Here is a 64,664-nt window from a genome sequence, read left to right as displayed (position 1 = left end):
GAGAAAGTTTCTCATTATTACGAGAAACTAAGTCATTATTTCGAGAAACTAAGTCATTATTACGAGAAAGTTTCTCATTATAACGAGATACTAAGTCATAATTTTGAGAAAGTTTCTCATTATTATGACTTACAGAATTATATTTTTTTATTTAGTGGCGGAAACGGGCTTCCATAGGTATTCATTAAAAATATAGAATAAAAATAAATATAAAAATAAGAAGAATAAAGATTTCTTTAAATACTCAAATATTTAATATTTACTTAAATATAATAAATAAATACTTAAATACTGATTTCAAATAAGTAGAATTTAGTGTAATGTGTACTAATTCTATTTTGCAGTATTTTTTTTATTGATGTTGTTTAAGGAAATTGTTCATTTAAGGACCAAAGTCAACTGTTTCTTAAATTGTTTTTCATTTTCAGCTTCTGCTCCTGAAAAAGCTAAATTAAACTTGGTGCTTTGTGGAAGAAATACAAAGCTCAAGGCCTCTGTGTCCGATATGTTACAAGGGAAAACTTCATCCACACATCAGAGAGAGTCTAGTTTAGTTTGTGTAAACTATCATCACTGTGGTGGAGCTTCCAGCTCTCACTGAGCTCTCAGAAGAGGAAGTGATGTGCCAGACTCTCCGCTGTGTTTCTCTCTGTGATTCTGGAGTTCATATTTTCCTCCTCATTATTCCTGTTGGTCCACTTACTGATGAAGACAAAATAGAACTGGAGAAAATTCAGAAGATATTTTACTACAAAGAGCACTTCATGGTACTCTTCACTACAGATCTCACTGTTGACCAAAGTGTGAGAAATTCTGTGATAACCACAGAATCTCAAAGAGTTGTACGGAGGTCATTACAATGTAATGGGATTGAAGGATCATAGAAACTTTGATCAGAGCATTAAAACAGAACCCTACTCACTTCAGATGTATATAAAGGCTGAAGAGAACAGAGTGAGATATGAGCTAGAGGAAAAACTGAGTGAAATCAAAGCGTTAGAGCAGAAGGTCCAACAAGAGGGCGAGTGAAGAAAAAAAGTATATCATAAGTATAATATATCTGCTACTCAAAAAACTTAGCTATCTTTTTAAATCTCATTTGAAAGTTAATCACAGTTTTTCTTTTTAAATACTTTTTTCTTTGAGATTTTTCCTAATAAAATGTTCATTACACTAGACATACACTTGTCCAGTAGAATGTAGTACAATAACAAACAAGTGGAAACGCTTTAATGTTGAGCTGTAGTCCACTATTTATTTATTTATTTGTGTAGTACTTGACGAAAACATATTTGTGTAAATTGTTAAAAGTCTATAATTTCTTATTTCAGGTGAAGATGCACCATCAGATTCTGGCTTTTAAGAATTGTGCAATTCATGTCTTTATTATTGTCTTGAGTGTGGAAAAGATTGAACAATGAAGAGAAAAACACTGTGGATCTGATAAAAATGATTTTTGGTCCAAGTGCTGCACAGTTCAGCATTGTTCTGTTCACTAGAGGAGATTATCTGAAAAATGAAACAATAGAACAGTTTGTAGAGAAAAGTAAAAATGCTGATCTCAAGAAATTGATCAGGAACTTTGGAAACAGGTTTTTAGTTTTTAATAACATACAAAAAAGATAATGCACAAGTTACTTGACTTTTAAACATGATAGAAGCGGTGAAAAAAATCTAATAAGGGGCAATATTTTACAAACAGCATGTTTGAGGAAGCAGAGATGTCCATTAAAAAAAGAGTGGAGGAAATACTGAAAGAAAAAGAAAGCGAAATCCAGACAAAATACGACATGGAAATGGAAAGACTAGACAAAGAGAAAAGGAAAGCAGATGAGGAAAGGATACAAAGGGTGAATCAGTTCAGAGAAAAAGAGGAGACTCTCAGAAAAGAGTTTGAAGAGAAAGAAAAGGCAGAACAGAAGAGACGAGAGGAGGATGACAAGAGACGATCAGATGAAGAAAAACAACAAAAAGCTGAATATCACCAAAAAATTGAAGAGATGCAGAAAGAGATCAGAGACTACTGTATGAAAAACAGCAAAGAGAAAAAGAAAAGCAAGATAAAAATAGAGAGGAGAAATATAAACAAGATCAAGAAAAGCTTCAAGTTGAGCGTGTCATGGCAGAATGAAAAAAGAACAAGAAGAAGAAACTAAAAGGAAACGTTGGTAACACTTTACAATAAGGTTCATTAGTTAAACATTAGTTAATGTATAAACTAACATGAACTAACCATGAGCAATACATTTGTTACTGTATTTACTAATCTTCACTAACGTTAGTTAATAAAAATACAGATGTTCATTGTTAGTTCATGTTAGTTCACAGTGCATTAACTAATGTTAACAAGATTTTAATAATGTGTTAGTAAATGTTGAAATTAACATTAACAAAGATTAATAAACGCTGTATAAGTGCAGTTCATTATTAGTTCATGTTAACTTATGTAGTTAACTAATGAACCTTATTGTAAAGTGTTACCGAAACGTTTGGCGGAACAAAGGAGAATTTGGGAGGAAGAGGAAGAGAGACAGAGATAGGAAAGAAGAATAAAAGAACATGAACATGACAAAAAGGAGATTCAAGAGAACCTTAAACAACAGCAGAGAGAATGGGACGAGGAAATGAAAAGAAAAATAATATAATCAACTGAAAAAGGAATATGAACAGAAAATTAAAGATATAAAGAAGGAACATGAAGTTGAAGCCAGAAAACAAGCAGAGGAATTTAATGAGTTCAGAGAGAATAAAGATCGGCACATTCAAGAGCTTACTGAGAAACTCGAACACAGTCGAAAAGATTATGAAGACCTGGAAAGAGTGTTTGAAAGCTTACTTAAACTAAAAAGTGAGGAAACAAATGAACTACGGAAAGAAATTGAAAGACTGAAAATAAGAAGAAAATGTTTCATTCAGTGATAAATGGAAGCAATTTATTACACTCAGGGACGTCTACAATACCTGGAGAGATCTCTGCATTAACATTGATGCTCATCTCAGTGGCTGCTCAGTTGGTATATCATGATGTGAAATCCACCATCTTTGCCTGTGGTGGCTCAGGAACACGCAATTCTGCTGCTAGTTTGTACATAGTCGCATCCATAACATTGTCAGAGAATATTATTTTACATTCATTATTCAATTCCTTATGACATGTCAATGCATTTTTTAAAATAAGGAAATAATGTTTTTTTGTATATAAGGTAAACATGATTCATTAAAATGTACATGTTTTTGGGCAGTGTTGAGGAAAGGTACTTTTAACAGTAATGCATTACAATATTGCTTTACTCCCTAAAAATAACTAATTACATTACTTTTTATGGAAAGTAGTGCGTTACGTTACTTTTTGTAACTCAAAGCAACTCAGATATTTTCTTCTAAATTGAAAAGTAATGCATTATTACTTTACTAGTTTCTTGAAAAAAGTAATCTGATTACGTAACTCACGTTACTTGTAATGCGTTACCCCCCAACAATGTTTCAGGGTATTTTTATTTTGCAATATTTCGTAAGATACTTTGACTTTAATGATACAAAATAATAATAATTAAAAAAAGCCATATTGTTTATTGTCATAGTTTTTTTTTGTCTATGTATCCACTGGTGAAGAAGAATTACTGGGTACATTATTGTGCTTTCTGTGTTAGTATTTAGGGTTTAAAATCACATTGTGGATGGCTTAGAGCTGTGTTAGATTTATTTGTCACATTTAAAGTTTAGAGTTGCAACAAGAAGCTGTGTAGTGCATAGTTACCTAACTGTCAAACATCTTAAAAGCATTTTAAATAAGTATTTTAAAAATATATATATTTAATATTTTATACTGCATAAAATTGAATACAGTCTAAAAAAAATCTTGTGTTTAAATGAAATTTGAGATAAATAATTTGACTAATTATTTAACATTTTATTCATTTTTAATCATTTTATAGTACATATTAATGTATTTTATTACATTGTGTACAGGAAGAGACCTTTGGAAATCTATTTTTATAATAATAAAAATTTTATTTGAATAAAATAAAACAAAAATAAATAATTTTATAAGCATTCATGCATTGTTTTATTTCGATTAATAGAATATGACGGGACTTTTCAAGGCATAAAATTACTTTAACGTAATTTCCCGTTTTTCTGTTTCCTGTTGCTTGTTGTCAGTGGTGAAGGTTGACAGAAGCAGCCTCCCAGAACTAGCGTTGCCAAATCCTCTGTTTCATCAACGATCGACCACTTATTTATGTGAGATCGTAAGAGCATTTCCAAAGATTGAATGCATGCTCACATCAATACAAATTACATTAAATATTATAGTACATGAGTTCTATTTCAAAACAGCTATAAAATCGTTTAATTAAGTTCTCAATCTGATTTAAGTTGATTGCGGTGATTTAATCAAAAATACCTGGCAACCTCCGGCCACAGCACAGAGGCAAATGCGGACTGCTTAGCTAGTGTGCTAGCAACATACATGTGGAGGGGATCACATGCCAAACTCTGCCCAAATTCCCCTTTAGACTGCCAAATACCGCCAACTGCCCCTGTATCCCTCACAACAAACGTGTTTTCTTCAACATGAAAGGGTGAGTAAACAACTACGAAGGGTCTTTTCATCTCAAGTAAAGTTTTCCCCTCTCTATTCTCTCTTTTTTCCAGCAGGGGGGCAGTGGAGTTGGTCTAATGCTAGCTGCTAGCTCTCTGCGCGCTTAATGTGGAGGAGAGACATTTGCGCCGCATTTTCACACCCAGCCTTTAGACATTGCCATCTCTTTTTTTCCGCTGAAAAAAAAGCCTCGTATAATCTAGCGTCAGATTAAACCATATGCCAGTAAAAATGGCACGACTTAAATCCGTGCCAAACTGGATCGTGTGTCGAATCTAAATCCGAAAATGTTGAGTCAGTCTTGAAGTTGCTATCTTGGTTAGCCTGCCACGCTTATATCTTTCTGAAATGAGCTCTCATGGATCCTGAGGCCGTTAGTTTGCCATTAAAGCTTATTGCTGTTCTGTTGGGTTTAATATGTGTGAATATTTTGATGTAAAAACAGAAAGATGTGACACACGTGATGGAGTGAGCTTAGCCGCATAGCAGACTGAAAATGACAGTCCATTGGGTTTTAAGACACTCCATGAAGGTTTTTACTTCAAGTTTGGTGTATGAAATAATACATATATTGTAATAAATATGAATGACACAGTTGCGTCACAGTGCAATCTCACTGAAGCGATTTGCTTTGACCATGCGTAAAGATCAAATTAAGGCATGTTGCCTGTTTCTCTTCAAGTACCTTTTATCTTAAGCATCACCATTTTTAAATTCGGTTTAAAATTCACATCTTTACCACAGTGGTACCCAACCCTGTTCTTGGAGGGCCTCCAGAAGTACACATTTATCTGACACACCCATTACAGGTCTCTGTTGTGAATCGGGTGTTTGATTAGAGAACTCTCTAAAATGTGTATTTTTAGGGGGCCCCAGGAGCAAGGTTGGGGGTCCATTGCTTTAACAGCTTGAGTTTATGTCTAGAAGGCTGCTTGATAGTATTTACATGAAATGTCATGATTTTTTTTACCCCAAAAATGGGAGACTTTATCTCCACTCAAGCTTGTCATTTAAAACAATGCATTTAGAGTTGATGATCGGGAATCACAAGGTTTTGTTTTGTAATATTAATGACCATTCTCCTGTAAACCATATTTAGCGTCCATGTTTTTCTCCTGTCACCTCATACTGGTTGTTTAAGTGGCAGCGGTGAGCACATGACCAGCAGCTGTTGTGTTGGTGCTGGTATTGGGCTTCAGCATGCTGACCTCCTATAAATACCGACTTTACACACTGCTAGTTTACTGTCAAGTTGACCCAAGATGCACCCAATGGTGCACCATTTGGATGTCACCAACTAGAAAGTAAATAGAGATGCAGTGTTTAAAAAAAAAAAAAAAAAAGGGAAAAGAATAAGCCAAAAAAAATATTTTGGCTGATATTAATATTCTATACTATTTTCTGTATATTAAAAAATCAGTTACTTTAAATGTAATTTAGGCATAACATTTTGATAGTGAATAAAGTTTGATAGTGATAGTATAAAAACTGCAGATTTTCAAAAAATTACAGTTATTAAATTACTTAAAGTGATCGTTACATGATGCGAAAGGTAATTAATGTTAAAATAGGTAAAATGATAAACATGCATACATCTGCTATATATCTAATATCAATTGACTGATAACTGGTATGGTACCAATACATTGTGCATCTCTACTAGTAAAGCTGTATTAGTGTTATTTTATTTTATATTATTTTATATTTGAGACTATGCTCTACTGATGTGATGTGTAGCATCTGTGCACAGCTAGTTGATCATTCTGCTTTTGTTCTAGTAGCCGGATCGAGTTGGGGGACGTTACACCCCACAATATTAAACAGTTGAAGCGTCTGAACCAAGTGATCTTCCCTGTCAGCTACAACGACAAGTTCTACAAAGATGTCCTTGAAGTAGGAGAGCTCGCCAAACTAGGTAAGAAACAAAGCTACTGTGACTTCCTGTTGATAGTTTTGATATTGGTCAAATGTTAAATGTTGTTCAAAAGTTTTGGTTGGTAAGATTTTTTTTTTTTAATGATTTTGAAAGGCTGTGTTTGTTTAAACAAACAGAGTAATATTGTAAAATATTAGTACAATTGTTTTCTATTTTGATATTTAAAAATGTAATTAATTCCTCTGATGGCAAAGCTGAATTTTCAGCAGCCATTACTCCAGTTTTCAATATCACATGATCCTTCAGATATTATTATAAGATGCTAATTTGGTTCTCCAGAAACATTTCATATTATTATGAATGTTAATCGTTCTTGACAAAGACACCAGAAAGTTCTAAAGAATAGCATTCATACAAACTAGATTTTTTTTGTAACATTATAAATATCTTTACTATCACTTTTGATCAATTTAATGCATCCCTGTTGACTAAAAGTATTAATTTCTTAAAAAACTTGACTACCCAAACCTTTGAACAGTTGTATAAATAGATTCCTACTAACCATTTGAACCTTTTACAGCGTATTTCAACGACATCGCAGTTGGTGCCGTGTGCTGTAGAGTGGATCACTCTCAGAACCAGAAGCGACTCTACATCATGACCCTGGGTTGCCTAGCACCTTACCGCAGACTTGGCATAGGTGAGATCACTTCTCTGGGTGTTTTATGCACTTGTGTGTCCTCATTTTTTTCAAAGGGTAAAAAGGGGTCCGATTCCCTTGGATTGAATGCATGATTGCATAATCAGATTATTGTCTTTGAGTGATGCCTGATGTGAAGATTTGTATAATCCACTAGAGCAGTGATGTTTGAATTTTGTTATTTGCACTTTTTCCCGTTACTGACATTTATCTTGCCATGTTTGTTTGAAGGAACAAAAATGCTGAACCATGTGTTGAACATTTGTGAGAAGGATGGCACTTTTGACAACATTTACCTGTGAGTCTGAAGACAGTCTTGTGCTTTATTTGTTGCGAAACCTCCATCTGTGTCTCATTCACATAATGTTTAATGTTGAAACTCAAGTAACCACATAATTGCAAGTCTCTGCTAGAAAATGAATCCCTGAATAATTGCTAAGGAGTCTTCTCTATGCTAAAGTAACGTACTTTCTCTTTCGTGTCTCCGCAGTCACGTGCAGATCAGCAATGAGTCTGCAATTGACTTCTACCAGAAATTTGGCTTTGAGATCATCGAGACAAAAAAGAACTATTACAAGAGGATAGAGCCAGCAGATGCCCACGTTCTTCAGAAAAGCCTGCGTAGCCCATGTGCGCCCCCAGCAGGAGAGCTGCAGAAAGCCGACTAGGGGTCGACGCGTGACACCAGATTGGTCTCTTCCCCCAAATGGAACTGTAACAGATGCCCCAGGGTTGACACACTCACCACTTTCTTCAGAGGACATTTTAGACAGAAAATTCAATGATTTATTTGCTGCATTTATTGTGCAAAAACTTTAGTCCCCCCTTTTTTTTTTTTTTTCGTTTCATCATTTAGAGAGTTGAAATTACATGGAGGTTTTCAAGCAGAATTCATAAGTGCTCCAAAAAGCTGCTGACGACTTATTGATCTGACATGGTGAAGGTTATGTTTTCAAAGCATACAGTTCGCATTTGTTTTAGATTTGTTTAAGGTAAGGGGACATAGCTTTGCTCGGACAAAACAATAGAAATAAAGAGGTAAAGTCTTTTCAAATATGACTCTATGCGCCCCAGCTGGCAACCTTGGAGTGATCGTTTGAATCGTCTTAGGGGCATGTGGGATCCGCAGAAGTCCATCATCCCGCCATCTGAGCCCTCGGACACACAGCAAGGGAATCTACTGGTGGCTGAGACCTCCTGCTTCACCATACAGGGAATATGCAATGTTGGAGGGTTGCATGTGATGCAATGTCTCCTTGTGATGTCAGCCGCCTCAGTCTGAGTTGAGGCTAAACCAGTGAAGAAATGGAGCGTAGAGCCCCCTCGAACAAGAGAGTGGTACAACTGTTTTAGTAAGGGGGAGGTTAAGGGGAGTAAACTCCACTTGTTTGTGAATGTTTTGTTTTTCAGCCCATTATTTAAAATCCCCATCTTTTTTTTTTTGTGTGTGTTTTATTTGTGGATTGAGTCTGGGCTTTTTCTAGGGTTTGCAGTAATGCTGCTGGTGAGATGGTAAGGAAGGCTTCAGATAACAAACAGGAATGGCTTTTTATGGGCCTTGACGGTTGCATTGTTTACAGTGAATGTGGTTCTCTAATAATTTTTTAGTCCACCGAGACTGAAGTTAGAGTTTAGTGTTTTTGATGTGAACGTTTCATTTTCCCCTCACCATTACCTGCCTGAGTGTTTCTACATTTGAATCCTAGCTTCTCATTTGTTACCGCAGCAGAAATAAATCCTCCCAAAATACAACAGTTACATTTCAGTGATGTTCACTGACCACCACCTATTTTCCATACACAATGTGGGAGTGTTACAGGTTAGTTCTACAAGTTATTTTATAGGACTTACAGAACCAGATTCCAGGAAAAGCCCTGACTCAGTGCATGCCAGAGGAGACATGCCCTCTCCATTGTAGTAAAAGCATGTTTTTGTTCCTCCTTTCTTTGGAAAATTTTATCTTTTTCTGGAGCTCTATATTGTATGACTTTTAAACCTCTAAATAAAAATTACTATTTGCATAATTTTTCGTTTTTCATTATTTTGTGAACATTAATGTTATCCTGTATTCAGTGTTTAATATAAACTTTTTAATAGAAATTTGTAATTTAAAATATTATTTTGAGTTTTTTTTTTAAGATTACATTTTTTCATTTTATTTTAAGAGGTTACAAAGTCCACAAAACGACACCACTAACAACAAACATTCACGTCTCCTGCGTTGTGTGTGTTTTCCGATGTCCTCATCAACGATAACGCCCCTTCAGCACGGTTTCGTGATCTGATTGGATACAATCGCATTCGTCTTCGCTGTGATTGGACAGAACGGAAATCCCGCCTCTGTTTTGTGACTGGCAGTTTTATGCTAGGTCAGAGCTGGAGTAAATTGTTCAGGATCAACAAAGTTTTGACGGGGATATCATCAGCTCAAAGGATGGACAAGCAGTCGGTAGGTCCTTCTTAAGTGACAGACCTGCTGACATGTTGTGTTAAAGATAAGCGATGCAGTTAGTAATCGTAAACCATGGTAATGTGTTAGCTGTCTTGTTAGCTCACTGCCAGTTAACCACTCAAGCCATCTTTGTACCTTAAGGGCATACAAAAGCATGCAACTGAAGAGTTGTACGTTAATATGTGTACAGTCATCTTTGTTCTCCTCAGTCTGTGTTGTATTTATTTTCTCTATTCAGGCTCAGAGCTCAACACAGATATAATCTAGGTTTCAAAGCTAAAAAGCTAAGTCTGTTAGCCAGTTCAGTGTTAAAGAGCTTTACATGTTAGTGGTGACAGAAGAGTCAAATTGGCTTTCTAGTACTGTATTTACATGCATAGGAATTTAGATTTATTAAACAAGCTCAGTTAGGTGCAATCTGTATTTAGTTTGTGTTGCTAACCCCTGACTTTATAGTTTGATTCCTAGTTATTGTTTTGAGGACTTGCAAGTAAATACAATGTCCATCTCATTTAATCTTCAAGGCTTCCTTCAAGTCAAAGCACAGTGTCAGTGACAATCTGTGCAGAATATAGAAGACAAGCAGACAATAACATTGTCTCACATTCCTGTGATAATCTTTGATGTAAAATTATGTCATATATGTCAATCTGCAATTATTTCCCTTTTTCTTTTGCAGTTTTTTTATTGTGCATGGATCTATGGTCTCCAACATTGTTGAGCTCACACACATGATAGCTGCATGCTTGGTGCTGGAAGGTAATTTTGCGTTTACCCCCAACCACAACATATCCCCTTACATATATTTTGAGTTGCATTCTTTTCAAATAAGATTTTGCTAATGTGTTTTGGTATTAACAGGCTGTAAAGTGTGCCAGGATGCCGGAGATAGTACAGAATCAAACAAATAACCCAAAACCGTCACGGTACTGATCAGTTCCTGCTTAAAGTGTATATTGAATGTCATGGCAGTTCTGATTGAACCCAGTGAATTATTCCTTTATAAACTTTACAGTTTTTTTTTTTTTTTATGGCTGACACTTAAAAATAAGGTTCTGTATTTTAATATTCTGTAATTGAATTATTTTAATGCAGTAAATGCAATAGGTAACAATAAACTAAACTTTATAACATTTATTATTCAAAGTTATTGTTGTATAAATGTATGTTAGTAAATGCATTATGAAAGAACATGACAATGAACAAATGTACAAATGAACTTATACTTGAATAAATATACTTATAAAAATTGCTGTTTATTGTTAGATCATCATACCTAATGCATTAATGTTAACGAATTGACTCTCAGGAAAGTATTACATTTTTAAAATCTTTGCTTTAAATATGTGTATATACGTTTAAAATTATGAGTAAGAATGCACTTTAATTAGCTAGGTAGTAGTGTTCTGATGTTTACTGTTATTTTTTATTTATGAGCTCAAGTTGTTTATCATTTAATAATTTTCTGTGAAATGTTAGGCGGAAGAAAAACAAGGAGATCCATAATGCAGGTGAGAAAGCAATGGTAAAAATTAGTCTAACTGTTTTTAATCTCATTTTAATATTAAATGAATATTTTTTATAAGTAATATTTTGTATGTTGTTTCTTATTTTTCTTATACATCAGTGGAGAGACATCGTAAAGAGAAAATCAATGCTGGTATAAATCGGATTGGAGAACTTTTGCCTTGCTCTCAGGCCTTGAAACAGGTAAATGTGTAATAGAACTAGAAACCAAGCACAGTTTTAAAAGTGCTGTTTTTTTTATTGTTTCTACAGTTCTCACTTTGTAATATTTTGACTTTTCTTATAGAGTAAAAATATGATTCTGGGAGAGGCTTTTCGTTACATCACTGAGCTAAAGCGACAAAATGATGAAATGCTGCTTAATGGAGGAGACAAAGTCCAAGGTGAGCCTTGACTTAATTACAGCAGTTAATTGTATAAATTGTGCATTTACATGTGATCCATGAACATTTTCCATAGGGACATGGTTTTATTAAGATAAGTACTTAATTAAATGCCAGCCAATGCATTCTTTGTAAGCTTATGTGCAGTCATTCATTTTGACTTCTGTGTTAAATATGTCTCTGCAGCAGAAGAGATAAAGCACTTACAGCACCAGCTGGAAGACCTGCGCAAGGAAAGTGCTCATTATATTGAACTCCTCAAAGCTAATGGCATCAATTTCCTGGATGACCCCACTATACACTGGAAAGGGAAGCAGCGCTGTGCAAAAGTAGCCAAAGTCACTCCAACTCACTTGATGTCAAAGGGAATAATTGTCTACTCCAATGGCAACAGTTCCTGTCCTACAAACAAAGTCTCAGTTTCACCAAATCCAGTTTCTCATCTTGATATACAACCAGCAAATGCTGTAACAGTCCAACCTGCATATGATATAGCATTGGGTACAGGCCCATCTGTAGGTATTACGAACGGAGCACCAGTAAATAATGTTGTAGTCTCCTCTGCATCTTCCCACATACCTGTAGCAAATCTTATTCCTGCTGTGTCAAAGCCATGTCTTACAGTCTTGGAACAATATTCTCCACTGGAACCTGCTACTCCAAGATTAAACCCTCCTATGAATTATATTACTCTTCAAGGTGTATGTCCCCAGCCTGTTGTCAGCACCCCAGTCTCTCCACAACTTCAACCAGATAACCCAATCCCCAGTCTCACTTCTGTTACCTGTCCGACCACCCCCCTCAGACTTCAGCATATGCTTAGCCTGTCTTCACTGCCTCAAGTTGTGATCAGTAACTCAGTGGTTCCTGTTGCTCCATCCACTGAAATTCAGTCTGTTAGCACTATATTACCAGCAAGCTCTACCCTTCTTAGAACCAGTGCAACTAGTAGCACTCAGACTACATGGACAACACTACAGCTTGCAGGAAATACAGTGCAACCTGTGTCTCAGGCACTTGTCACAGACGGTGCCAGCATTTCATATAATCCTCAGCAACTTTCTGTATGTTCAACTGGGACAAAACACATTGAGGAGCCCGCTTCTATCCATTTGCAACCACAGGCGCCTGTGCAACTGCAAGCCCCAACACCAACATGCATTCCTGTTCAGCCATCTGGGCCAAGACCTCCTCAGATATATTCAGCAGTTGTGCCATGCCCTCAGAGAGCAGTACCACAACAGTCTTCAATTCTATCAGTGCCAGCCATTGTATCCCAAGCCGTAGTGGTCCATCAGCCTGTTGAAACACAGACAGCGCAGTTGACCCATCCACAATCATCTGTTTGGGCTCAGCCTGCATTATTACCAAAACCTCAACTCAACTCTGCTCTGATGACCACCTGCAACCCCACCCTACAACCTAAAACTCCAGTTCAGCCTGCTCTGCCATGCCAGCCTCATTCTCAACCTACAGTGGTGCCCCAAGCCCATTCTGCCGTTGTGCCTCAACTGCATCTCAGTGTGGTGCCTCAAGCTCAGCCAATCATAAATCCACCAACTCAGCCTGCCCTTGTGCCTCAACCACAAGCTGCCACACTGCCAGTGTTACAGACAATGCAGTTATTGCAGGTGAATTCTGAGGAAACACCAGTTGCTGTGACCTCCTCTCCTCCAAGTAACTCACATGTTGTTATTCTGCAACAGGGAGGCTCATGTCCAGCACCACAGGTTCTCAGAGAGGATGTCACTAGTCAGACACCCTGCCAGCACATTGTCATAATTCAGGCACCAACTTTGACCCCTGCGCCACAGAGTCATCACACTGCCATTGTGTCAACTGCAACCCCAACGTTATCAAGTCAAATGACCATTTCAAACACTACCTGTACAGCTAGCATGCAGGCAGCTGGTACAAAGCAGTTGGTACATATTCTTCCACGGCCCTCAACCCAATTGCAAGCACAAGCACCTCAGACTATCACTGTGAATGGACAAGTTTATGTTCTGCAGCCACCAGATAAGGGAAACTCTCAATCTGGTCAAAGTGTAACTCAGATACTTCAGCCCACCTGTGAGGAACCCACCTCCAATGTTGCCATGAATTGTTTAGGTGCTCTAACTAGTCTTAGTCAAAGCATTTCAAAGGTCTCAAGTCAAAGCAATGTTCAGATATACTCCATTGCTCCACCTTCATACACTACTGTGCAACCTCTTCCGACATGTGGTTCAGAAGTCAGCACTTCTACTGAAACTGTTCTTTCCTCCTCTGTACCTGTACCCTCAACTGCTGCTGGCAGTGCAGTTAAAATTCTGCCAAAGAAAAGTTGTGGGACTTCTGAAAATCAAACCAGACAAAACTCAGTTAGGAGAACCAAATTGGTGAAACGAAAGGAACCTAAACCCAGGCGAAGTTTGCGTAAAATTGCTGTCAAGAGTAAGGCATTTGTTGCAAATGATACATGTTCTGAGTTATCCACTGTTCTTTCCTCCTCTGTACCTGTACCCTCAACTGCTGCTGGCAGTGCAGTTAAAATTCTGCCAAAGAAAAGTTGTGGGACTTCTGAAAATCTAACCAGACAAAACTCAGTTAGGAGAACCAAATTGGTGAAACGAAAGGAACCTAAACCCAAGCGAAGTTTGCGTAAAATTGCTGTCAAGAGTAAGGCATTTGTTGCAAATGATACATGTTCCGAGTTATCCACTGCAGCAAAAGGTGTTGATTCGGTTAGTTCTTCAAATAAAGATACGGTTACTCATGATGTTAACACGCAGAGAGGACCTGTCCCAAACAGTGTTAGTTCAACATGCAGTAGTTCTGCAGTCATTAGTGTCAGTTCCTCCAGTGAAAAATCAGCAGACAGTTCTGTCATGCCTTCAGTAAATGGATCCATTGCCAAGCACACACTGGCTGGTAGAGAAGTTTCAAAGACTAAACCAAAATCTATAGATGATGTCCACTTGCATAACAATGTAACAGTTAGTAGTATCAGTACTGCAAGTTCTACTCAGGGTAACATGGTTGTTTCTACAAATTGTGGCAGCTTGAGTAAAGAAATCTTTACTCCAGATATTGGTCCCCAGATTAATTGTTCAGCGGTTAGCATTGCCCTCTCGTCACAGTGTAGCTCTGTGGATACTGCTGTAACTTTGTCAGTTGCCTCATCAGAAGTTCATGTTAACTCTTCATGCAGTGTGACATTTTGTAGGGAAACTACTGAGCAGAATAATGTGAGTAGCAGTAATGTTTGCACCAGTAGTGAAAGGAGATCAACAGACTCAAGACCCAGTTTTACAGAGAGTTCCCCTCCTCTTATCACTGTAAGCTCTGCCCAAAGCAATTCAAAAGGTACATCTGTTAATTCAGACCTTTGTCAGCCTCTATTTCCAAGTGATATATCCACACCAAGTCAACAATTAGGTGTCAGTGCTAATTCAACAGAGGGTGAGCCAATGGTTTCCATCATGGCAAGTCAGGCCATTTCACAAACACAAGAGTCAGTCAACTCTTCTCAAAATCAGACATCATTTATTGTGCCCTCAACTTCAACTCCTGGCTCAGATGCTTCTATGTCAACACAACCTGTTCAGATTCCAGAAACTTCTAGGATGTCGGATCCTTTCAAGTTCCTAAAACGACCATCCACAATGAATATGTCCATGACATCCAGTAACCAAGGGAATTGTGCAGACTTCAAAATGCCTGATTCAAATATGAGCACACAACCTGGCAAGGATGGACAATCTGATGGTGCCACGGAAAAGGGTGTGACAGAAATGGGTGCTTTTGTTCAAAAAGTGACAGTCCCTCCACAAGTATGTACATTGGAAAATGATTCCTTTGATCCTCTACTGGGAACCAATAGACAGACTGATTCGCCTCTTGCAGGAATTTCAGGTGGCAGAGGGTTTTCTGTTGCATCATTGCTTCCAGCAGGCAACAACATCAGTGCCTCTTCAAGTACATTTGGTGCATTTGCCTTCACTTCTGAGCAGGCAGAAATATTAGCCATGGCTGCAAGAGCCATATTTGAACAAGACAGCCCAGGCAAGAGGACTTCAGGATGCAGTGTTGACAACCCAACAAGTACTGCTGCCACAGGGTGGGACCTTCCAAAAATGCAGCCAGTCCCTTCTAACAAGAATAGTGTGACTGACCAGCAGGTTAAACTGACAAAGCAGGCTGATTTACCTGTGTCAGAAGCTTCATCTCAGGTCTCTGCTCGAGTTCCTCCAGTTGAGCCTTTAGCCAGCAGTACTACTGGCATCAGACTTCCACAGAGCATAGCTTACTCACAGTCTCAGCCTAGTGCTGTCACCAGCCTTAATGTTAATAACCTCATCAGACCAAGCTCTAACCAACCTTATCCAGGATCACCCAATCTTGCACAGCAGGTTTCTGCTTCGTCGTCAGGAGGTGCTGCTGTCATGGTGACTCAGTCATCCTCACAAGTTCCCCCAACCTGTTCTCAACCTAATGAATATGCACCTTTAAAGAATGCTCTGATGCGGACCCATGTTGGTATTGGAATGGTTGAACGCCATCAGAAGGATATTCCAAAAAGGTCTGCCCAAGATGACCTTATTCTTCCAAATAAGCGTTCAAAACTGTGCCCAGCAGGGAATGTTGCAAGAGTGGACATCAAGGCTGCAGATCACGTGCAAATGATGGTTGGTCAGATGCCCTCAAGTACTTCTGCAGTTATGCCAAGAAATCACTCTGATGGTGTTGGGGCTCTGTTTTCTGGTAATACTTTCATGAGCACTGTGCTCCGCCCTACTGATGGACACTGCTCTACTCAAGTTCCAACACATGAACAAACTCAGCCAAGTGTGGTGCACCTGCAGCAAGGACACACACAACATAATGCACCGCAATCTGGGCAGAACTTAGTTGGAAACCCCTACCTCAAACATCAACAACAACAAGAACAAAGACACCTTTACCAACTTCACCATCACCTGACACAACCAGAATCTCAGATCCACATTATTCATCAGAGAAACCTGCTGCAAGACCAGCATGTGCAAAAAAAGAGAGGAGTAGTACGTGGTGGGCAGTCTGGACCAAATGTTGGTTTGCAGAAGCAACATCATTTGGAAAAGAGTGGCGTGCAGCATCAGCAACAGCAGCATCCTCAGCAACACCAACAACAGCAACAGCAGCATCCACAACAATCCCAACAACATCAGCAACAACAGCACCATCAACAGCAGCAATCACAGCAACAGCAGCAAAAAGCACAACAGATTCAACCGCAGCAACAGTCACACCAACAACAGCAACAGATGCCACCACAGAATTCACATTCACGTCATCAGCATCTTCAGCAGCAGATTCAGCAACAGCAGTACTTTGGGGCTAGACAGGACAAAAACTGTGAGGCCCAACAGGCAGGTCAGAGGGCACATCAAAACAATCACTTGGGTCAGCCAGAACGCCCATCTGGACAAGATCATGGGGCTATGCAAAGACTAATGGGGTCTCGTTCAATGGAACAGCAGCAGATGACCTCTCAGGCTAGTAATTCTGTTTCACGTTCTTCGGATCTTGCTTGCTCTTCATCACGCCAGGAGCGCCACCGTCTCTCTAGCTACTCCGCAGAGGCTCTGATAGGCAAGACCCCTGCTACTGGTGAACAACGTATGGGTGTGCACCTGCAAGCACCTCGAAGCAATGCACAGGACCAGTCAGAATTGCGAGGCTATGTAGATTCATCACGTGGTAAAGGTAACATTACTCATAATTCTCAGAGCAGGTTACCACCTGACCATGCTAATAACACAGACACCCAAAGAATACCAGATTGTGGACCTTTCAAGGCTCTGGTTAGTGGGCATCAGCTAAGTAACTTTGAAGTGCAAGTGTCTCGAAGTGGTGACATGTCCAGCAAGTCTGTACCTCAAATCCAGAGAGGTCCTCAGCCACAAACAGGATTTAGAATGGGTGCAGGGCCTACAGGGGATGGGCGTTCACGTGGAACATACTCAGGTCCGCATCCTGTTGCTCAAGGTGTGCACAATGGAGCAGGATTGACAAGAGAACAGGAGGGATGCCACCAGAGCTTTATGCAAAGCCTTTTGGCACCTCATATCCCTGAACAAAGTGGGCACCAAAGGGCAGCCCAGGGCTGTACCCCAGGGAGTATAGAATACAACTGCATTCCTGGGACCGCTGCTGGAGAACTTCAGGCTAAATCTTCAAGTCCTAATTTACACCCTGGACAGAAAGCTGCTTCCATACGTCTAGGGGACAACAACAAAGGACATATTTCTCAGGTCAGTGCAAATTTGCATGGTCCACCTGTGAGAACAGGTCCACCCCATCCCCCAACACCACACAGCAGTTCAGACACAAGACGTACTCAAGGCTCAACCAGGTCACTCTCTGTTAGTCAACGCCCCCATCATATTGGACCAGATCTACAAAGCACAAAGATTCGTCCAGGAGATCGACCACGGTCAGGCAACTTGAGACCTGGAAATCCTTTTGAACCAGAAAATTCTTTGCCCCTGCCATCAGGTGGAGGAGTGATCCTTGGCCGTACACAAATGGGAAGTGAAGCTAGACGAAGTAGCATTGTGCGTTTCATGGCAGATGGTGCACAGGTCAGCAGTGACAACAATTTAGTGTCCGATCGCTGTGCCGTGTCTGATGTCTCCCAGAACTTTGGCTTTACTTTCATTGCTAAAGGAGGAATGAACCCACCACCTCCCATCAATGCCAATGCATCTTTCATCCCACCAGTCACACAGCCCAGTGCCTCTCGCACCCCAGCCCTCCTCCCTGTGGAACCTCAGAACACTTTACCTTCATTTTATCCTTCATATTCCCCTGCAGCTCATCCTAGCCTTCCAAGTGAGATTCCTTTACAGTATTTCTCAAACCAGATGTTTACAAGTCCAAGCACTGACAAGAGTGGCAGTGCACCATTGAACAACCATTTCGGTTCTATTCTTTCTCCCCCTCGACCTGTAGGTTTTGCGCAGGCTAGCTTCCCACTTCTCACAGATATTACACCAATGCCGATTGCAAACTCTTCAGGCATCACACCTCATTTATCCAACTTTAACCTGACCTCTTTGTTCCCTGAAATTGCCACAGCAATGCCTCCGGATGGCTCCTCTATGCCAATGTCACCTTTATTGTCTCTTGCCAACACTACTTCCTCAGACTCAAATAAACAGTCTAATCGCCCAGCCCACAACATCAGTCATATCCTTGGTCATGATGGGACTTCTGCTGTTTAGGTTTTAAAGGGGTTTTCATCCCTAGCCACAGAATTTATTTGCCTTCACCTCTGCATAGATTTTGTAGGGGATGGCCATGGTGTAACGGCTTTTAATTCCTCTAAAGCAAATAAAGCGTGGAATGTTCTCAGCTCCCACGTCAGGATCACTCTGGAACTATGGGGGAAAAGTAAAATATTGCATTATGTCTGTTAGCCTTTGGTTGGTTTCTTTTGCTTTGTTTGCTGATAGTTTGGGCTGTCATGGTTCTACATGATGTATAACTTGTCTTTATTTTTCTTTAGAACAGCTCACATTGTTTAATAGAAAAAGTGTGTCTGTGTGTTCTTTTACTTTGTAGCAACAATAATGAAATGTGAAAGCAAAAAAAGTTATGATTTTGCATTTAATGCTACAGTAGATATATCTGAGCTGTTTTGTAATGTATCAGTTGGTTTTCAAAGGTTTTAAAATATTTTTCCATCTGTAAAATATTTCTCCTGAAGAATATTCCAGAAGAACTTTCACTTATTTATGAAAATGGATTTGTGGTCTGTAGATATTTGTAAAAAAATTTTTTTAAAGTTATTAAAGTTTCTATCTAATCTAAATTGAAATGTTTATTTCTGACTGAATTTTGTGACCTGTTGATTCGGAGGGCATGAAGTACTTTTTTCTCCCAGATTGCTTGTTTTAGCATGCTAAATCCACCAGATGTCAGTACCTTTCAAAGATTTTGTTCAAATTTATTACTTACTCAGGGAAGCTCTTTTTACAAACAATAAAAATGGTCAATTCCTACTTACTGTAGGGTCCTGGACACTTGAGCCATTTAATCAGGATCATGACCATGAGACCAGCTGGTTAAAAGTGGCTCAGGTAAGTTTATTGGAAATCAAACTAGCACTTTTCCAAGTATGACTTAAAAATAATGGAAAAATATGCATTGAAACCGATCATGATCAAACAGTATGCCATCAAATGTAAGTTACTGGAAATACAAACATAAAAGATGAAAATGACAACAGAAAATACGATTTATTTTGCTTTATTTACAGGCAGTAGTCCTAGCCTTCCAAGTGAGATTCCTTTACAGTATTTCTCAAACCAGATGTTTTCAAGTCCAAGCACTGACAAGAGTCGCAGTGCACCACTGAACAACCGCTTTGGTTCTATTCTTTCTCCCCCTCGACCTGTAGGTTTTGCGCAGGCTAGCTTCCCACTTCTCACAGATATTACACCAATGCCGATTGCAAACTCTTCAGGCATCACACCTCATTTATCCAACTTTAACCTGACCTCTTTGTTCCCTGAAATTGCCACAGCAATGCCTCCGGATGGCTCCTCTATGCCAATGTCACCTTTATTGTCTCTTGCCAACACTACTTCCTCAGACTCAAATAAACAGTCTAATCGCCCAGCCCACAACATCAGTCATATCCTTGGTCATGATGGGACTTCTGCTGTTTAGGTTTTAAAGGGGTTTTCATCCCTAGCCACAGAATTTATTTGCCTTCACCTCTGCATAGATTTTGTAGGGGATGGCCATGGTGTAACGGCTTTTAATTCCTCTAAAGCAAATAAAGCGTGGAATGTTCTCAGCTCCCACGTCAGGATCACTCTGGAACTATGGGGGAAAAGTAAAATATTGCATTATGTCTGTTAGCCTTTGGTTGGTTTCTTTTGCTTTGTTTGCTGATAGTTTGGGCTGTCATGGTTCTACATGATGTATAACTTGTCTTTATTTTTCTTTAGAACAGCTCACATTGTTTAATAGAAAAAGTGTGTCTGTGTGTTCTTTTACTTTGTAGCAACAATAATGAAATGTGAAAGCAAAAAAAGTTATGATTTTGCATTTAATGCTACAGTAGATATATCTGAGCTGTTTTGTAATGTATCAGTTGGTTTTCAAAGGTTTTAAAATATTTTTCCATCTGTAAAATATTTCTCCTGAAGAATATTCCAGAAGAACTTTCACTTATTTATGAAAATGGATTTGTGGTCTGTAGATATTTGTAAAAAAATTTTTTTAAAGTTATTAAAGTTTCTATCTAATCTAAATTGAAATGTTTATTTCTGACTGAATTTTGTGACCTGTTGATTCGGAGGGCATTAAGTACTTTTTTCTCCCAGATTGCTTGTTTTAGCATGCTAAATCCACCAGATGTCAGTACCTTTCAAAGATTTTGTTCAACTTTATTACTTACTCAGGGAAGCTCTTTTTACAAACAATAAAAATGGTCAATTCCTACTTACTGTAGGGTCCTGGACACTTGAGCCATTTAATCAGGATCATGACCATGAGACCAGCTGGTTAAAAGTGGCTCAGGTAAGTTTATTGGAAATCAAACTAGCACTTTTCCAAGTATGACTTAAAAATAATGGAAAAATATGCATTGAAACCGATCATGATCAAACAGTATGCCATCAAATGTAAGTTACTGGAAATACAAACATAAAAGATGAAAATGACAACAGAAAATACGATTTATTTTGCTTTATTTACAGGCAGTAGTGCTCAATCCATGTAACCATGCAGCTACACTTCTAGAATATGTTGGAGATTGATAATTTCCTTCATGTTTATAACAGTGGGAAGAAGCTAATACTGATGCAGGAGAACTGCAGGTCTCCAGAAGTAAAAGTACAACTATACAAGCAGCCTACATCAAACCAGTTTAAAATATAAAAATCAGCATATTGCAGGTAGGCGTGTTCATTTTAAGAATGTCTCGCATCCAGGTTACTGAAACAAAATAAATATATGGTCTCTTTTTCATAGTCAATATTACTACACACAGAATGCCTATACTTTGCATATATTTGTTAACAGTTTTGTTAATGATGAAAATAGATAAATCTTAGTAACATATGTACAAAGCTGTAAAACACTGTACCGACAAGATGCACACCACTCAAAATACCGTATTTAAAACTGAGGACGCACCTGGAACAAGTTACAATCGAAAGGTTCTTAAACTGTTTATTTGTTGTATTTAAACCTCACAGTAAAGTCTACATGCCAAAAAGCCACTAAATGTATGTGGATACAACATACTGTGCATAAAATATGTATGCATATAAGGCGTACATTTCCTACAAATATTTTTGATGCAAAGTGTTTTTAAACAGTCAATCGTCCCCAAGCACTGCACGATACAACATTCATAATGAATGGATCATAATCATAATGCCCTAAAAGCATTATCTTTCCCACTAGCTGTACTTCAAACATCAACAGATGCTTGCCAGTGGAAAATCTGGAGCTTATTACTGATACTGTATGTATGGTGTTGAGGTGTCAGGTTGTTCGTATCTCACATGAGGATCATTTATACAGCATGCTTATAAAAATTCCTGGTGGAAACAGACAAACATAACAAAATATGTATTACATCTGATATAAACAACCTATATATACACACATTCTAAAAAAACTGTATTATGTACAAATACATAAATATATAAATATAGCATCTGTTATACAAAAATAAATATTTTCTATTTTTTCTTGCTTATTTTCTACAGTTTCATCCATCTTTTGGTTTGTGTGTCCCTTGTTCCTCAAGCTGTTTCATGTTTCGAGTTGCTTCCACTTCCTGTTGCTCAGCATCTTGGAGCAACCGGTTTATGCCCGCATCAACTGTTGTTAACAGGGACAAGTCTGGGGGGGAAAATTGTGCCAAAAATTGCATTGAGACAACTTTTACAAAAAAATTTAATATTTAATAATTTACGAAATAATACAATATTTGGTTTCTTTTCAAAAGCTAAATTTGATTTAGCTTGACAGTTTCTTGCAGGTACTTTTGACCTTTATTGTAAAACATGAAGTAACTGAACGCACCGGCAGTGAGCTCCCCTTCCATGTGATCTGCTTCAGTGAGGGAGTGATCGACCTGCATGGAGTCAGGACTCTGAGATGGCTGCGTAGGATCCGATAAACTAAGGACCTGCAAGGGGGAATCATCAGGCACACAGCATCCCTCTTCAGGACAGCCAGGCACCCTAAGAACAAGAAAAAAGTTCAAATTATAGTTGTTTCCCTAACAAACTTAAATGTCTCATTATAACAGTCACCATTTGCAACCCATTTTACTTCCATAATATGACACAAACAATAGTCAATGATGAATATATAATAACACACAATATACGGGGCATTTTAAAAGTGGGTGTTTTATAATAAAATTAATCAGTATTAGAATTCTTACCCATTACAGTAATTGTGGATATGTGGTTGTGGATTGGGAAGTTTCTGAGGCAACAACGCATCACACTCCAGCTCATAGCCAGCATCCTCCTACAAGAGAGACAATAGTTTGAACATCAACACAATGCATTATCTTTATTCACTGGCCTTAAACAGCAATTGAAGATGTTTATTACTCTTACAACTACTGTGCTGGACATCACAAAACATTAAGCTCTAGGGGTGGGCGATATACCGACAGACACGATTAAGTAGTAGAAATTTGTCAAATGGTAGAGATTTTGGACTATCGTCTCTATCGCATTTAAATGCTCGCGTGACGTTGCTGTGCTGCGTGGTCACAAAAACGTATAGTTCACTCGCGTTTTTAAGCATTGTGGTTTAAAAACAAGTAATTTTATGCCATTGAAATACAATCAGCAGTGAAAAAGAACTCGCTATATGTGTGCTCTGTCTGGGAGACGGTTTCTGAGCAATCACACATGAAGACGGTGCTCATAGAGCGCAGGAGTATTAAGTGAAAGCAAACAGCTGAGAAAGAAAACACATGTAACAGTATGATGGATCTGGGCAGCTCTTAAAGTGACAGCAGTCTAATATTCCTGCTATCTGTCATTCATGTTAATCAAACAACAAAAGAGATAATCTCTCACTGCTTTTGACAATCACTTTTGTAACTTTAATAAGACATATAAATTTAATTTACACAGTGAAGAATATGCAGTTTTAAACATTTGATTATCTTATTTTTATGGTATCAAATATTTTGATATCATAAAGACTTTATTTAAAGCAAAATAACTATATCATGATACATACTGATATAAAGATTTTGGTCATATCGCCAACCCCTATTAAGCACCATTCAAAGTGCCAAAATTACCTGGAGTCCAGGAAGGCACCGTTTAGTGTGTTTCCCATTGGGAATGTATTCTCCTTTTGGAGCGTAGACGGTGTGGGCAGGGGTCAGGTGGGGGTCTACAGGACAGGGTCGACCAAGAGCCAATCCTTGCAGAGGTACCATGGTGTACTGGCATGGAGAAACTGTAGCTGCCAATGTTGGAAAGCGCATGTCTAAAGTTTGTTCTGAAATAAAATAAATACAAAATTCATGGTTCATGAGCGTCCTTCTATCTTATCTTATCTTTGGATTCTTAATCAAGTTTTCATGTTTCTAAAAGGGCACTTACTTTGTTTGGCCCAAACCCTCCACAGACAGATTGGGATGAAGGCCACAATGATGAAAACAAACGCTCCGAGAACAACGCCCACAATGAGGTAAGGCAGATCACCAGGCCGGGGAACAGGGTTTCCTGGATGGTCGGGCCTGGACGACGCTGTCTCTGGAGGTGTGGTCCTCTGGTGAAGGCGAGCTGTAAGTACACACAGATGTTCACACTTAAGATCTGTGTTGTCAGAAGAGATCTTTGTTCTAGAAATTGGCTGAGGTGCAGTTCACAATGTGATTAAGAGGAAAAGGACAAACCTTTAGTTTCCATGATGACGACATTTCCGAACTCACTCTCGCCTCCTTCGTTGAAACACTGCATTTTAATGTCATAAGCCGTCTCAGGCTGTAGGTCAGTGATGGAATGCCAATATCGGTCACCTAAAAGAGCATCACACAATTACATTTTATACTTCTTTAATATATAGTTGAAAATTAAAGAATAAAGGAAGTACATTTACCTTCCACTACGTCTTTTTTGTAGTCGCTGTCATTGTCGCTATCGGTGGGTCGGTAGAAGATGTAGAAGCCATAAATGGGAGTGTTATTGACCGGTGTGTACTGTAGAAAGAACAGAAATATTTAGTTCAAGGTCTCACAATGCCATTGTGACAAACTCACATTTCTTGAATTTGACCATGGAAAAGTGTTTAGTAAAGAAACTGCTTACCGTCCACTTCAGGATGATTGTGGTCTCATTGATGGCTTCATTATAGGTGATGTAGGGTCCATCAATGGGACGTCGGTTTGGTGGACCACTGCCCACCACTGTGTAGGCTTTAGAGGGAGCGCTTGGTGGACTCGCTCCCAACACATTAACGGCCAAAACTCTGAACTTGTATGATGTTCCTGCAAATGCAATGGAAAGAAAAACATACAAAGTCAACTTCTCATTTGTCCAATTGCATTTCTTTAACTCAATTTATTATTTATTTAACAACATTAAGCATTAAATATATTTTTTTGTATTTGTATTTTTATATATACACACTTTTATATTTTATTCTTTTATTTTATTTTAAATATTTTTTAACTTGACTGATGTATTTACATTTTAATTTTTTTGAATTAATAAACTAAAAATTGCTTCATAAGTGATAATCATAGTTATCGCTATCTGCATCAGCCACTGAAAACATATCAACTGATCCTCTTATTCACTGACGTAAATCTCACCTTTCTCCAGGCCTGTTATCTCGACTGAGAGGCGAGAGGGAGGGATGTTGTTCACAGCCACCTCCCACTCTCCACTGCCTTTCCTCAATTTCTTGTACTCCACACGGAACGACTGGATGGGGAATCCGCGGTTCCCACGAGGGATCCACGTCACATAGGCTGAGGTCTCTGTGGCCATGGAGACAGTGGGTCTGTCTGGAGCTTCTGGAGCTGGAAAGACAAAAAAGATTGTCAATAAAACAACAGATACTTGCAGTGAGAGTGTGTATGCATGCACACTGTACATACACAAACACAAACACTAACAAATAACACACTTACTGTAATCTCATCCTTCATTTATGATTGAAAAAAATCAAGAGAACAGTCATGTTAGCATAATTAATAATAAGAATAGTATTAATCAGAACTCTTAGGGACTGATAAATGTATATATATATATATATATATATATATATATACATATACATAAATTTTGCTGTATTTAATATTACAGTTTCTCAGTACTTTACTGCAGCTGTTAGTTATATCACAGGCAAAAGTATACTCACGCGAGAGACGAGGTGGCACCACTGGTGTTTTTTGGGGGCCTATGGGTCCTCCTCTTCGCCCTGCAGACCAACATTAAAGAGACATTTTATTTCACTACTTAATTCCTTTTTAACAGATATTTAAATAAAGAAAGAAAGAAAGAAAGAAAGAAAGAAAGAAAAAAAATGCCATTGTCTCTTACTTGATTCTGAAAAGCAAATTCTGCAAATTCTGCAGTGAAATACTTTTTTATACCACTAAAGTGTATAATTGACTGCTGTTCCAAAAAGTTGTCTCGGGCATAAATGACTTAAAATTTCAAACCAATATTAGTTGCTAATTTATTTAGTTATTTGTAAAGTAGTCAAGCAATATGCAGGAAATATCGGTAATTATAAAAAAAATTAACCCCTTAAAGGAGATGCAAGTTTATTTAGCGATTTAAAAAAAAAATAGAAAATCGTTTTCAAATGTTAATGCAGAGGGGTAATCTTGAAATAGCGATATGGCTGCATACATTTGCCTGTTCTGAAAGTCATCATCGCAGGCTGCCCAATTCCAGCGCAGTTCTTAGCGGCCATCTCCACTTCATAGAGACTGGTGGGCTGCAGTTTGGTCAGTGTAAGCTTCTGCTGGGAGCCCGAAATGGTGTTAGTGGTCCACTCTCCGGGAGATTCTCCAGCCTGTGAGAGAGAAAAGTACACACAATGAATCACATGAACAACATAGCGTCGAGTGAAACGAAGCAGATCACACTGTAAGAATGAACTGAGCGGTGTTGTACCTTTCTGTACTTGACGACATACTCCAGCACAGGGGCTCCTCCATCATGACGGGGTTTCCAGGTAAGTTCGTAGTAGTCGGCCTTTCCCGTGCGTGGCTGACTCAGGATGACTGGCGCTTCAGCGAGGGAGACTCTGATCTCAGAGCAGTCAAAAGGCAGCACAGCACTGGTGGCCACAGGCTTCAAGGGTGACTGTTCCCGCAACACCTTATCTGGGCTCAGCGGTCGAATCAGGGGCAGCTTACCTGACCGTGAGGGCACTGAAAACAGAGACGGCAAAGCAAAAAAAAAATTTTTTAATGTGGAAAACACTATTATAAATCAGTAAATACACTACAAGTATATGTATTATATAATGGGCTATAAATGTTTCAAGTAAATACATTTATAAATTATAAAATATAAAAATATATTAATTTTAATACAATTAATTTAATGCAATTTAATTTTAATTGTATTAATATTGCTTTTTATTATTTTGCGAATTGTGAACTATGATTTATTCACTTAATTACAAAGTAAAAAATTATAAAACTAATGATAATACTACTAATAAAAATACTACTACTAATAATTATTATTATACTAATACAAATTTAATTACACATTTTATTTATTTTATAAATTGTAAACAATTTTTATTCTCTTTTAATTAAAAATAAAATTGAATAAAACTGCTAATTTTATGTATTCTTAACTGTTTTAGTTCCTTTTATGTAAAGCACTTTGAATTACCATAGTTTAAGAAATGTGCTATATAAATAAACTTGCCTGGTCTAATATTAAAAATTAAAAAATAATCAATGTAATAAATAATAAAATATATATAATATGAAATGTAATATGTAATAATAATATTAAGTTTTATTATTTTATACATTTTAACTATTTTATAAACTTTTAATTATAAAATAAAAACAATAAAAAAAATACTACTACTACAACTACTAAGAGCAGTAAAAATAATGATGATAAAATTAATAAAGCGATAATTGTTATTATACTATTAAGTTTTATTAATACCTTTTTTATTATTTAATAACTAACAATCATTATTTTTATATGTAGTAGTAGTATAAATAAATGGACAGTAAAATAATCTAATAATGTCAACCTCATTATTATTTTTAATGAAGTATTATACCTGTCGGGACAGTAAGGAGTCTTGTGGCTGCCTGTGAGCTGCCCACACCGTTTTCCGCCATGCACTGGTACATGCCATCGTCCTGCGGCCCAACGTTGAGCACACGCAGCACCTGTGAGGACATCCGATGCCGTGGTGACGGGCTCAGGGGCTGAGCGTTGTGGAGCCACACCACAGTGGGCACAGGCTTGCCCCTCACCTGACAGCTGAAACGCACCGTGTCGCCCCATGCAACGTCTTGCTGCTGCAGCTCCACACGCACCTGGGGAGGCTCTGAAAGACAAAAGAAGGGAGTTTCAGACAGGTGTATGTCAAAACATCAGAACAAATGCTGAATGGCATAAACCAACAAGCATGTTGATGGTTTAACAGCACAAAGCATGAGTGCTGTTTGTGATGGCATGCTGCCGCAGAGGAGTCTGGGATAGACTGGGTTCTCTCACCCTTTTCCAAAACTTGATGGTTGGCTGCTAGTGAATCAGCTCGAGCTCATTAGAGCAGCAGCAAGAGCGGCTTAATTAATCACAGCTGCCGTGAGACGAGCCCACAAAAACAACCTCATCAATGTCTCAGAAACTCAATCCTACACACTCACAAACACGCTCTTTCTGTTCAGTACTGTGGGTTCATTTGAATGCTTATTATCAACTATTTTCTCTCTGGTTCTGATAGATGCTTATTACCTTAAATCAGCATTAAATTACTGGAAATTGAAATTTTGCCATCACACACATAAAATGTTCCACCACTGCCCTGGCTCCTGCTTTTTATACCCCACTTCATGTCAGTTAATGTATTGGGTATCGGTTTGAATTTTATTTATTTTTTTATTCATCTAGTTTAATGTATAAATATGAAGCATATATATATATATATATAATACACTACCATTCAAAAGCTTGAGGTCAGTAAGATTTTTTTTCTAGTAAGAAATTAATACTTGTATTCAGCAAGGATGCATTACATTTATCAAAATTGACAGTAAAGACATATAATACAACAGATTTATATTTCCAATAAATGCCATTCATCAAAGAATCTTGTATCATGTTTATTGAACATTAAATCTGCATATTAGAATCATTTCTGAAGGATCATGTGACACTGAAGAATGGCGTAATGGGTGCTGGAAGTGCAGCTTTGTCATCCCAATAATAAATGACATTTTAAAATATTTTATTAATATGAATTTTTCTATTAACAAAAAAAGTTAGTTTAAATTGCAATAATATTTCACAATACTACTGTTTTTACTGAATTTCTGATCAAATATTTGCTACTTTCGAATTATTTCTCGACTCCAATCTATTGAATGGCAGTGTGTATATATAAATAAATTGTCAATTGTTAATTAATGTTTGTTCATAATACATTAGTTAATGTTAATATATACAGCTTGATGTTAAAAAAAATTAATGCATGGATAAATTAACATTAATTTAAATTAAGAAATGCTGTAAAAGTATTGTATCATCATGCTAGCCTAATGCATTAATTAATAGTGTATTGTAAAGTGTTAACATTTGATGGGCATTAACATATGACTCCTGCAGCCCCATAGTGTGCGACTCTTCCTCTCTAGCAATCATACTCACCAAACACCTGCACGTCGTACAGCACCCTGGCAGAACTCGCAGAGCCCATGCCGTTATCAGCGTGACACATGTAAGTGCCCGAGTCGCTCTCGCTTACAGCATCAATCAACAAGTTGCTAAGCAAGAAGCGGGTGTTGTTATGATTTCGCAAGTCCAGACCATCCTTGGCCCATGTGACATGTGGAGTGGGAATGCCGCTGGCCACACACTCAAGCACAAGCCGCTGGCCTTTATTCACCATAATGGACCGAGACGCAGGTGGATAGATGATACGTGCGGCCTCAGATGTCGAACCTAGATGGGATGATACATTTTACTCAATTTTATATCAACAAAAATGTGTTTTTGTGTGTGTGCGCGTGTGTTTTCTGGTATCCACTTACGTCGTATTCTAAGACGATCGGTAGAGGTGGAAGTTTTTACTTCCTGGGTGACAGGGTTGTAAGCAGCACATTTGTAGGGACCCTCATCATCCCGTGTAGCATTGGCTATCTGAAGGTTTCCTGATGGCATGATCAAGTAATTCCCTAGGGCACAATCAGAGAACCAATGATTGGCATCTTAAGGACAGATCTGGCTTGTATAAACCGATTCGTCAACAGAATCTAGTTTAAGAATCGGCAACATTCCTTAAATCTAAGCTGTGATCTTCACTATGACTTAAATAAATATATGAACAGCAAGAGAAACTGCAACAAAGACAATCATGCTAACAGTCAGCGCTTTGTTGAGTGGACAAGACTAGACAACACACAAAGACTTAATGACTCAACAAGACAAGAGCTGTCAAACACACAAATACCAGAATCAACTAGTGTTCATTTAAAAAATGGCAGAAATAACTGAAGTAAATCGTATTTAAATTAAATTGTAACAGACCTACTGATGGCTCAGGTAAAACAGAGCTTCAATTTTAGCCATAAATGTGACGTGCGTAATATAGTTAATACAGAGTATGCTACAGAGTTACAGTCAAAAAAAACATTTTAAGGTGTCCTTCTTACACGTTACATGTTCTTACTATTATAATAACCATAAATAATGTATAATTACACACAAGTAACCCTAAGCCAAACCCTAATGCTAACCATATAGTAAGTATATGTAGTTAATATTACTCCGTACTTAAATGTATAATTACACTGTAACAAGGACGTCTTAAAATAAAGTGTAACCATCTATGCCAGGGGTGTCAAACTCAGTTCCTGGAGGGTTGCAGCCCTGCAGAGTTTAGTTCCAACCCTACTCCAACACACATGTAGTTTTCAAATAAGCCTAAATGATTAGATTAGCTGGATCAGACTTGTTTAATTAGGGTTATATCTAAACTGTGCAGGCCTTTGGCCCTCCAGGAACTGAGTTTGACACCCTTGATCTATGCCATTAAACTGGATGTGTTATAACTAAGCAAGAAACATATAAGTTAATAATAGGCATGCTAATAGCAACTAGTTAATAGTGAATGAATGAACAAACAAACGAACGATGCATTTATATAGTGCTTTATTGTGTATTTTTGTATACCAAAAGCCCTTTACAATCACATGAGGGGGTCTCTCCTCAACCATCACCAGTGTGCAGCATCCACTTGGATGATGCGACGGCAGCCACAGGACAACGGGCGCCAGTGCGCTCACTAGGGATGTAACGGTATGAAAATTTCATATCACGATTATAGTGACCAAAGTTATCCCGATTATCAATATTATCACGGTTTTGTTCAAATTAGATGAAAACGTTCAAAAAGAACTGATACACACACTGAAAATATTTCAATAAGTTTTATAGGGTTGATTTCGAGTTCACATACAAACAAATAGAACTAGTCTAGAATTAGAATTAGTCTATTTTAATGTAAGACAACATATTTTTCGTCAGTGATAGAAATATGATTTAAGACGGTAGTGTAAGCAAGTTTAGTTTGAAAATGTTTAATAGTAAATAAGACACAATTAGACAGCATTTGAATAAAATAATAATAATAATAAATATTTATTTGCAACAACTGATAGAGTACTGAATGCTGTCAAGGTAACATTTGGTCAGTCATTTCTTTCGCCGAGGGAGTTTCAAACGCTTATACGAGACAGTAATGCCCTGCACCCTTCAAAGAACACACTTCAAGGGCTCTGCCCTTCGTAGGGCATAGGGATGCTCACTTCTGGTTGGAATTCGCCGCATGTCTCTTGTATCACTGCAGAGGCGCAGACGCGCTCTCTCGTTTCATTCAAATGCAGCTTGCGTCTCACTACTGTGTGTGTGCACTTTGGATGGGTAAATGCAGAGCACTAAATGCAGAGACCCATACTCGGCCACATGTCACGTCACTTATTTTATTTTATTTTTTGTCACTTATTTTATTTTATTTTTTGTCACTTATTTTATTTTATTTTTTCACTTATTTTTAAACAGGTAAGATTTCAAAACATATCTCAATTCAACATTCAGGGTGACCGTCCTCGATTAAATTGCCTTCAGGACTCTTGTAAAAGCCAAAATACGACCAGACCACCGATTTGGTCCTCTTAGATGGCTGAAAAATATCCCGAGCACTGTCACTGCCTTCTGCCATTTCGTCTTGTTCAAAAAAAACAACAACACTGCATGCTGCTTCTGCGTCAGACTGATGCTAGCTGGACAGGATTTACCGCGAGTTTTCAAAAGCGCGATAATCAAACACGGTTTTGATGATAATTAAATTTTAAACAGTAATACTAACCATAAGTGCATTTTATCGTGATTTATCGTGAAACCTGTAATCGTTACATCCCTAGCGCTCACCACACACCAGCTACAGGTGGAGAGGGGAGAGAGTCATAGAGCCAATCAAGTGGATGGGGATTATTAGGCCATGATTGACAGTTTTGGCCAGGACACCGGGGTTACACCCCTACTCTTTACGAGAAGTGCCATGGGATTTTTAATGACCATAGAGAGTCAGGACCTCGGTTTAACGTCTCATCCGAAAGACGGAATAGTGAGAACTGGTCCCTATACTGATGTGTTACCAAAATAATTAAATTATAAATAATAAAAACAATTAAATTCCATAATCTCAAAAACAATGTTCCAAATGGTTTAAACTTTTTATGATCAATTAATTTACATTTTACATCTTGTGAAAATCAAGTGAAAGTGTGCTGAGGCTCCCTAGTAGGTCTCAGGCCCCTTGATTAAGAACAACTGGTGTATGTTGAGCAAAATGGCGAATAATTATGTTAAGCCAGAAAAATTTTAAAATGTACCTTTAGAAGTCTCCAGCCACTCCTGTTTGACACTGTAGCGGACCTGAGCTTTGGGTTGACTCTCAGGCAGATGGCATTCAATCACTGCTGTGTTCCCTTCATCCACCTCAATCTCCTGCTGGTCATCTGGCTCAAAATCACGCAGTTCTGCACACAAATGCAAAAGAATGATTAGTTTTTCAACCATATAGCATATACACTAAACCAAGAAAAGCAAAAGAAATCTCAAACGTCCAAGTGTCGGTTTTGAGCATTTCGAAGTTGAAAGCCTCTTTGTATTCCATTCAGGAAACTGAGAAGCATTAGAGTGCATATGCTTAGGACTTTTACTGGGATATCAAATGGGCAGACACCCAATAGCTCTGAAAAACAGAGACAGAAAGTCTAGCTTCTTTAAGCTCAAGTCAGCCCAGGCTAAAATGAGGTCAAAGGCTAAAGGTCAGCCATCTCTTGAGTTTCAAAGGAGGAAAAGCAGTTTGGATTGCAATAAAATGGAATAACTCTTTCTAAGTGAGTCTGTGTGTCATTCTGTGAAGGGAATATTTTCCAAAGGCAAACGGGGAAAATTGCACAGTGCTGTCCTGAAAAAACCCCGAACTTAAATATCTCCCCAACTGTTCATTACTCCTCTCACAAATCAAATCATTTCATTGTTCTCCAGAGTTTAGTTATATTCCTTGGCGTCTGATACGTCTCAAAGTTATGTACAACAGAGCCAAAAGATCTGTGAGGTAAAGATGAAAAAAAGGTCTGTTAAGTATTCCTGGAACCAAAGACATACAATGATGGATGAGATGAGAACTTAAATAATCAGCATCTGATAAACTCTTTGACACCAGCTGCATCTGTACTCTGAAAGTAATCATCGCTTGGTTTTTGAAGTGAAATTGCTTTTTGAAATCATTTCTTGGGAGATGAAATTTCCAGGATATGAGGCTGAGAGCAGGGTGGAGAATGTTTTGAGGGGGAAACGATCCATTTGCTAAATCAATCAGGGTCTTTTTACAGCCCAACCCTGCCAGCACCCCCCACCGCCCCACACCTCTCCTAAATTCCTCAGTGCACACCTTTAACCCCTCCTCTGACTGACTCCCCCTTCACCACCCTTTCCTCAAAACATTCCTCCCCCTCCTCAGGTGTGCAAAAGGGGAAAGAGGGAGAAAACATTCAATTAATAACATTAAACTTTTTAAACAAAAATAAAAGTCATATACACTAATTTTCAAAAGTTTGAAGGCAGTATGTTTTTTTTTTAGCAAGGTTGCTTTAAACTGATCAAAGGTAAGATAAAAAATGTGATAACTCACAAAAGGTTATAAAAGATTTCTATTGTAAATAAATGATGTTCTTTTTATCTTTCTATTCATCCTAGAATTCTAGAAAATGTGCTTCCACACAAATATTAAGCAGCACAACTGTTTCCAACATTGACAATAATAAGAAATGTTTCTGTGCACCAAACCAGCATATTAGAATGATTTCTGAACAATCATGTGTCACTAAAGACTGGAGTAATAATGCTGAAAATTCAGCTTTGCCAACACAGGAATAAATTGTAAAATATTAAAATACAAAACAGTCACTTTAAATTGTAATATTTTATAATATTACGGTTTTCACGGTTTTCTCGATTAAATAAATGCAGCCTTGGTGAGCATAAGAAACTTCTTTTAAAAACATTTAAAAATCCAACGCTGTGTAATTAAACATGGACTGAGGCTAGATAAAAGCTGTCAGCGTATAAATAAATAGGCTACTCAATTTCCATCGCTTCCTCAAATAAAGCCATCATATAACATCAAAAGACTTGGAACATCGCATACGAGTCATATGGACTGCATTTAAACTGTTTTATGGCGAAAGAACGAAAGGATGAAATGAATGAAAGAACAGTGGCAGACTACAAGGAAAAACTGTGAAGCAAATGTATATATGCTTCTAATATGTTTGTAATGCATGTGAGGAGGTAAAGGGCGAATGTGTGATTTGTTTGCGTGCATACGGTACATTCTAATTCTCCTGGAGACCTGGAGAGCAGGGAATGCTGGGAGCCATTCAGGATTAATAGTATTTATAAAATAGAACAGACAGATTTCCAACTCCACTTGGCAATGCTTTCATACATGCTGCAGTTACTTAGCATTCATCATTTTTATGTCTGGGGCCGCTGAGCCTGTGTGTGTATGAGTGCTCATGTTTGTATGACGTTTAAAACTCATACAGAGATGATGCAGTAACTATTGGGTGGAATATCGCTGGCCAGACTACGTGTAGCCCTAAAAGACGACAAAGAAAAACAAGTTCGCCGAAGAGTTTATTGAGAATTAGTTACGCCAAGTATTAAAAACATATGTGAAGAGGTGTGTGTTTTGTGCGCGAGAGAGGGAAGAAAAGGGAGAGAGAGTGCCGAAGGAATGTTTCATGGCTGGAAGGATACGGGAGGCTTGCCTGTCTGTAGAGGAATTTAAGAGGAGAGTTTGAAATAATGCTCAGGCAGGCAACGGCCTCCCCCGGTGGGAGACGCTTCAGACAGGATTCCTACAGTGACGGATACCAGGGAGAGCCAAGCTCTTTCACAGAGCAAAAACAAATGAGCAGAGCTCTGAAATATGGAGACGTGAGACAACTACAGGCTCGCGATCACACGCAGCACCCTCCCCGAGGAACCGTCCAACCCCTGGCTGACTTAGGGAGGAGGTCTTTATTAAATTAGAGCGAGGGGCCAACGTGGGATCATCAGAGACAGGGGCCCCAGCTAAGAGCTTGCATCTGCGCACCCCTAGCCCTCGAATTCTAATTCATAGTCCTTATCAATTACATCTCGCAAATGTACAAGAGAGTCAAAGTTAAATGAGGGAGACTGAAAGTCAGAACAAAACAAATGTGCTTTGAGAGGACTGAAATCCAATGCACCATTAAATGCCATGAGCAGAGTTTGAGAGAGGGAAATCGGGGGTGGGGGGGTGGATGATGTAAAGCATGCCTTCTTTGGGGAGGTGAAGATGGTGTCAAGAATCTCATGTCACGTCTCATCTTGACAGAAGATCCTGCCTCGACTAGTCCCGTCAAACCTACCCTGCTCACACTATCACACAAACACGCATGCATGCACACAGTTCTTTAGAATTTCGTATATGTGGCATATATTCACATACAGTTTATGAAAATAAACCTGTAAAAAAATTAAAGTTTTAGGATTTTGACATTTATTATGATGTAAAATTAGCAAGAATTCCAGCATTTTTATAGACCACAAATAAAAAAAAAATTGTGATCATGTGTATACTTTTGTACAGACAGTCAGTTGTTCTCGCTTCCACTGAAGCTCAAGATGCTCTTACAATGGATCATCTCAAATCATCCTGGATAACATGACCATCAGGTTTTATACACAAACCTGTGGAGTTCAGCTTGAGTGCTGCTGCGATTAAAGGGATAGTTCACCCAAAAATGAAAATTCTGTCATTAAATACCCTCATGTCTAAAAAAGACTAAGAAATATAAACGATTTTAACAATATCCTTACTACCTTTCTGGGCCTTAAACGTGGTAGTTCTGTTGCTGTCTATGCAGGGTCAGAAATCTTTCGGAGATGAACGAAGGTCTTACAGGTTTGGAACAACATGAGGGTAAAATAATTAATGACAGAATTTTCATTTTTGGAAAGTAAAAGGGAGACAAGAAGTAAAAGAAGATGTATCAGTGTGACACAGCTGACAAAGAACAGTATAAGTTGTTTACGCCCAGCTGATATTCTCCAAAATGGCGCTACAGGGTGATGCGGAGGAGAAGAAATGTTGAATAAAGTCGTTTTTTTTTTCTTTTGCGCACAAAAATTATTCTCGTAGCTTCGTAAAATTACGGTTGAACCCCTGATGTCACATGGATTATTTTACAGATCTCCTTGCTACGTTTCTGGACTTGGGAACATTTCAGTTGTATTGCTGTCTATGTAGGGTCAGACAGCTCTCAGATTCCATCAAAAATATCTTCATTTGTGTTCCGAAGATGAATGAAGGTCTTACGGGTTTGAAACGACATGAGGGTGAGTAATTAATGACAGAATTAACTAACCCTTTAAAATCCTAATTATTTTTGGCATAAAAGAAAAATCGATAATTTCATACTAGGGGTGTGCGATATATATAGTCTGCGATAATATCGTAATTGTTGTTTTAACGATGTGCGATTTGACATTATCGAGTATTTAGCAAAAACCATTCAAAACATCCCTAGTGCGTGTGCGCATTTAGTGTGTTTTCTTCCACTGCATGATTCAGTCTATTAAAATGCATTTAGAATGATCACAAATTCAAGACATGATGGCAGAAAATTTATATATTTATACCACTTCATATAGTTATTCAATTTCACATGAAGAGTGCCGTTTTTCTCCAAAAATTACCATGATTACAAATGTGACATTGAATTCAATAAACAATAAGTTAATTAAGAGACTTACGTTTTAGACACCATATTGCTTGTTTTTCTCTATTTCGCCAACAAAAATCATTCCGAATACAACCACAGGGCTGTTTTGTGTCTCTGAGCAACATGACGGTGTTTATGACCACCACACAGAATATGAAGAATATTAAAAACATTAGGAGTCAGCTGTCTTCGGCAGTCCTTAAGATACCAGCACAATAACACACTCAGCAAAATATCGTCTAATTATCGTTATCGATAAAATCCCAGAAAATATCGAGATATAATTTGTCAATATCGCACACCCCTATTTCATACATACAATGTATTGTTGGCTATTGCTACAAATATGTGCTACTTATGACTGGTTTTGTGCTCCAGGGTCACATATTATTAAAAATTACAACAATCTCAAACTTTTAAATGGTAGTATATGCAGAAACTCACAAAATTCACACACAGTTTCTTTTTCTGTCTTTCTGTCTCGTTCCGTCTCTGTATATGAAAAGAGGGAAGCAGTGGAGAACGGGCAGGAGGCCCTTCACTAATGGGGCCCGTGGTTCACCCGTACACACACGCACAGGCATTATGGTGGGTCACATTACACGCCCCTTCCCGTGCTCCATCACTGACTAGCTTGGGGTAAACGCACACTAGCAGTACAGCTGGCACAAAACCACACATTACAGAGCCCTTTGAATTTAGCACAGAAAAGTTCACAACACTGTGTGTAAATATGTATACAACAAACGTAAGTGTTTGTACTCACTAGCTGCAGTAACGTTGGCCAGCACGCTAGCACAGGACCCGACCCTGGTGGTGGCCACACACTGGTATCTGCCCACGGTGAGGTTAGTAAGGGAGGGGATGAAGAGCGAACCGGGCTGCACCAGCAATCCCAGCTCTTCGTCGCCCCCATTTGGCAGCTCTCTGCCGTTCAGACGCCAGCTGATGTTGACATGGTTGGGTAGGGCGCTGCAGCGCAGGGTCACGCTGCCCCCCAGTTTCTGTACCACAGAGAGAGGCTCCTCAGTGAAGATTGGGAAGTCATCTAGAAAGAGAAAGTGGGACATAATAATGGTGAATAAATATATCAGTTATCCAAAACAAATGGCTATAATAGGTGCTGGATCTGAACGCAGCTTGTTCTAACTCAAATTAAGCCAACTTTATGATGTTTTGGTGGGAATAGGTCTTGTAACAGATGAAGAACCAAGACGTCAGAAACCCACCTCTAACAGCTGCACTATCCTGCAGGCAGCACAGCAGCGCACCCAGGGCACACAGCACTCGAATCTTCCGCTTTCTTTCCCAGGGTATCCAATCCAATATCCCAGACATCTTCCATACACTACCCCTGTGAGAGAGAGCGAGAAAGAGAGCGAGGTTATCAGATGAAAGCGTAGTTAATGTGACATTACATTGCACATGTGGTGAGTATAGTAATGAACTAACACACACAACCCACAACCTGAGTCATACAGTGGCCAAAAACAAGAAAAGAGACCAAATTTAAAGTGAAATCCATTTACAACTCAGGAGCCATTAAGCAGTTTTTTGTTTTGAAAAAAAAAAATAGTACTTAATTCAGCAAGGACACATTAAATTGATCACAAGTGAAAATAATGACATTTAGCCTATAATGTTACAAAAGGTTTATATTTCAAAAAATGCTGTTCTTTTGAACTTTCTATTCATGAAACCCTGAAAAATCAAACTGTTTTCAATGCTGATGAATAAAAAAGGTTTCTTAAGCACTAAATGAGCACATTAGACTGATTTCTGAAGGATCATGTGACACTGAAGACTGGAGTAATGGCAGCTTTGTCACCGCAGGAATAAAACATTTTTCTTAAATATATTTTAAAAAAGAAAACAGTTATTTAAAATTGTAATAATATTACACAATAGTTTCACTATATTTTTGTATTATATATTCTACACTATATATTCAAATAAAAGTAGCCTTGATCAGTATTAATAAAACTTCTTTCAAAAACATGAAATCTTATTAATGACCCTACAAGTAGCTTTCCTATCCCATGGTCCACTTTAAGGGGGCAAAAATGGTGTTCTGCTACTCGTGAAACAATCTTTCCTTACAAGTTCACAGAACACATGCTGAAACACACATCCCGCTTGAACCCTCATTCAGCGGGTCGAACTGTTTAGACGGGTGCCCGGATAAGAAGAGGGGGAAATCTGAGCCCCCTCACTCAGGTGTAACCGATACAGGCGGGTTCAAAAGAAAAAGACCTGCACACAAAGGACAATGGGGTGGGGGTGATATCATTTGTATTTTCTGGAAATATTGAGTAGTGTAATGTGATCCTTACAAAGATGCAAACCGAGGGAGAAAGAGCAAGCAGGAGAAAAAGAGTAATGGTTAGTGTATTAACAGTTAATGCAGGAAAGGGAGCGTTTCTCTCCCTCGACTCCTACTGCCAAGTTTCCCCGAATTCTTTCCTGTCAGGTTAAACTAACAACTTCCCGTCAGGAGGAGAAGGGTGGTCCATTGCTCCCAGACTGCAAATCTCTCGCTCTCGCTCTCACACACACACAAACACACACAACTCTACTCCCATCAATTGTAAGTAATGATCAATGAAGCCTCACAGAAAGATTGAGAGCTCAAACATGGGAGGGAACCACATGACACAACTCTAGAAAAACCCTGCAAAAATAAATGATATCTGCGTCTTGGGATCTGGAGTTGTTTTTCTGGAGCTGGTAGGTACATAGCCATTAGCTATTAGCCAAACTCTGCTGACGGAATAGAATGTGTGCCATTTACAGACTTTGGTGTTGGCCCTAAATAAATGTTTTTCCATTTCCAACACCAAAAATAAACAAGTTATGCTGAGAGATGTTATTTAGTCTGACTGTTTTGGAAATGCTGGACTCATCATTTTAATTACCATATGTGTTAAGATTCTGCTGTCTGCTACAACATTAGCTTGTTTGTTTCTTGTCTCTGAAGTGGAAACGCCATGACGCTGATTCCAGGCACATCGGGGAACCTCACTGTGTAGTTAAGATCATACTGACCTAAGCAAACACTCAACTTGATAAGCAACTAGTTTCTACCACTTTAAGTGAACACTTGGTCAAGTTCTCCATGCTTAGTTAAAGCTCTGTAAATCATCAGCTTTAATCAGGTCAATGACTGGCTCATGTCACTGCTCTTTTTAATATTACTGCTAAAATGAATGATTTACCACCATGTCTGATACTGATTGCAATTACTAAGAACAGTGACACTACAACTGGTGATATTGCTGTTAATACTACAACTACATCCATTACTATTGTAGGTGCAGATGATTGTTTCAGTTGTGTTTTGACCACAGCCAGTGACGGTGAGGGGTGGAAGTACAGTCAGGTGTAGTTGTGTACATGGGTGTCAATCACTCAACCAATTAAACACTGAAAATGTGTGTCCTACAATCTCCAATGGACAAAAACCTGCCAAAACACTGGTAGAACTCTTTTTTTCTGCTGTACTGGTCAAGAACAAAGTTCAGATTAGAAATAGCCCTTACAATATTTTCACTATCAAAAAAAAAAAAAGTAATCAAACAACAATATATTTTTATATTTGTCAAAAATAACCTAATATTGAATATAAATGTATATATTTATTGCAAATAATTTTATATTTTCAAACCCACTCAAAGTGACGATGAACATTATTCTCTCAACTGTCCCAACAAAAAAAATCTCATCCATGTTTGCTAGTTATATTACTTTGCCATGACCATGCTGTTAAGTACCCGAGTATCAATCATTCAGCCTGTGAAACATTAAAAATGCATTTCAACAAACTTTCAGTGAACAAAAACTGTTGCAAAACATTGGTAGAACTGAATAAATATTTTTTTCTTCTAGACGGGTTGAGAACATAGTTCAGCTTTGTAATTTGCCCAGCCAATGTTTTATCTAAAAATATTTAGCCTAAATAAATAAATAAACATTTTATATTTGTATGTAATATTTTAAATATCAAGTTTTCTTAAACAATTAAGAATTAAGTGATGCCTATGAACATAATTCCAACAGTTTCCAACAAAATCTCATATGTTGACCAGCTAGCTAACTTTACCTTGACCAAATATTAAAATCAGCAGAGTTTGTAACAACAACCACCTTCAATACATCACAAACTACCAAATCTTTATGTTTGTGAGGCATAAAAACATACATATAGTGTAGAACTGATTTGATTAGGCAAATGACAACTTGGTCAACACACCTGAAACCATTATTATTGATGAGCCTCATCGATCCCACTGGATTGTGAAAAACAGGCTACATGTTTGTATCCAATAAACTACAGCATCTACTCAGACTATCAAGCTCTTAGGAGCCAATAAAGCTGTGCTGTCAACAGGAACAGGACAGCTGCCCTATAGGTTTGGAAAGGGCAGCAATAGCGTCTCCTTGGCTGTCAAGCCACCTGTCTCAGGCGTCAGAAGTTATCCCCTTGAACATACACGTTTCACTCAGACACATATGCGCAATCCAGCTCATGTCATCGCCAGACAAACACTTCACATTCATATCAAGTCACAACTGTAACGGGAAATAATTCATAGCGATGCCTTTTTTTTTTTTTCACCAACAATGCACAAACAGGGGGAGTCAAACGATACTGCAAGCGAAAAACATGCTGCGGTATATAAGTATGTGACCCCTTTAGAGAGCAGAGATTGCATTGATCTGAGTATCTGGATAAGGGCTGTACATAGGCATGTGCATTTAGACTCTGTTTATAGGAGAAACGGAGAGAGAAAGAGAGACAAAAAGCATAATACTGAAGTGACTTCATAATGCCTCTTTGTCACTAAATGGAGTTCTTTCTTCTAGGGCCACTCTGGTCACTATTGTCCTCCAGCCTGTGTGAAATTCATTTTGACAACCTTACTAATTGGATAAAACCGCTCTCGGCCGCCCGTGGGCCCTCCCTCGTACTGTTCACATTCCATCTGCTTTCCGCACAGAGGGAGAAGAAGCGTAACGAGGAAGCGAGGGGAGGAGGTGGAGTTTAGCTCCTTCTGAATATTTATCACCCCTCTCCCATCACCCTATTTATGTCCTTCAGTCACAATACCCCCCCCTTTAGATAAACACATGCGGTGTCAAGTGTGAGGAGTGCTGGGTTCAACTGCCCGCGCGGGCCCATGGCTCACAATGCCGCAGCACATATCTACCATGCGGGAGGCCCGTTGCTCCGGGCGACGGTAACAGGCAGAACGCACCTTAATAGAGTGGAGAGTCATTGTAAAGCAGTGAGCCGGTGCACGGACAATAACCCATGGCCCCCAGTGAAAGGAGAGACGTTTCTCAGAAGGGCCAGAGGAAGAGCTGATGGGGGCAGCTCAATGGACATGTGAGGGTTGCAGTTTTGGGCTGGGGGAGTTAGAGAGCCAAAAGTGGTTAGTGGATGTGGTGGTGAGTGTAGGGGGGGGGGGGGGGGGGATCTAAGCTTTAGGGATCCAAATTAGAGAGTGGATGTCAACTGGTGATTGACCGAAGAGGGGGGAAAATTGAGATGGTGGATGGTTGAAGTTTGCTGGCCATTTGGCTGAAGGAGTCAAAAATGGTGAAAGTACAGTTCAGAGGGAGAGTTTTACTGAAATGTTGGCCTCCTTATAGATGAACAACACACTTTAATGTTATGTAAACAGAATATCTCAATATTTATTAGTGGTCGACCGATATGGGATTTTTGACAGCCGATGCCGATATCTTGGAAAGCAGGATGGCCGATGGCCGATATAAAGCCAATATAATTTTATTTATTTTAATTAATATTTAAGAAATTTGAAGTCATTTGAAAATGGATTAAAAATTATTGTATAAAATAAACATACTTATACTTTAGAAGACAAAGCATTTTTCACAAATAAATATTTAATAAAAATCTAATTGAAAAGGAAGTAAACACTGTAACCAATAGGGCACTCAGTATTCTGGGAAGTTTGTGTGCATTGGGAATCATAAAGGCCTTTTAGGTAACACTCCAAGGTAAGGTAACACTCATTTTACATACAGCACGCAATGAAAATGACACGAATATGACAGTGGACAAATGCATAAAGCGCAGCATAATTTGAAATCACGAGTTTAGTTTGTCGATCGCCAGTCAAGCAGAACTCTCCTCCTATCGACAGTCAATTTGCACGGACTGACCGTCACGCAGAGAACACGCGATCATGCAGGATACAAATGCACACTTCACAAGATCTCAATTAGATTCGACTAAGTCTGCAAGGTTTGTGAAATTAAATGTTCATTAGTCATTCAAATGCGTATTTGTTTAATGCTGATGGCAAACGAGAAAGTATTATAATGTTTGCCTTTCTATTACTAATAATATTAAAGCAATCGTTATAATACTTTTTTGTATTCATTTTAATTCCTTTGTTTAACAGTTCTATCGGATTATTAGATAGACTTATCCATATTAGACAGAACTGAACGACGACAGCGAACAAAAGGGAGAATGTGAACACTGTGTGCTCAGGCGCTGCCGTTCTCAGCACCGTCAAAATAAAAGTCCCTTCTCGAACACATCGGCCAAATAGAAAAACTTATCAGCCGATGCCGATATTTGAAAAATGCCAAATATCGGGCTTGGTGATATATCGGTCGACCACTAATATTTATGCTCTGTAATGGCTGAAAATATATTTGTCTGCAACCAGAAGAACCACCATTTTGACCAAACTTCCACTGATAAAAGTACAAAAGTTTTTTTTTTAATCTTTCTGAATGAAGTCACTCATGCTTACCAAGGCAGCGTTTATTTGATCAAAACTCAATACTATTACTATTTAAAATAACTGTTTTATACTTAATTATAATTTTAAAATGTAATTATTTCTGTGATGGTGAAGCTGAATTTTCAGCAGACATTTCTCCAGTGTCACATTATCCTTCAGAAATCATTATATGCCGATTTGCTGCTCAAGAAACATTTCTTATCATTACCAACATCAAAGAGAGTTGCGCTGCTCCATATTTTTGTAGAAACCACAATCACTTTTTTCTGAGATTTTTTTTGTAACATTACAAATGTGTTGTCACTTTCGAACCATGCTAAATAAAAGTATTAATTTCTTTCCAAAATAAGTAAATAAATTACTAACTCCAAACAGAAACAGTAAAAAAAAAAAAATGTTTTAATGTTAATCTAAAAATACATCAAAAACAGTAATATTTAACTTTTTTTTGGGGGGGGAGCATTGTAAATAATAAATGCAGTACAGAATCTTCAGTGAACATTTCTGACTGATGATGTAAACGGATGATTGACTTACTGAACCATTTGAACATTCACAGAAACAAATCAAACTTCAAAACGACCTGAAGTTTAGATCAATGGCGCAACTACAAAATGATGTAATAAGACACAGAAAAATTGTGAAACTAATCTAACAACGTGGTCTTTAGGCCAAATAAAAAGGCATCTGAAATGATTGTACTATTTAAAAATTTGCTTCATTGTATCCCCAGCAAAATCATCATGAAGATTCAATACATCACCCAGACTAAACTCTGGGCATAGTTCCCTTGCTGCCACAGTCATGACTTTACCTTCAGGGCTCTTCACCATCACTTAATCCTCTGGAACGTTCTCGTGGCTCTCAGAACAGATTAGCAGGTGTAAGCAAAGCAGAATCTTTTCCAGGTCTGCCTAGACTCCCACAATTCACCGCAAAGACATCAGTCGTTCCCATGCCGGAAAATTAAACATCAAAAGCACCACTAACAAGGCCATTACCCCCGCCATCACCGTACCCTTCAGTCGATTAATGAGCAACATCCACCCCTGCCGAAAAAATACAATAATGAGACCCACTCAATGGATTAACGAGCAAAAGACTGAGCCAAGTCCAGAGGCTCTGATCAATTAAGCGCCCTGATATTTGCATAATTCATATAACAAGGCAGCATTAACTAGCACACGCTAATTATTGAGTTCGGCTACTTTGAGCAGGATGGTCACATGACTGCATACCTCCGTTTGGCCAAACGATGGGATCTGTCAGTTAGGATTAGACTGACTCTGTTTTCGTGCTGCTTCCCACCAAGGCAGGTATTATAAGAGGTTCAGTTCACCAAAAATCCATTACAAAACTGCCTTGGCGATGCTTATTAGGGACATATTGTCAATCAGTAAATGGGTTCAATGAGCTTAGATCACTTCACACACATCTTACAAAGAGAAAATGAGCCATTAGCCCAAAAACAGTTATTTGTAACAAGATATATGTTATATGTGAGGTGTGTGTGTTGAACATTCTCATTTGAATTCTCACAAGGACCCAAAACCTGTTCTAATTCAAATAAATAATCACTTTCAGAATCAACTGCTTGAATGCGGTTCAAACTACAATATAATAAAAAAAATCTAACAGAATTAAACACTTTTCAAATCATGATGGAGGACAAATGTTTCAAACTCTCAAACACATGCAGCCATTGTGAAGTTCATTACAGAATATCGAAAAAGAATCGAAATGAATACTGAACATATTTTCTTGTAAAACCACACAGAGCTTATAGCTGTGCAGATGAGCAGAGAGAGGGAAGGACGGAGGGGCCCCTGCTGCTCTGGCAGCTTTTCCATCATAGTGAATGGAACCAATTATAAATCTAAAGCAATTTCTCCACAGCCAGCAAGAGTCCAGTTCCAAAGATCGGAAAAAAACAAGCAGAAAGGGGTGGGGAATAAAAATATATAATAAAAATAAAACATCATAAAACTGTTTATCACGCACTCGGGCAAAAATGCTCTGTTGCCTGAGTGAATGGCTGTAAACAGTACTGATACAAAACAGTCTAAAAGGAAACAAAATAGGACATTTAAAGCCGAAAAGTGTCTAAAACGTCTCTTAAAAACAGGTTTAGTATGGTGATTGTCAAATGACTAGGTCTTTCAGAGCCAAAGGTCTGGCTTTGGCAGAGGAAGCCCTTGTCAACTGTAAACACCTGCAACATCCATGACCACACAGTTTGCAGACACATCAAAAGCAACACCAACCACATAATAAACAAACCCTAAACTGTAAAACAATACAGTAGCCTTTGGCTTTTGAACATACCATGGTATCCAAAAAGCATACAGATGAAGAAAACATCCTACCTATTTCATTACAAAACAAAACTGCTGTGCTGAAGGATAGGTGTTTATACACCATCGTTTAAAAGTTTGGGGTGAGTCCGATTTCTGTTTTTGAAAGAAATAAATACATTTAGCAACGACACATTAAATTGGTCAAAAGTGACAGTAGAGACACTTATAATGTTAAAAAAGTATTTCATGTATTTCATATAAATGCTGTTTTTTTTACTTTCTATTAAAAAATAATCCAAAGAGTTTCCACAAAAAATATTAAACAGCACAGCTGTTTTCAACATTGATAATAAGAAGAAATGTTTCTTGAGCACCAAATCAGCATATTAGAATGATTTCTGAAGGATTGTGTGACGCTGAAGATTGGAGTAATTGCTGCTAAAAAAAATCAGCTTTGCATCACAGGAATAAATTATACCTTAAAATATTAAAATAGAAAACAGTTATTTAAAATTGGAATACTATATCAATAATACTATACCTATTTTATTCTATTAATAGAATAAAACAAATGCAGCTTTGGTGAGCACAAGAAACATTAAAAAATCTTATAGATCCCAAACTTTTGAAAAGTAGTGTATATTGCAAATCAAAAATCATAAAGCATTTAAAAAACTCTTTTAAAACCTTATATTTGAGAGAGAAAAAAAATCTTCACAACTATTTTCAACAAGTGAACTTTAAGGAAATTTTTAAGAATTATTTATAAAATTCCATTTATCAGAACATGAAAGTGGCATGTCATCTATCCTGGACAGACAATGATGACAACTAATGGAGTATGTGTTTGCAGAACAGTTTCAGAGCATGTGTGTGACTCTGACAGTGAGCTATAGGTCTCTAAAGACGAGTTATCGAGAGAGTGTGAATAGTCTTGTGAGAATGTCTCCATTAATCTGTGCTTGTCAAACGATCCTTAATCTTTGTACAAATATCAGCTTTACACACTGAGCTGTTTGTCTGCAAACAGTCGCTGCTTACTTACCAGGGCCTGGAGTTTATCAATGATCTCACCGCCTTGCAACAGACACACTGACACAAATAGCAACGTGCCGCTATGTTTGTGCGTTTCCCTGATGTCAGAGACAACTCGGGTCAAACATAATACAGTCTTCACAACAACTAGTGAAGTGACAAGGTAACACATTACTGAGCATTTCACAAGTTTTAGAGTTTTAAAGTAAATGCACATATTGCTCTTAAAGGAATAGTTCATTCAAAAATACACTCACCCTCAGGCCATCCAAGATGAGTTTGTTTCTTCATCAAAACAGATTTGGAGAAATTTTGCATTACATCACTAGATCAACAATAGATCATCTGCAGTAAATGGGTGCCATCAGAATGAGAGTTCAAACAGCTGATAAAAACACCATAATAACCTACAAGTAATTCACACAAATCCAGTCCATTGAGTAATGTTTTGTGAAGCAAAAAGCTGTATGTTTGTAATAAATGTATCATTAAGTGTTTAATTTCGAACCTCTATCCGTATTTATTTCCCCAGGTGAAAAATTGTCTCGACTGAATCAGGAGAGAAATATGCACAGATCAAGCACCATTTACAAGTAAAAACAGTTCTAAACAAATATGTAGGCGGAGAGGACAATAGGGGAAGCATTTTTATGGGTTATATGGACTGTATTATATGGACTTTATGGGATATTTTGGCCATTAATAGCTTTAATGTTTCTTACAAACATGAATCAAACTATGTAATGCTAAATTTCTCCAAAATCTGTTCCGATAATGTAACAAACTCATTCTGGATGGGCTGAGGGCGAATAAACTTTCAGCAAATTTTCATATTAGGGTGAACTATCCCTTTAACAATTAGGGTTTTCCAAGAAAACAAGAGGAACATGAGAAAGTGAGAAAGTCAACCAGCCACCTGGAAATTCAGGTGTTATCATGTGCCTAATGAAATGGAGAAAGCTCTGAAACTAAATTACCTCGACCAGGTGCGGCTCCAACAGCGACTTAAGAGACATACTTTAGAGACAATTATTCTTCACTGTGGGCTAAAAATTGCCTCTTGACAGACTTTTGTGCTTTGGATAATTCAGAGCACGTTTGGAAACAGCAGACTGACACGCCGTGCATTCCACTATGAGAAGATAATCCTGATTGGAGAGCATCTTTTACCCGCACGCACACACAAACTCGCAGATTGTTGCCTCCAGGCTGTTATGACTGCATGAACATACCCGCTGAAACAGACATGAAAGCCACCCTGCAGGAGTTTTTTATTACACAGCCTTCTTCTGCAAATTAACAGAAAAGCTACACCCTTTAAGAAAACAATAAGTTGGTCCAAAAACCTCTGCGGCAACAAAAAACCTCCACATTCAACAAGACTAATCAGCTCTCATTTGGTCACACACACGCTAGAAATGAGTTCATAATGCTGCAACCTCGTCGCCTATTTTTCTATGAAAACAAGAGCATTTAAAGACATATGTCACATCCCTGACATCTCTACCACGCTGATACCTGATCAGCCTCGTCCCTCCCATCTATATGCCTTCATCAGCCTTTCCAAATCCCCAGACGGGCCTCTCTGGCTCAGCTATGGGATACCTGTTACAATGCGGAGTAGTGAGGGCATGTGATCTGAAATCTGTGCATCCATCTGTGCATAGCTAATAGGCCTTCCCACCATTATAACCAAATAAGGTCAGAGCACTATGAAAGCCAACAAGATAATCAGACTGGAATCAATTATGGAACAACTTTGATCCACCCGACCACCAATCATCTTGAGCAAAAACCAGCTACCACAGTTTTTCCTCAAATTGAATTCTTGGCATTCGAGTAGAGCGATCTGGCTCGCAAGAATCTATCAACTAGTTTGAAACACACGCAAGGTCAGCCAGCAATCCTCTCAGTTGGCCTGTTTTCTTTCTTTTTTGAAAACAATGCAGCAACTGGGCGCTAACATTTTGGGGCCCTGATAAACTACATTTGCAGCTTTGTAACAGTATTGTTCTGTCTTAACGCTATAATAAGCATGCGGGACTGTATGCTTTTTTTTTGCAAATAAAATATCAGAATTCAAATCTTTAGTAGTTCATCAGTTAGGTTTGGTTTTGTCTCCACACTACAGCAAGGCTTTCTGAGCAAATGACATCTTACAGATCAACAGTATCATTTTCATGACTTATATTGATATTTTTTATAATAACCAAATCATTAGACTACAACAATAAAACATCATATGCATTATGAATATTTTGTTTATTATTATTATTGTTATATTCATTCATTGCCATGTATTTATTATCCATCATATTATGTTTTGCAATCTAAATAGTCACAAATGTATTTTTTTCCTAACAGTTAGCCATGTCTAACAGACAAAATGATAACTGATTAAGAAGAAAATGTGTTAATATCTATAAAAACTTCTATTTTAGACCCAATGAAGTGAAACTAGATACCAATAAAGCAAATATTTTTATATAACTGCTACAACACTTCTTTGTAATTGTTTACAAACAAACAGCTTTAATATTTTGGGCACAATTTCCTAATGACCAACAATAATCAACATTTGACCAATTTGTTTTATCAACATAAAAAAGTAAAAAAAAAAAAAAAGTCAGAATGTTAATAGAATGACAAAATATATAAACATACATGATTTATTCAAGTGTAAAATTGTGTTGCGCGCAGTAATGTCAACTACTACAGCTGAATGAGGCCTGTAAAACTATGCAAAAGTTTTCATAGAGACTTCATAACACATTTGTTGACAATGATACGTTGATACAAACATTATAAATATCATAAATGCAGACGTATTTTAATTTTCGCCTATGATTAGCATTGGGGGGACAAATGAACATCACAGCCGCAGCCGAAGCGCATTTAGCCATCTTTTATTGAAATACCGTCACAAATACGACTACTAAATACTTTTTAAAGAAGAAAAAACAACAAACGTAACCTCGAAGAGTCGGGAATATATTACAGCAATCTGATAAGAGAACGTCGAAACAAAATAGCCAGTTAGCTAACACCCGCATCTTTTAACAAAAAATATAAAAAGGCATCTTTCTGAGATTAACAACACGCGATGATTTCTACAGGGTGAGTGTTCGCATAAGTGCAAAAATGTAACGTTAGGAAATACTGTGAAAAGTGAAGGAACCTCGAGTAAGCTATTAGAATAGCATGGTGGGGTTCCTAAAAACAAGAGATGTTTTGGGGGGAGGAGAGAGAGACTTACCAAAAACGTGCAGTAGTTCGGAGTTGAATCCAGTAGTTTTTCTTTGGTTGACTTTTTCCAATGTTTCTCGTTGTTTAATCCAAGAAAACTGCAATTCCTAACCTTCTTTACCCCGCAAACCGCTACTGCTTCAGTAATTCACTGCTGCAGCAGCACCGACATTTTCTTCGGCTCCCCAAGTTCTTGCATTGAAAGGACGTTTTTGGATGACTGAGTCCTGGAACAATTCTCCCTTTTGCGAGGAACTTCTCGGGTCCTCCCACTTCCCAAGAAGGAGGAGGGATCTGAACAATAAAGATTCCTTCCCAAATCTCAGCGCAGTTCACGCTTGTCTCGCCTAAAGAAATAGACTTTATAGCTTGAGTAGAACGTTTGTGACGAGAACTTTGCGTTATCTTCGCGCGAAACCTAAACGTTCGCAAAGTTACGTGCGCTGGATAAGGAGCCCCTCCCCCTCCCCCTCCCGCTGCCTCTCTGTTCTCCCTGATTTGGTATGCGCTCGTCCCCGCAGGGCTTGCATTGACCCCCGTCTATTGAAGCGACAGTCCCGCAGGCGCAGCTGTACCGTGGTGTGCGGGAAAACCTCACCGTGAGGACCCCCGCATGTGTCTCTCAGAGCCACCGGGTTCATTCATAACCGACCATTCTGGCAAACATCATACCATTACACAGACACGGTCAATGGTGAAAGGCACTACAAGACCTCCCACCATTTACCTGAACTGTTATTTCAGCATGGAAAACTATGGCAAAGTGTTTTAGTATGTATTTCTTAAAAACAAAAAATGTAATGATTAAAATATGTTTTTTTTAAATGACTACTATTTTCATAACTACTTTTTTAATCTCACTAGTTTATTATTTTCAATTGTAAACTTAAACTAAAAGTTACTAGTAACTAATCCAATAGTACTTCTTACTATACTAATGCTACTTCCTATTGGTTTCCTGAACTACTTCCTATGTTTCCTACTGTACTAATACCACTTCTCATTCGTTTCCTTTACTACTTCCTCCTACTGTACTGTAGCCTATATATATAATGAAATGAAAGACACCAGAAAAAAATAGAGAGAGAGAGAGAGAGAGAGAGAGAGAGAAAACGTAGCAATTTCTGTGAGAAAATAGTTTCAAAGTGAATCCATCTTCTTTAGCGTAGTTGTGATTGAAAATGAAAAAGACACTGCTGACTAACTTCTAATTCGAATATACACACTAGTAACATAAAAATAGATACTAGTAAGTTAAAAATACTAAATACCTTGTGTTTGCGTGTCACCTGTTGCTCCTCAGGTGAAAGTAAAGTCTCTGAGTATGTTATATGGCGATGTGTGTGGTTGGTCTTGCTTGGTTTTTGCATGCCATGTCAGAGCCACATGTTTTCTTTTTGGTTTGCTTGGCATGAGAGCTGATGTTATAGCAGAGGATGAATTAGACTTCCATGCATATTAGCTGTGCGGCTCTCTGCCCATGTGGACACAGCTGCAGTTGACACACCAACAATCAGACCCTCTCCAATTTACACACACACTCTGCTGGCATGCACACATGCTGTAATTGTTCCAGTAATTAGGGGAACCTCAATACTGCTCATTGTTCTAATCATGTCATCAGTCTTAGTATGCAGGTGGGTCTAAGTTATTACCACTAATTAAAAAATATATTATAAAGGACCTAGCTGTAACATACTCTACCATAACACACAGGAAATCTTAAAATATGAGTTTTTGAGCTCAAATTAGTCATTTGTTCCAGTTTTAGCTTCAGTCATTTCTTCATTAAAAATCATTAAAAACTGATGTTTAATGTACAGTTATGAGAAGTTGGATTTTTGACCAATGAGATGCCGTGGTGGGTGGGGCTACACAGTGTGACTGCAGAAACTGAAATCAAATATTACAGTATAGCAATAGTAACTCCTAGATCATGGGTTTTATTTCAAGGGAATGTACAGTCTGATAAAATACAAAAATATATATAACTCATTTTGAATGAAGTATCTGGATGAAATATATATATGAAATATAAATGAACCTCCTGGCTCTCTCTCTCTTTCTCTCTCTCTCTCTCTCTCTATATATATATATATATATACATAAAAAAAAAATGTTGTTGTTGTTTTTTTGGTCTCAAAGTTTTGGTATAATTTGAATTCGTATAGCAATCAAAAGCTCAAATTATGAAGCATCATTACTGCATTACTGAATTTGGTGTGCAGTGATGACAAGTTTGACTTGTTGCCCTGTTCTTCTAATTAGATTGGTCTCAGGTAACTTTTAATAGGAGATATCTGATGTCATATGTAGCCTGTTATAATGTATAATTAGTTTGCTGTTTTTACACAAATAATTCCACAACTGAGAGGCAGCAATAATAAGGAATGGCTGTGGCTTGTCTTTTGTGGTTTTTCTGAAGTTTATAGGTGATGTACACGGTTTGGCTCTTTGACGATAGAGTTACGGATGTTTGGAAGTGTGTATGTTATGCTGCAATTTATGGTTCACGTTTGGCATGTGCAGCTTCATTTGGCACCAACGCAGTGCAAATAAATGTGGGTGCATCTGTGGTCTGAGGTTGCATATGCAAAGGATTACAGCATTTGTATATGTGCTGCTGTATACACAAATCCTATTTATTTATTAGTAAAATGTAATGTATTTATTCTTTTTTTCTGTATTACCTATATAAATTATATTAGTACATTACTTATTTTTGAAAGAAATAGTTCACCCAAAAATGAAAACTTGCTGAAATTGTTATCACCCACATGCCATCCAAGATGTGGATGAGTTTGTTTCTTTATTGAAACAAAATTTTAAATTTACATCACTTACTCAACAATGGATACGCTGCAGTGAATGGGTGCCGTCAGAATGAGAGTCCAAACAGCTGATAAAAACACCACAATAATCCACAAGTAATCCACACAACTCTAGTCCATTAGTTAACGTCTTGTGAAGTGAATATCTGTGTTTGTAAGAAACAAATCCATCAAGGCATTTTAACATTAAAACGTCATTGCTGGTCAAAATATGAGTCATAATCCAATAACGCTTCCTTCAGTGAAAAAGTTCATCCCCTGTAATCATCTCACACCAAAATCCACCAAACTGTTAGACTTGTTTTCACTTGTAAACAATGTTTGATCTGTGAATATTTCTCTTCTGATTCAGTCGAGACAGCTTTTTCACTGGAGAAAGCAATATTATGGATAGAGGACTCGTATTTTAGCCGGAAATAACAGTTTGATGTAAAACATCTTAATTATGCATTTGTTTATTACACAAACAAATTTTGTGTGTTTTACTTGTGATGTTTTTCTCAGCTGTCTGGACTCTGACGGCACCCATTCACTGCAGAGGATTCACTGTGATGTAATGATACATTTCTCTGAATCTGTTCCAATGAAGAAACAAATTAATCTTAATCTTGGATGGCCTGAAGATGTGGAAATTTTTCATCAAATTACATTTTTTGGGGGGTGAACTATTTCTTTACCTTGGCTGTAATATTAAAGTTTTTTAAAGACTTGTAAAAGGTCTCTCAGAGAGAGAGAGAGAGAGAGAGAGCGAGAGAGAGAGGTACAGGGAGGATTTCAGGCCCTGGGTGCCATTTTCCCTCCTTGGCCTGTGCACCATAGGCTGAATTAGGCACAGACAAAAGCCTTTGTGGCCCAGCCATGAAAGGGCCATTAACCATGCTGCTATTTCAGAGGCCAAGCCTGCAGGGGAGCTGCCTCCCAGAATGCCTCTGGCCCAGCATGCATTACTCCCAGCATGCATTGCTCTCTCTCTCACCAATACCTCCATCAACTTCACAGCTTCATAATAAAGACCAACAGATTGATATGTAGATGATTGCAGTGATTATAGAGGATACGTTTAAAATAGCAGGCCTCTTGTGGCCTAAGGCTTTTCACACTCGTTGCTTAAAGCACTGCTATGTAAGGCAGTTTTGTCTAATAAATGTGTATGTGTGTATGTGTGTGTGTCTTGTATCTGTGTAGTTGTGGAACAGTCCTTGCAGTGTGGCAAGTCTGAAAGTGTTCAGTACTATTTAATTGTGTGTATTTGTGAAGTATGCATGTGTGTACACGTGTGCCTTTGGAAGAATGCTAAGAGTCTCAGGGTCTAACCTTATTACTTGACACGAACGCCATGACAACGACCCCCAGGCACCGCGTCTACCGCTGACCTTAGCAGCTGTGTCACTTCCTCAGTGTGACAAAACTAAGAATGAGTTGCTCAGTGCCTCACACTAGTACACTTAGTGCTTAAACAACAGTTTACTTGTACATTTAAACTCTTGCCCTAAACATTTACATACGTAAGGGCCGTTAACTATAAAGTTTTATTAACTGTTATAATTCTATGAGAATAGGGAAGTCCACATCACAACTATAGAATCACTTTCAGATTTTTTTTTTCAGAATGGTGGTATTAAAACGTGTATATTATTAAAACTTTACAGTTAGTTATCATCCTTAGTGTGAATGTCTCTTAACAATTATTTAAACTTTATAGTTATAATTATAATTATATTTATCGTCCTTGGTGTGAAATGTCCCTTTACAACAATTATAATTATTTAAACTTTATAGTTATAGTTATAATTATAGTTATCATCCTTGGTGTGAACGTACTGTGACAACAATTATTTAAACTGTAAAGTTATAGTTATATTTACAGTTATCGTTCTAGGTGGGAACGTCCCTTTAGAACAATTATTAAAACTTTACACACTCTTGGTGTGAACATCCCTTTAGAATCATTATTAAAAAATTATAGTTATAATTATCATCCTTGGTGTGAACAACTTTTACACTTTTTACAATTTACGACTGAACACTTCATTTGAATTTCACAACAAATTTCACACACAAATTTCATGATTCATCAATAACTTTTATACAATTCTAAATCTATGAAAAATTGTATGTACTGAAACCACAAAAATCACATACTCTGGGTAGCGTTGTAAATGTGAAACTTTATCTTTTATCTTTATACTTTTTATTTAATCATAAACAGTAAAAGAGTAAGAAAATATACGTTATAGGCTTGAGCTGGGTGGTTCTTTACCAGAAAAAACTGCAATGAGGACTAGACTTTATGCCAAGTCTTCATGCCCAGAACTAAACCCAGCTATTAGTAAAAATAGCTGAAATATATTTTATTTGCATTATTGCAACTTAGAAATCTTAGAAAGGTCATGTAAACAAACAAATTGTACAAATGTTCATGCATGCACACTACTAAAACATATAAATCACATTCCTCTCAGCAAAACATTTCACGAAGCCCCATTTCACGCTGTGTAAATGTGAAACTTTATCTTTTATCTTTATACTTTTTATTTAATCATAAACAGTAAAAGAGTAAGAAAATATACGTTATAGGCTTGAGCTGGGTGGTTCTTTACCAGAAAAAACTGCAATGAGGACTAGACTTTATCCCAAGTCTTCATGCCCAGAACTAAACCCAGCTATTAGTAAAAATAGCTGAAATATATTTTATTTGCATTATTGCAACTTAGAAAGGTCATGTAAACAAACAAATTGTACAAATGTTCATGCATGCACACTACTAAAACATATAAATCACATTCCTCTCAGCAAAACATTTCACGAAGCCCCATTTCACGCTGATACATACACAGTACGGCCTGTACAAAGCTCTGTGATCCTGTGCCCTGGCCTCTACGACTCTTCATTTCCTGCTGTATTATTGCTGTTATTATTTTTCTGAATAGGAGAGTTTATGTGTGTGTGTGTGTGTGTGTGTGTGTATGTGCATAATATGCTTTTATTGTTATTATTCCTTGTGTCGTCAAAACTGGGGCGTGTGTTGCCGTGGCGCAGTTGGATTGGATCGGCCTGTTAACTTGCTCCAGATGCGGCTGACTGCAGTAATTGGACCTGGAGCCGTTCAAATCGCAGTGTCGCTCGCTCCACTAGACTCGGAGCAGAGGAATGGAGGGAGCATTTCAGAATAACCCTGTCCTGGTCTGGCCTGGACTTGACCTCTGGATTTTTCACGGAAAGGTGTTGTGTTCATTTGCAGCCTGGTTGCAAAAAATAATGATGTGTTTTTAGCTTTTTTATGTTGCGTTCATCAAGTGGTACGCATTTGTTATTGTGTCTCCTACTGTGTTTTTATTGGTTATTTTTTATTATGAGCAATAAGGGCTTAATGTTTAAACAAAAAATCGTTAAAAATAACACTTTGAAACTTCAAAAACATTGTCTTGGCAACTAACTGAAATAAGTTTAAGTTAAAGAAGTAAAGTTACTCAGACTAAAACTGAAATAAAAATAACAGACATTAAAAATAAAAAAAATTACAAAAGCACAAAACAAAACTTAAACTAAAATTTAAGTGAAAACATAAAAGCTAATTAAAATTGTAATTAATACTTAAACATTATATGTGACCCTGGAGCACAAAACCAGTCTTAAGTCGTTGGGGTATATTTGTAGCAGTAGCCAAAAATACATTGTATGGGTCAAAATTATAGATTTTTATTTTATGCCAAAAATCATTAGGATATTAAGTAAAGATCATGTTCCATGAAGATATTTTGTACATTTCCTACCGTAAATATATCAAAACTTAATTTTTGATTAGTAATATGCATTGCTAAGGACTTCATTTGGACAACTTTAAAGGCGATTTACTCAATATTTAGGTTTTTTTGCACCCTCAGATTCCAGATTTCCAAATAGTTGCACCTCGACCATATTGTCCTATCATAACAAACCATACATCAATGGAAAGCTTATTTATTCAGCTTTCAGATGATGCATAAATCTCAGTTTTGAACATTGAACACTGAAAATTTACACTTAAGTTTTGTGGTCCAGGGTCACATATAGATAATACTAAAATAACACTTGCTCTAAAAATACACATACACATTAAAGGGGTCATATGATGTTGCTAAAAAGAACACTATTTTGTGTATTTGGTGTAATGAAATGTGTTTATGCGGTTTAAGGTTAAAAAAACACATTATTTTCCACATACTGTACATTATTGTTTCTCATCTATGCCCCGCCTTTCTGAAACGCATCGATTTTTACAAAGCTCATCAGTCTGAAAAGCGAGGTGTGCTCTGATTGGTCAGCTATCCAGTGCGTTATGATTGGCCGAATACCTCAAGCATGTGATGGAAATGTAATGCCCCTTACCATACTGTGATGCCGTGTCCCGGCCGGAGCGACGAGACAAAAACATTAAAACCCATTATAATTAAACTAATCATTTGTTGCATTCAGTGGGGACATAATTACGGATTATATAACTTATACTGTCTTTTTACGCGTTGCGTTGCATCGTGCCGCGCCGCGTAAACATAAAACCATGTCTAGCCATGTCCATGGCTAGAGTGAGCGGCGGCCGGTGGGCTTGAGAATGGCTGGTTTGCGGCAACCACACGTGACGACCCCGGGCTGGATTGTGCTTTGTCCACGGTGAAAGCCGATCCGCCGATCCACAGTGCGAAGTTGATGTATTTCCTCAGCGACCAGCACAGATCAGCTCTAGGCATGACGAAGCGGATATCGTCCTCTTTTGGAAGGCCAAACAAAGTAGTTTCGCTTTCACAACGGAACACACATCGCCTTCACGACATGGCGGCAGTGGCAACAATAATACTACAGCGAGAATAAAAGTTATGCCTTCTTTCTTTGCGTGAACATTTGGGTGGTGTTATGCAAATCTTCCCACATCGTGACGTAGACATGTGGGGGCGTGTTAGAATGAGCCGTTTTAGGTAGGCGTGGCTGACTCTTAACTTTTATAAAGAATATCTCTTTGGATTTGAGACTTTAGTCTTTGCAACTTTACAGATCTTCTTTATGCACCAAGAGCTTGTAACACTCCAAAGAGAAAGGAAAGATTGAAATCGCATCATATGACCCCTTTAACAACAAACAGAATTAACAACACAAGATAATTTTAATTTAATTTAATTTTTCATTATTTTAATAAAAAATGTCGTTTTGGACCCTGTTGACTTTCATTAGAAAAAAACAGAAACATTCTTCAAAATATCTTCTGTTGTGCTTCACAGAAGATCATACCATTTTGGAACAACATGAGGGTGAACAAATGATGGCAGCATTTTCATTTTTAGGTGAACTATCCCTCATTCAACATTATATTCAATATTGCTGGTCAATAAAGAAGAAATATATCTTTGACCATCTTTGAACAATAAAGAATGGTGTTCAGTGTGGAGGGGCTGTGATAGAAGAATAATGTTTATCCTGTGATGGAAGAAGTCTGGTTTCCAGGTTGGATGTCTGGGGAGGTTGCAGTCTAGAAGATTTAAGGTGGACTGCAGAAGGTATTAGAGGGGAGTAAAGATGACATATGCTGGAGATTTAAGGTGTCTTCTACCCTTTTCCATGGACGCACCTGGTTTTATCATCCACATTCCCTGCCCTCCTACACAGAGCTCTCTATCTTGATTCCTGTCTCTCCTGTGCCGCCCCTCCCTGTCTTACCCTCACTCTTTCTCCATTCCTCCCCCCTTCACACTTCCTGGACCCTGGGCTTGCCAGACGGTCATAATTAACGAGGAAAACGATAGTCCCCACGGTCCTTTGGTTGTCCACTACACTGAAGGTCCACTCCCAGTATGTGTGTCCTCCTCAGTGAATAAATGTAGCCTTGTGTCTGTGTGTATGGTTGTGTACCTGAGCGAGTGTGTGCGCAGACCTCTGTAAATCTACCTCTCTTCGTACGTGTGTGTGTACCTCTACTCTTGGACTAGGTTTCTTTTTTACTCAATGCCTCTTTATGTTCAGTGTCAGCAATGAAGCATGATCTCACCCGCTACAAATAACAAGCTCGGAAAATTACTTCTCTCAGAGCCTCACACGCAAGCAAAATTACCTTCTTGACAAAGCATTCAATCTAAGTGCCGGCCATATGCACCCAGGGAGCTCGCAGACTGTTTATTTTACAAATGTATGCGCGATGCTTTAGCTTGTAATGGAATATACACAAGTGAGTGTTTCAATGTTGTTTTTCAGGTATGGAGTTACAGTTTGTAGGTAATCTGCATATTTAGAGTCTGTTTTGAATATGTATGAATTGTGAATGTTCCTTTGTGTTGAGATATTTAAGTCTTGGCACGGAACTCAGTGAAATGCCATCATAATAACATCTCGGCATGACTTCCCGAGGCCCTGCATTGTAGAACAGTCTGACCATTCCAGAGCATCTTGACTGATAAGAGCCCCTCTGGTCTCTATCTGTCACTCATAGCCAGAAGGAGGGTTACACAGACCAGCACAAAGTCACCATCATAAATAAACACATGGAAACTAAATCCCATTTCTCTTATATTCCCTCTTTATGACTTTCATTCTTTTTTTGCCTTGCACACACACACACACACACACACACACACACACTAAAAGCGTTAAATTAACATACAGAGACTATTAGAGACTGGCAGAATAGCCTGAAACACTTCCTAGACAAACATTTTGACTGATTACATTGTCACTGGAATTATTTGTTTCTCATCAGTTCTCTTAACTTGTGGGGTCCCACAGGGCTCAATCTTAGTACCAATTTTGTTTTGCTATCCACACAGCCCTTTTAGACCATATCATAGATAATGACAATATCTTTGTTTGCTATCATTCTCACTGATTATGTTTACATTTACAATGGTAATTTTGTGGATTTTTTCCTTAGTAAAGCTCTCACAATAACATACACATATTTTTTATACTGCCAATTACTGTGTAGTGTCAAATAGCAGCATTAGCAGCGAGATCTGAACAAATCTGCTCTTATCAGTTAGTCTTTTTTAATACCTAGTATTAGTAATGGGAATCATGAGTAATTTATTGTTTTAAGTTCCTTAACGGTTCCATTAATGATTAGTTTTGTATTTTTATGGAATAAATATTTGGACAAATGAAATACAATTCTATTGTCAAATTATGAGATAGATAATCAATAATAAACACATTTAGAATAATTCTTGCAAAAGCTGTTTACACAGAAGAGGGGGCATAAATACAATCCTAAAACTATGCAACAATTCTAAACAAACAAAATGTTTGATTCACTAAATAGAACTGACTCATATGCATCATTCGTTCATTAATTGGACTACCCTGCATGGGCTGCATAAACAGAAGTTAAATTCAATATGAAACAGCATTTGCAACACATCTTGTTGATTTTATGTTGACTTTACAAAAGGCCACAGTTAGATAATACAGTTCTTCTTCATTCTGGCCACTGTTAGAGACAGAAAACAGAAAGAGAGCGAAAGAGAGAGAGAGAGATCAGAGGGACAGAAAGGAAGTGAGAGAAAGAGAGAGGGGTGTGTAATATGATGTAAACAGTGATGTAAATATTGTGTTGTGCTCTAGTAACAGCTCCTTTCTGAAGGCTGAGCAACAGACCGCTCAACTGTTTATTTTCCTTCCAGACAGACGAGTTCTTATCAAATAAGCAGACAGAGTTACAATGCGCTGTCCAACAACAGGCTTCACACACGCTCTGGTTCTGCCCAACTCCAACTCAGTGTCACAAATCAATGCTGCTTCCCAAAACCACACAGAAGCTCATAAAGACAAACAAACACACACTCACACGCTACCTATTTTAGTACAACAGAGTCCAATACCAAATGCACACAAGCATACAAGTGTCATACATGACTTTAATCAGTTACTTAAATGAAAATAAAAATTTTAATGTACAAATGTATACTTTAATTTCTACATCATTAAATTCAAATTTGATCATTAAATTCAACCCTGCTCCACACAGAAATTAATTTAATGAAATTAGCTGTCACACATGATATGACATGATATGACTTAAAAGAAAATAACATTTTAATATACAAAATGATACTTAAATGTGCCAAAAATTACTTTAATTGAGGGTAAAATATAGAGTTGGAAAATGAGGTGTTGTTTCAACATAGCCAATAAAATGAAAGGTAATTTATTAAGTAAATGTATAATAAATAATTGTATTATGTTTCTGGGAGAACCTCATATATTTTCCACAAAAAATTAGGTCCAATGTATCGTGTTAATATGAAGGAATTTTATATATTGATTTTTCACAGGTGATTTTCCCACATTTTGAATTATGCATTGTTTTATGTTGTGTTGGTGACGGCAGAAAATTAACAGCAACTTTTCTGTTTTTCTACAGACTCTTTTTCTTAGTGTATGGCAACATATTCTTGGTAATTCTTTAATACAAAATTACACAGTCCACTTGTATTTGAATTCAATTAAAATGAAAGGTTTTATCTCAATTCAAATACAGCTCAAATTCATCAGTTCAGCAGGTGCACAATGCTTACACATAAATTAAACAAACTCAGATGCCACACATATCATTTAATAGTGAGCAATTTGTCATTTTTTGTATGTCACAGTGTATATTTATGTATATTTTTCCAAATTTGTCTCTTAATTAAGATACAAGTGTTACCGAGCAGAACATTAAAAAAATTACACAAATGACCCAGAACTCTGTAACTCAACCATCATGTTCCTCACACACACTGTGGTTCATCAAATCCTCTCCTAAACACGCACACACTCTGTTGAGGATATGTGTCAGCGCTGTCACAGTGTGACACATATCAGGCCTTTTCCATGTAACCACTGCAATCAGTGTAGAAATAACAGTATGATAAGGGATGAGAGTTTGGAGGAGGTATTTATGAGCCTATCAGGGGAGCCGGCTGGAGTTTGATCTATGGGCTACAGAGTTAAAAGGGAGAGTTTTGGACTCCTTTGCACCATTACTCCCCCCCTCCTCTGGCTTTTTCTGATAGGGGTCCTAATCAGAAACACCTGGAACACAGTTTACCTCCTTACAGGCTTGTAAAGGCACACGCACACACACACACACACACACACCGTAATAGCTTTTCTCAGTCACAGTAAAGCAACAACTTCTCTATTTTAAATGTCATGAAATGGTTCAAACCAACTAAAATCTTGCCAGTACGTTTTTTGCTTAGCCTGTCATAAAGAGACTGCAGCTTGGATGTAAGTTAATCAGACGAAATGTAGTTTGATTATAACTATAGTTGTAAAAATGCTTTATAACAAACATTTTTATGGGGTTGTGTTACTGTTCTCATGTTTTTTGTGCATTTTAATTATTACGCTGGAATACTTGACTCTGATTGGTCAGTTGCAGCATTCAGCACTAAAGAGTGCAATAGTGCCCATCCATTTTTTTCAATGTCTTGTTTTTTTTTCAGATGTGTTTTCTGATTTATTTTACACATAGGGATTTTTAAGAAGTATTCATGAAAGACTTCTAAGAGATTAACTAAACTAACCAGATACAAGGTAAATCACAACATCACAAACTTTCATTTAAAGCCAAAACATAATCTAAAATGTAAAGATGTTGATTATACACTAAAAAAATTGGCGTATGATTTTATTTTCACTCATAAATTGTTAGAAAATTTCACAAATAATTACAAAGAAATGACAAGCAAAGAAATTACATTTTCTTACTCTTTTTAGAAAAATTATGTAGTTTTTAAATACTACAGATAAATATGAGTATTTAAAAAATAAGTTGAAATATATCTAGCTATATAAGTTTATCTATGGACAAAATGAACACCTTTTTTGCACTCTATATGCACTATATATATATATATATATATATATATATATATATATATATATATATATATTGTTCTAGGCAAATAATTTCAAATTAAATCAATATTTTATGCCCATGTTTCTATTTATTTGGTAACCAGCCATTAAATAAGCAGTTAATGTACAAGCTTTATTGTAAAATATAACCCTGCTCCTTTATTTTGTGATAATGGCCATTTGACTGTTATCCCCTATACTTAATATATTCTATAACGTATAAGTGTGATTGCAAAGCAACAGGACATTTTAATCACGGTTAAAGAGTGTACATGTAGGTAAAAAAGGGCCGTTACACGACATGCCTGTGTTTGTATAATCATGTGTTCGGAGTGTGTTTGTGTATTAACATACACACACTAAGTTGTGAGAATAAATAAACACTCCACAGTCATGGCTCACGTGGCCATATTATCTCAGAAAAGACTAATTGTTTTTTTTCCACTGGATTGATTCACACTACAACTCACTACGACCCACCATGGCAACACCCCCCCCATCAAATCCACACATGGCTCCAATAAGAAAAGTTATTTTTAGCAGTTTGCAATTTATTCCAGAATCTGATTACGGGTTTTGCATCTGATAGGCGCTCTGGATTTATTTGGATGGAACGTGTATCCATAAACACAAAGCAACAACTTTATGGACTAACACTGTTTACTCAAACACCTCATCTTCCAAACTGGCCTTCTGTGAGCGTGTGTTGGTTTATGTGTGTACGCATGAGTATGCGCGTCGGTCTTGTTGCTTTTTTACTGTGGAAGCAAGATTGCCGTCATGTCCACAACAACCCTGTGATTGCGAATGTTTCGAAATGGCGAGCGAGCAAGGCAAACACAGGCACTTTGTGGATACAGTGACTTTGAAGATAAAAAACCCTCACAAAAATAATGTGCGGTCTCTGGAAAGCCAAAAGAGAACCACACACTCACACACACACACACTGACTTAAACTCTCTCTCATTCTCTCCCACTCTTTTTTTTTCATACACTCTAAAGTGCGCACACACACACACACACACACACACACTCATTAATCTAGGCAGACTCAGGAAACCGCTCCACTGAGCTCAGTAGAGGCCCACAAATGGGGGGTGGGGGGGATCAAAGCCAAGACAAGAGCAGCAGACTCGCTGAAAAGAAACAGCACAAGGAGAAAATGAGAAGAAAAGAAGGTTTGGAAAAGGAAGAAAAGAGAAAAGAAAATTTTCCTTTGCTCCTCGACTCCGAGAACACAAGGAGAGAGGATCTTAACCATCAAAACCTAATGAACTAACAATATGTGCGTGTGTGACGGGGGAGAGAGTGTGTTTTACATCCGAAGTATAAATGAGATGGAGGAGAGTGTGTGTCATCCTCTTGAAAGTATGACTAAGCTTCATGTGTCCTCAATTTGTCAAGTTTGGAGTTGTACAATATTAACTTTAGTTAAAAGCATAATGCAAAACAGTAATGCACATTACGAGAAAATATTTATTATTAAAAAAAT

General features: G+C 37.8%; 3 protein-coding genes across 5 annotated transcripts; 2 read left to right on the top strand and 1 right to left on the bottom strand.

Moving 5' to 3' along the window:
• The first annotated feature begins 4,360 nt into the window (after positions 1-4,360).
• On the top strand, positions 4,361-9,200 carry LOC107591234 (N-alpha-acetyltransferase 50). Of its 2 annotated transcripts, none has more exons than XM_016280334.1 (5): positions 4,361-4,583; positions 6,385-6,518; positions 7,060-7,179; positions 7,411-7,477; positions 7,670-9,200. In XM_016280334.1, exons 1-5 carry the CDS (start codon positions 4,576-4,578, stop codon positions 7,845-7,847), a joined length of 507 nt encoding a protein of 168 aa, XP_016135820.1. In that variant the 5' UTR covers positions 4,361-4,575; the 3' UTR covers positions 7,848-9,200. The 2 variants fall into 2 exon arrangements, with proteins under 2 accessions (XP_016135820.1, XP_016135819.1); XM_016280333.1 differs by having other exon boundaries at positions 4,368-4,583; positions 6,382-6,518.
• A 327-nt stretch (positions 9,201-9,527) lies between these two features.
• Positions 9,528-18,866, top strand: LOC107591233 (basic helix-loop-helix domain-containing protein USF3-like). Its single transcript, XM_016280332.1, has 8 exons — positions 9,528-9,628; positions 10,311-10,390; positions 10,493-10,557; positions 11,111-11,142; positions 11,259-11,341; positions 11,445-11,541; positions 11,728-13,982; positions 14,208-18,866. The coding sequence occupies exons 3-8, from the start codon at positions 10,511-10,513 to the stop codon at positions 18,789-18,791; spliced, it is 7,098 nt and encodes a 2,365-aa protein (XP_016135818.1). The 5' UTR covers positions 9,528-9,628; positions 10,311-10,390; positions 10,493-10,510; the 3' UTR covers positions 18,792-18,866.
• Positions 18,867-22,253: 3,387 nt separating this feature from the next.
• On the bottom strand, positions 22,254-50,881 carry LOC107591232 (brother of CDO-like). Of its 2 annotated transcripts, none has more exons than XM_016280330.1 (19): positions 50,488-50,881; positions 38,347-38,471; positions 37,884-38,165; positions 32,687-32,833; positions 29,825-29,968; positions 29,442-29,735; positions 27,847-28,119; positions 26,703-26,962; positions 26,436-26,601; positions 25,939-25,998; positions 25,388-25,597; positions 24,882-25,060; positions 24,673-24,772; positions 24,470-24,592; positions 24,174-24,356; positions 23,867-24,069; positions 22,985-23,073; positions 22,618-22,778; positions 22,254-22,434 (listed from the first exon to the last, which is right to left on the bottom strand). In XM_016280330.1, the coding sequence occupies exons 2-19, from the start codon at positions 38,453-38,455 to the stop codon at positions 22,301-22,303; spliced, it is 3,117 nt and encodes a 1,038-aa protein (XP_016135816.1). In that variant the 5' UTR covers positions 38,456-38,471; positions 50,488-50,881; the 3' UTR covers positions 22,254-22,300. The 2 variants fall into 2 exon arrangements, with proteins under 2 accessions (XP_016135816.1, XP_016135817.1); XM_016280331.1 differs by lacking the exon at positions 50,488-50,881 and adding an exon at positions 44,714-44,795.
• Between the last annotated feature and the right edge of the window lie 13,783 nt (positions 50,882-64,664).

Source organism: Sinocyclocheilus grahami, unplaced genomic scaffold, assembly GCF_001515645.1.
Source record: "Sinocyclocheilus grahami isolate Dianchi unplaced genomic scaffold, SAMN03320097.WGS_v1.1 scaffold139.1, whole genome shotgun sequence".
NCBI classification, from domain to species: Eukaryota; Metazoa; Chordata; class Actinopteri; order Cypriniformes; family Cyprinidae; genus Sinocyclocheilus; species Sinocyclocheilus grahami.
This window is presented reverse-complemented; position numbering and strand designations above follow the sequence as displayed.

Excerpts from the sequence above, each read along its gene's own strand:
- LOC107591234 (XM_016280333.1), top strand. Across the intron at positions 7,180-7,410 it reads TTACCGCAGACTTGGCATAG|GAACAAAAATGCTGAACCAT; the intron begins GTGAGATCACTT and ends GTTTGTTTGAAG. Across the intron at positions 7,478-7,669 it reads ACTTTTGACAACATTTACCT|TCACGTGCAGATCAGCAATG; the intron begins GTGAGTCTGAAG and ends GTGTCTCCGCAG.
- LOC107591233 (XM_016280332.1), top strand. The coding sequence starts at position 10,511 with ATGCCGGAGATAGTACAGAATCAAACAAATAACCCAAAACCGTCACG. Across the intron at positions 11,342-11,444 it reads GCTCTCAGGCCTTGAAACAG|AGTAAAAATATGATTCTGGG; the intron begins GTAAATGTGTAA and ends CTTTTCTTATAG. Across the intron at positions 11,542-11,727 it reads TGGAGGAGACAAAGTCCAAG|CAGAAGAGATAAAGCACTTA; the intron begins GTGAGCCTTGAC and ends ATGTCTCTGCAG.
- LOC107591232 (XM_016280330.1), bottom strand. The coding sequence starts at position 38,455 with ATGTCTGGGATATTGGATTGGATACCCTGGGAAAGAAAGCGGAAGATT. Across the intron at positions 29,969-32,686 it reads GTGGCTGGAGACTTCTAAAG|GGAATTACTTGATCATGCCA; the intron begins GTACATTTTAAA and ends ATTGTGCCCTAG. Across the intron at positions 28,120-29,441 it reads GTACGACGTGCAGGTGTTTG|AGCCTCCCCAGGTGCGTGTG; the intron begins GTGAGTATGATT and ends TTTGTCTTTCAG.